The 62500-nt window shown below is 42.9% G+C and overlaps 3 protein-coding genes across 3 annotated transcripts; 2 read left to right on the plus strand and 1 right to left on the minus strand.

The window, feature by feature from the left end:
- The first annotated feature begins 4645 nt into the window (after positions 1 to 4645).
- On the plus strand, positions 4646 to 33950 carry LOC130402447 (POC1 centriolar protein homolog A-like). Its single transcript, XM_056606608.1, has 11 exons — positions 4646 to 4839; positions 8439 to 8523; positions 8673 to 8844; positions 9268 to 9447; positions 9699 to 9806; positions 10014 to 10129; positions 11387 to 11520; positions 14709 to 14777; positions 15174 to 15320; positions 25488 to 25745; positions 33835 to 33950. Exons 1-11 carry the CDS (start codon positions 4825 to 4827, stop codon positions 33946 to 33948), a joined length of 1398 nt encoding a protein of 465 aa, XP_056462583.1. The 5' UTR covers positions 4646 to 4824; the 3' UTR covers positions 33949 to 33950.
- Positions 6382 to 7455, minus strand: b9d2 (B9 domain containing 2). Its single transcript, XM_056606609.1, has one exon. The coding sequence runs from the start codon at positions 7350 to 7352 to the stop codon at positions 6825 to 6827; it is 528 nt and encodes a 175-aa protein (XP_056462584.1). The 5' UTR covers positions 7353 to 7455; the 3' UTR covers positions 6382 to 6824.
- Positions 33951 to 41607: 7657 nt separating the features above from the next.
- On the plus strand, positions 41608 to 51150 carry LOC130401817 (dual specificity protein phosphatase 7-like). Its single transcript, XM_056605802.1, has 3 exons — positions 41608 to 42432; positions 43890 to 44318; positions 46377 to 51150. The coding sequence occupies exons 1-3, from the start codon at positions 42027 to 42029 to the stop codon at positions 46691 to 46693; spliced, it is 1152 nt and encodes a 383-aa protein (XP_056461777.1). The 5' UTR covers positions 41608 to 42026; the 3' UTR covers positions 46694 to 51150.
- The last annotated feature ends 11350 nt before the right edge of the window (positions 51151 to 62500 follow it).

A 62500-nucleotide genomic window follows, 5' to 3' on the forward strand; every position in this document is an offset into this window, starting at 1 on the left:
GAAGGTCATTAAAACCAGGGTGCTGCTGCAAAGAACTATTGCTAATTATTATTTGTAATCTTGGTGTTGTTGGATGACATTTTTCAAGTTGACATTGTTATCATGTCACAGTATGTTGATGGTGTACACTATATAACAATGTGTCTACATTGGCAGGAATTACATTTTAATGAATGACTCATTTAAAAGTTAAACGTTCAATAAGAAGAAATAAAGTACATCTATTTTTGCTTGGAATACATACATAAATATAAATATGTATATTTAGTATATAGCTAGATAGGTTGCTGCAGTTTTTTTTTAACTAGTTGGTAAGATATTACAATTCATTCAGTTCATTATTTAACATTCATTAACATTAGTTAATGTGGTTACAAGTATTATTATAAATAACTAGCATAGAGGGTAAGTCGCTATTAAATAATATAGAAATTAATACTTTAGGTCAAATTAATGACATTCCGTTAACATGAAGACTATTAGTAAACATGAACTCTTTACCTGATGATTAGTAGACCATTAGTTAACTGTTAATAAACTGTTTGTTAATTGTTAGTAAATCCTTATTACTTAACAAATCAATGTCGATGAATGGTTCATTGATCAACCCTTATTGCAAAGTTTTACCTACTAGTTGCACTAGTATTGTAAGAATATAACTAGTAGTTTGATTACTGTGAATGTAAAACCAATAATGTAATCCTTTCTTCCATTCATCCATCACAAATATTTAACAGCGTCGTTGTGTGTTTGCTGACCCAGGAACAAGGAAGGCCACATAGTTTGAGGCTGACGGAACAATGCTCGGTACTTTGCTGGTCAAACCAGACTTTCTGGGAAATCACTAAGGTGCCGTGTAGCCTGCAGTGTTTGTGTCCAACGTCATTATCTTAAGCTAAGACATTCTCAATTAGTCAAATCAAATTTAGAATAATGAATAATTAAGTTAACTTAATTGTATTGGAAATGTTAATTTTATAAAATCAAATACAAATCATGCAACTGTAAGTAGGCCTACGGGGAAGAGGAGGCGTTTCCTGGTTTAGATTTCTAAGTGGCCCCCCTGTCGAAGGTCTGCTGATAGTATCAAGGTTCATAAACAACACAGTGGAGTCACGGCATGCGTGCTTACAGTTTTATAGCAGACCAAAGACATGAGAGAACTTGCATATCTGTCAGCAATACTCGGCCAATCAACATGGAAACGTTAAAAATGTGCTTGAATATGTATTTCGATACGTTATTTTATTCCAATCTATTATTTTATCTTGCTGTATAGGCCTATGGATGTGACTACCAATTTGTGTTTCATTTGAGTAAACCAATAAACGATTACGCAGAAAGTCTTTATCTATGTTATCTAAGCGAGTGCACTTATACGCAAATGCCTCTTTTTGCATGTGATTAGAAAAATGAGGAGCACAACTTATTCTATTATAAATAATATTTCTGAGACAAATAAAAAATAGTGTATATTCTGTGTATGCAGATGAGCGTTCTCTTTTCACTCTACCAATACAAATTTTGTACGATAAACTATAATTTATTTAATGTATTGTCTCTTTTATTAATTTATCTGCTATGAGCATCTCCTTAACTGCTCAACAAGAAAGTGTTAACATTTCATCAAGGTTAGATCTGAAATAGGAGAAAATGTATAATTATTATAGAAAGGATAACTTGTATTTTACCCTGTATATATGTGACAACCAATGACCAAGTAGACCATCTGTCACACAGTTATGCAGGGTTTCCCTGAAAGATGATGTTTCCAAGTGTTTTTTGGGGTATTCATTTATGTCACACTGTGACATATGTTGTGCACCAGTATTTATTTAGTAGCTCTAATAGTTACATATATCGTTAGAGTGATTATATATATATATAACTATGTATATATATATATATATATATACATATATATATATATATATATATATATATATATATGTATGCATATATAGATATATATATATACGTATATATAGTTATGCAGTTATAATAGCTATATATAACAGCTATAACAGTTACAATAGTTATAGTAATAGTTATACTAGTTGCAATATACCTATAACAGCTATAATATTGAAATGATTTCAATAGTTACATATATATAACAGTTATTATGATTGCATATTTATACACCAGCTATACTATATACTGTGTCCTTCCACTGCTGCTGCAACAAACAAATTTCTCCTACGGGGGATTAATAAAGTTATATCTTATCTTATCTTATCTTACTAGATATATATATATATAGCAGTTATAATAGCTATATTCCTATTAGTTACAATAGGTGCATATATTTAGCTGTTATATAATAGTTACATATATACATAAAAGCTACGATAGTAACACCTAGCTTAATAATTCAACCTTTATCTATGGTTAATCTTCACTTTACCACAACGTTCTAGATTTTACCTAATGTCTGTTGATGATGACTTTTTATTATGCAATTTATAGTCAGGGTTGCTTGGACAGTTTTTCATATTTGGCATATTCGCCTGTGTTGGAATGTTTTAGTTATGAAGAAGGCCTTCCTCACCAGCAAACATACTCAACAACTCATCAGTACAGATGCCGCACTTTTTAATTGTGGCCCATTTGTTTTGCAACCAGCACATGTAATGACGGTAAATGGAATGCATGTATCATCATTTCCTGGTACAAACATAAATATTTTGCTCTCCAAAACGTCACTGTGAGGCGCTCTAAAAATAGCAGCCAGAGTTTTCTTTGTTTTTGGAATGCATTCAAGTCATGTCGTGGACAAAACAGCTCATAAAGCAGCTCAGTGTAAGGACATCCCTTCTACCATTGCTGAAGCATATGGATACTATATAAGAATTAAAGAGTTACACCAGCAGGCTGAGCATTGAGTGAATAACAATGAAACTTATCACTATGACTATTACATATGATAAGCCTGTGTGTGTGTGTGTGTGTGTGTGTGTGTGTGTGTGTGTGTGTGTGTGTGTGTGTGTGTGTGTGTGGGTGTGGGTGTGGGTGTGGGTGTGTGTGTGTTAACAGTAAAGAGACACTCCCTTTTCAATTATCTTGGAGGTATAATTTTGCTCGGAAGAATGTTTTTTATTTGTCTGCCTTCCTTATTCCTTCTTGGCACAACTTTATCAATAACCAACGTCCAGTGTTTCAGGAATCATACTGTTTGATTTACTTTTTCCTGTATTTCTTATCCTAGTTGTGTATTTTAGACTGTAGTCTGTATCCGACCAGAACAAAATAGGGTGCTTTAGTGTGGCCCACTGGGGGGTGTTAATAGGGTTTATTTTCCTCCATTTTGTATGTTTTCAAATTAAGTTACATTGATTCAGTGACCTCAAGGCCTGTGATAATACAAAGGCATATTTAACATTAGTCTCTATATCTTTGAACCATGAGGCATGAGACATTGTACATACTTCAGCCATCAATCTTGATTAAGGAAAAATGCTTTTTGCTGTATGGCAAACAGGTATTAGTAAAGTGTGTATGATGATTTCTGAAAATTACCGGCCAACGCAGGAAAACAACATTAACCTAATAATTGTGTCATGAATGCTTCATCAATCATCAATAAATAAATATATCAAAACAAAGTGTACAGATATCCTACAATCTCATTTGATGAGCAAATTAGTGCGTTTAATCATGCTTGCACTGCAGCTTTGGCATTAAGATACACTAGATACTCTGGCGTGTGGATGTACAGACGAGTCTAGAAACATATAGGGATGACACATCGGTGGTCACATTTTCCAAGACGGCTGAAGCACCATGTGTAGCATTTGATTGAACAGTTCAGTGGGCTGCAAAAGCATTCGCAATGATGGAAGTGAGGCCTTAGGAGAGTTAGATGTGCCGAACATAATTTAACTAGATACAATTGTAGAGATGTCAAAGGAGGTTAGTTCATCTCTTCTAGAAAGAACGTGCATTGGTATAGTATGCCATTTATGAACACAATTTAGTGAATTTTTCTTGTGATGCCATGAGTGCATAACTCATGCCTTTGTGTTCTACTGCCTCTTGTAGACCATTGGGCAAATGACACGTACATCTAAATATGTTCATAGGCTATGTGAGGGTAAAGACATTGACCCAAACATCTTTGGAGGACACTATCCCCCTTCAGTTATATTTTCCAGACCAGTATTTATTCCTTGATAAATTCCTTTATTCAAGAGTAAACAATGGAAATGAATTCAGTCTTTAGAGCTTCTCTTTTTATTGATTAAATTACAATTACGTAGGAGAAAATTAAGTATGTCAAATGAGGATTTAGTTCACATTAAAATGCTATAGAAAAATACGAACGCTTGAACATCATGATAAATAATGCAGCCTAATGCACACAGTCGACTTAACCTTCACAGGTCAGTCATGCTCCTCTATATTAGACGTTGCTGACCCCTGGCGCCGAAATCTGGTTATGACATCAAACAATAATTGGAATAATGTGAGTTAATAACATTAATATCTAGGAATTAATGACAATGACATGCTCAAAGATGACGTATTTTCCATGCGAAAAATATGTTACGTTGCCATAAATGTATTTACGTATTCATGATTTCACAACACCACTTTCCCTTTAAAACGGCGAACGGAAGTTAGGCGCCCAAACCCGGCGCGTAAACTGAAACTCAATTTGTTGTCAGCAACAACAGGTAGTTGCTAGTATTCGAGTCAGTCAACTGCCCAACTAGAGGCTAACTGCCCGCCTATCTACCCAATGAAAAAGATATAGCTACTATTACAGTAAGCTTATCGGCTTATTATTTAATGCATTGTGGTCGTTACTGAACATCCAGGAAGATGAGCACTGCGTTGGTAAGTTGAACGTTTTGGTCGCTAGCGAGGGGGTTAAAGATGGTCCAATGTTAGAATACTATGTACAGTACAAGGGACTGTCTTTACAACCTGACAATACATTTTAAACACTATAACCTGAAGGTACACACGCAGAGTCACATCAGAACATGACAGCATGTGCGGACGGACGTCGTGAGGGAGCATAACGTTAGGCTTTGTTTACAAGCCTCTGTGAATATCTCGACATGTCACTTGGAAGAAAATATAAGTTATATATTTGTTTGGATATGCGTTGGAAACTGATGAACTAAAGTTAGTCTAGGCACGCTGATAGGAAATATTATTGCACCATGGAACCACTGATCAGACTGACTGGTAAACTACTGTAAACAAAACAATGACACCTGTAGGCTCTGTTCAATTTACTTAACTTGCATTATAGAAGGAATATGGTTAATATTGTGTGTAGTAGAATATCGATTATTATTATCTTATATCATAGGGATATAATCTATACAAGATAAACTGATATAAGTTTATCTTTGTACATTTTCCTCATCAAAAAAGCTATTCGTCCAATGAAGAACCAACAATATATTGTGTATATTTTTTTCTTTTGTGATTATTATCTAGTTATCTTAATGACTTTGCCGACTACCGACCAAGCTGTACTGTTAGTTTCAGTTATTACAAATGAAAGCAACATTAACACACAGGGTTACAACTCCATTACCAGGCCTTGAGATGTAATGGATCAAAGTAAAGGGGATAAACATTTTTTTAATTATCTGAAATTAAAATGTGTGTAGTGTAAACATGGAAGTAGCTAAGGTTCATTCAGGTCATTACTTGGTTTCTTAGTTTTACTTAGTCGTCTATAAACCAATTTTTGTGCTTCAAATATCTATTATTTTTTTGTATTGCTAATTGTGAACTTATTTATTATAAATTCGAAATAGTCTTCAGCCGGCTGTAGGAAAGTGTTTCCAAACCTGGGAACATGCATGTGACCCCCCACTTGGGGGTCACATGCATGTTTTTATCACGCAAATAATCATTGCGTCCTGAGTCCTTTATAAGGTCCTCTATACACAAAAATAATGATTCTGAGCGAATTGCATTGTGAGTTAGTGCACATTGGCAATACAAATTTGCTTGGACATGGATATAATGGGTACCGGCTCATAGTCAAGAGCTGAATGCTATAGCTGAAAGGCACTAAATAGCATGCATAGTGAATTTCAGCTGATTATACTTGTTCTCAACCATAGACAGGCCAGATTTTATTTTGTGTAATTGTCTGTTCTAATTTTTCTGAAGTTATGCGAGTAAGCTTGTAAACATATTGTGGGCTGTACATGTCACAAATTGTGTCTATTACAACCTAGGAATGTAACAGTGGTTCATCATTTGATGTAGTTGACCGATTGTAGTGGTTAAATTACACAGAGCCCCAAATTTTAGTAGCTCTGAGTAGGCCAGGGCAGTTCATGGCCTAATGTTGTTAGTTTTTTCACTCAAGAGATTTCACTGAATCTCTTGAGTTAAGTGGATGTTGTTTATATCCAAAAGTTACCTTTTGAATGAATGTATTGGTAGCGAGTTTGGCCACTCAAGCAGTAAATATATTTTACTATACAATAGGGTAACAGTTCATCCTCTGTAGGTATAAGCTTTTCTGAAATAATTGTTGTATCATCTACAAAGTAATTATTCTATACACTCAAGGTACTTTCCTTGCTAGTTTAATACACACATCTTTAACTGTAAGTCCCCACAAACATCTTCACTTTGTTCATTACAAAATTCCAAAAAATAAAGTCGTCTTGAGAGTGTTTGCTTTTATTCAGGTGAAGCTCAAGCACATCACACATAAAAACAAATCCGTGATACAATATACCTATAGAACTACAGTGTAATATCTAACAATGTTAGATTGTCGTCTCCAATCCCATCAGTCTTTCCCTTCGTGTTCAGCTCAACACGACTGTCCTGTCCCACTGTTAACACTCGACGCCATGCTTGTCAAAGTGCCTCATGATAATACCGAGCTCCAGCTCCACGGTGCCCATCGCCTCGGTCTGAAGCCTGTATCTGTCCGCTCCGCTGTAAATCAGATCCGGGGAGCGCAACTGTGGCCCACCGCCGACGAACATCTGCGCTAACTGTTCTTGCCAAGAGCCCAGGGGTCTCCAGGTCGCACAACGTACGGTGTGTTGTCCGGGGCTCGAAGGGACGTGGCAGTACCCGTAGCCATACAACTGGCAGCGTCCGAATGAGTCCTGGTGCCACACCTGCAGGTGAAGCTTTGGCCAGCCTTGCAGTCCTTTAGTGGTGTAGTGAAGATCAATCGGATGGCTCCAGTAGGCCATATCACCCGTCTGCGGGAGATCCACCTGAGTTTGACCCTCCTTCAGGCCAGAGAGAAGCCGCCATGCCCCTCCCGTGTGAATGCCCCACTTGCAAAACAAACTGCTCTGGGGAAAGCCGCTCGCACCGACGATTTGACCGATGATATGTAGCTCTGCCATGCGTCCGATAGCTCCGCTCAAACGTAATCATAAGTCAACACGTATCTTTCTGTTGACCGAGTAATGTGCGCTGGTCTTCACGTCTTATTTCCTTGGTAACCGAGCCGGTTGCTAACGCCACGTAACGGTTAATTGAAGCGTAATAGCTCATTGGTTCCTGAAGGGTCGCCGTGTATGACGCGGCACGTTACGTGATTTAAACTAAATGATTTAACGCCGCTCCACATAACTTAGAAATTAATACAATCACAAGAGGCTACAGCATTCACACTAATAATTCATAGCGTGAAAATGGGATTTGCCTCATAATAGTTCTGATTAGCCTTTTAGTAAATATTGTACAAAGTCAAACATTGACTAACATTGTCAAACACTCTCTCAGCCACGTGCCTCAAAGCGCTTGGGGGGCTCTTCCATCCCATCAGCTATCAGACTCTATAAAACACCTCAACCCCCCGCTCCCAACGTCCCCAACGTCCCAACAGCCCCTTTTTCCCGACCTGATTAAGGTCTAAACCCCACATCTAAGGACTGCACCTATTGTTAACCTTGTTATTTGTTATTTATTTAATTAATCTTTCGATTACTTCAGGGACCCTGCACATTTGGCACATTTATATTTATACTTATATTTATATTATACCTCATATTTCATCACTTATTTATTTATTTATTTATTTATTTACTTAACACACAGGTCACCTACAAACGGACAGTTACATGTATACTATATAGTATGTTTTTTTTATCTTATCTTTATTTTATCTTATTCAAAAAGTTTTGTACTATAATTTTATTTAAAATGAGTAAATCTATTGTATATATACTGCTTTTCGCACTTCTCTTTCCCCACTGTACTGCTGGTCACCTGTGAATTTCTCCCAAGGGGGATTAATAAAGGACTATCTTATCTTATCTTATCTTATCTTATTGATAATTGCTTGAACTTGCTGTTTTATTTCCACAGATTTATTCAGATTTTATCTCTTCTTTATCATTCTAGAAATCATGCAATTCAAATCTGATCAGTTCTCATAATTGGCATCCCTCTGATATTTCTTTTTATCTTTGTGTGTCTTTTTACAGTCGGACCCCAGCCTTGAAAGGAATTTCAAAGGCCACAAGGACAGTGTGACATGTGTGGACATCAACTGTAACATGAAACAAATTGGTACATATACGTGGATTTTTTGACTTGACCTTCTCTTTTCTGTATCTGACCCTTGAAATTATTTGAAATGCTTTCTCACAGTTATGTGGCCTTTTTTATCTAATATGAAATATGGATATAGTACTTAATCTTCTCTGGACTCCTTTCAGCCACGGGCTCCAAGGACTCGTGTGTGATGATCTGGAACATGAAGCCTCAGATGAGGTCGTATCGCCTGGCAGGGCACAAAGACGCCGTCACCTGCGTCCACTTCTCTCCCTCGGGTCACCTGGTGGCCTCTGCCTCCAGAGACAAGACTGTACGGCTCTGGGTTCCCAGTCTGTAAGTATCCAGCTAAAGCAGCTTCACCTTGCTGCCCCTTAACTGCAAAAAATACAATGGCCGCACAGGCACACTTTCCTGATAAATCTTTCTATTTGGCTATTATCTAGCATTCATCCACAATTTCCGTTTTTTTTTGTGAATTTGTAACTAGGTGGGGTCCTGGACGATGCATTATTGCAGCCCTTTTCCTTTTCCTTGATGATCATTTCGGGGAAATTTTTAGTCGATGCTTACGGAGAGTCCTGCTTGTCCGAAAAGCTCAGTGTACAGAGCCGACTTCCCATAACAACATTTTTCCGTTCTGTTTAATCAGCACAGTGTACAACAACGCATAGATCAAAGGGGTTGTCGGTGCATAGAAGTATAGAATGTGGTGATTACAGATGGGGGATTATAGTATGTTTTGTGTGGTTTATGTAGGAAGGCTGAATCCACGTCGTTCCGCGCTCACATAGGCACCGTGCGAAGCGTCAACTTCTCGGCCGACGGACAGTCGCTGGTCACAGCGTCCGACGACAAGACCATCAAAGTTTGGACGGTGCACAGACAGAAGTTCCTCTTCTCCCTCAGTCAGCACATCAACTGGGTCCGCTGTGCCAAGTACGAGCGAAGTCTAACACACGCGTGCACCCTTACTCACAGCAGACATGTTTCTCTCCCCTCAGTCTGGGAAACTTTTCTTAATCACATATTCGCTAACAATGAATTCTCAAGCCTTGTATTTCTGAGAAACCAAACCTTTGATTCCTCAAACATTCATTTCCACTACTCACTGCTCTCAGATAAGATGGGGCTGCGGGGTCTAATTTAAGGAGGGAAAAAGGCTTCTTCGTGACATTTTCTTTTGACAGGTTTTCTCCAGACGGCCGCTTGATTGTGTCGTCAAGCGACGATAAAACCGTGAAGCTGTGGGACAGGAACAGCAGGGAGTGTGTCCACTCTTTCTACGAGCACGCAGGGTGAGCCTCTACAAAGAAGAACATTCAGAATGTTTCCAGGGTCACATGCACACTTATTTGATACTTAGTTTTAACCCATTAACTAAGTAAATGATTTTTAATAGTTAAAAAATTACATGAAACAATGTAATTTTTTATCATGGACAGGTTTACTTATCAATGAAAACTCTTTAATCTTGGCATACTTCTACTAATTCTGCATTCTAGCTATGCAAACCACGTGGAGTTCCACCCCAGTGGGACATGTATCGCAGCCGCCAGCACGGACAATTCGGTCAAGGTGTGGGACATACGCACCCACAAGATGCTGCAGCACTATCCAGGTAAGCACCAGCTTAGAAAGGCTTAGTCTAAGCCTACGTGCTCAAATGAGACGTATCAGGATTATGTATGTATGTATGTATGTATGTATGTATGTATGTATGTATGTATGTATGTATGTATGTATGTATGTATGTATGTATGTATGTATGTACACATTAAAGCAGCAGTCAGAGATCACAGGATTTGCCGTTCATCATATGTTCTGAATTTATCATATTAACTTTATATATAAAAAAAAAAAAATTAACTGTTAGATTGACTCGAACCAGGCACGTTTTTGTCTAGTCTCACAATGGAAACTTATCTTTTCATCATGCTGCCTTTCTGTCTACTTGGAAGATCATTGTTATTCTCTTTCCTAAAGAGATTGCATATGTTAAATCTTATAATGGGTACAGCTGTCAAGCGATGGAACAAAGTGAGACATTAAGACAATGTCTATGTATTTTTCTCAACTTAATTTGTCCTTCTATTTTGATATTTTTCTATTCTGTATCAATATCTTGCTATCATCGGTTAGTCATATTAGTCATTCTCTCCATTGTGTTATTAACTAATCAACTGCAATGTTTGGGAGTCCAGGATTCCAACACAGAATAGTTGTGACAAATACAAGGGATAAAGTAAAAGTGAACCTTTTAAAGGTATAGACCACTTTTGATCGCATGTCAACAGCGTCATAAGCCCTTTACCCTCTAACTTCTGGGGTAACATAGTAAAAACAGTAATTCAGTACAGTCCTAAAATTTATTGATATTTCCATATCGATCAAGCTTACTACGATGTGCTTCTTGGGCAGGTGGCTCATGTCAGTCATCAAACTGTGTTTCCCACACGTAGTCATTTTTACGAGGGTAATTTTCAAATCTTTTTTTAAACACCACCAGAGGGCGCTAAATATCTATTAACTTCAATTGTTGCTTGCGAGTCATCGCACCTCTGCTTTTCTAGCCACCACAAATAAATGTGTATAACAAAATACCCTAAACAAACGAGGAATAATGGTCTGCCCATATTATATTTATGATTCATTGAAAAGTGAAACGTGTTAAACTCTCCAGGCATAACAATCAGCAACTTAACCGTTTGTATAACTGTTGTTGTGTCATCAATACCAGAGGAAAAGTGTGTGTGTGTGTGTGTGTGTGTGTGTGTGTGTGTGTGTGTGTGTGTGTGTGTGTGTGTGTGTGTGTGTGTGTGTGTGTGTGTGTGTGTGTGTGTGTGTGTGTGTGTGTGTGTGTGTGTGTGTGTGTCAGTTCACAGTGGTGCTGTGAACAGCCTGTCTTTCCATCCATCTGGAAACTTCTTGATCACGGCTGCCAATGATTCCACTTTGAAGATAATGGACCTTTTAGAGGGAAAACTCCTCTATACCCTCCATGGACATCAGGTACACGCGCACAGGTTTAATGTATTGTCACAAAAGTACTTTTGCATAAGATATCTGCCAAAGGCCGGTTGTTTTTATTGTCGTGTGTGTGTGTGTGTGTGTGTGTGTGTGTGTGTGTGTGTGTGTGTGTGTGTGTGTGTGTGTGTGTGTGTGTGTGTGTGTGTGTGTGTGTGTGTGTGTGTGTGTGTGTGTGTGTGTGTGTGTGTGTGTGTGATGCCTTTTTATGTGATGTATTTATGTACTTGCCAGGCTAGAAAGCAGGCGGCCCACTCAGTGACTCATTGCAGTTTTGTTGGAAGGAAACTGAACTCGTTTTTTTCCCTCTGTTCCTCTCTGTCCTCTCCTACTTCTACTTCAACCCGTTCTGCCTTCCTCATCATCATCATCATCATCATCCTCCAATTCCTCACCCACATCCACTTCCTCCATCCTTTGTGTGTGTGTGTGTGTGTGTGTGTGTGTGTGTGTGTGTGTGTGTGTGTGTGTGTGTGTGTGTGTGTGTGTGTGTGTGTGTGTGTGTGTGTGTGTGTGTGTGTGTGTGTGTGTGTCAGATAAATTGACAATGTAGACCGATTAACTTGTTAGGGGATGTAAATTACACGGGTGACATTGTCATTCAATACCTATGTGGTTGTCAATTTGAGACATTATTAAGGGAGTTTCAAATGTTTTTGTCTCGCTATATACTCTGCAAGCTTAGAATATAAACAGAATGTCACGACATTGTAGCAGGAAGCTCCATTAGAAAATTAATTCTCATCACAAGTGCTATTCGTGCAATGGTTTGTCAGATTTTCTAATTGAACGCCTATTTATTTAACTAACTGTTGTGGCCAACCTTAATTCTTGGCTCTTGACTTTCTACTGTCTGTACTAGCCGCATGCAAGCACATACACACATACACTTTTCTGCAGTAATTGTCTGATTCTCTTTCTCTTTATTTCACAAGCTGTATCCTAGTCTCCCTTGCTCATCCTAAAGGCAATAAAACGTGTGTGTGTGTGTGTGTGTGTGTGTGTGTGTGTGTGTGTGTGTGTGTGTGTGTGTGTGTGTGTGTGTGTGTGTGTGTGTGTGTGTGTGTGTGTGTGTGTGTGTGTGTGTGTGTGTCATTTCTCTCTTTCCTTCTGCCTTCTGGTCCAGTTGTGTTTCTGCCAGTCTGTTGGGGCCAGGAACACTTAGGGTGTTAATTGCTGCTACAGCCACAGAGCCAGAGATGGGAGGGACCCCCGTCTGTTCACATGTCGTGTGTGTGTACACGGGGAGGCTTGCCTTTTGAAGGGACCAACATGTTGTTCCTGAAGCCGCAGGGAGACCCTGTGTGAAGATGCTTCAAAATTCACTTTAGCACAATTGATTTCCAGGCCCCCTTATATCCACCTGATTTACGAGGTTAAGGACAACAACGCGATCTAAAGGCAACTTGATGTGTTCTATCTTCTAACTGAGTCCCTCAAATGAGTAACTTAACCTGCAATAGGCAAGTTTTCCCATCAGCAATGTCCTGTGACTTGAAATGTAGCTATAGTTCAAGCTATTTCATTGGGTCAGATTGTAGGAAAGACTTTTTATTAGACTACATAGCTGCAGTAGAAAAGTGTATAATGATACATTATAGCTTCGCCCACATGCCACACTATAGCAACAACATGCACCACAATGCCAAACTATAGCTACGCCACATGACTCACTATAGCAACACCATAGACAATGCTACACTATAGCCACGCCACATGACTCACTATAGCAACATCAGACACAATGCTACATTATAGCTACGGCACATGCCCCACTATAGCAACACCAGTCTACCAAATGCTATACTATGGCGACGCCACATGCCACGCTATAGCAGCCCCAGACACAACGCTACACCCCAGGCCACGCTACAGCAGCCCCAGACATCACAATGCTACACTATAGCTACGCCAACATTCTACACTAAAGATACACTCCCAACCACGCTACACCATAGCTACTCAACCATGCTGTGAAAGTCAAGAGTGGAATGTAGTGTAAAGTAGGTTTGAATACGCCTCTGCAGTTTGAGTTAACAGAACAACAACAACAACAAAAGCGGCAGCGTTTCTCGTTGCAAACGTGAAAAAAAGGATCCATCTAATTTATTTTCATGCTAGACCATGTGGGGTCTGTCTGGTGTCTGCAGCTCCTCTAGTCAACACATGACACATGCCAGTGGGGTTCACGGCTCTTTCACACTGTGTGTGTGTGTGTGTGTGTGTGTGTGTGTGTGTGTGTGTGTGTGTGTGTGTGTGTGTGTGTGTGTGTGTGTGTGTGTGTGTGTGTGTGTGTGTGTGTGTGTGTGTGTGTGTGTGTGTGTGTGCGTTCATGCGTGTGCGGTTAGTGTACATGCTTGTGTTCAGTGTGTGTGTGGCCATGTCCTATGCCAGGCAGGCAGCGGGTATTAGTCAGAGCAAAGACAGAACATGCTGTTTGTCAGGCCGTCGCGTTGCCATAGTGACACCGTCTGCTTGTCCCAGGTGCTTCTGGGAAACCATTCCTCACCCAAACCAGGCTGTCTGGTCTCCCACCAAGGCTCCCTGCTCCCCTCCTCAGCCCCTCTTCTTTCTCCCTGTTTTGTTGCGTCTGTGTACGTTCCTTTTTATTTGACGCTTTTGTGTTTTGGTCATCTGTAAACACGGGCTCAGGATGGCATTGTTGACTTTCTATAAAAAAAATAATACAAAAGATAAGGGAGTGATTTGAGATTTAATTGGATTTTAGCTTATGCTTGTCTGGTAACCAAAGGGAGGAGAATGGCTTTAAGGGCAGTCTTGAGTCTGATTTTCTGAGAATAGATGCACAACATGAAGTGATATTGCATCATAGCAGTCCCAGTCATTCTCAGAAAATTCAGGTGCCTTAGCACCTGAATTTTCTACTTTCAATTGTTATTTTTTGTGTTAAGAAAGGCACTACTTCACATATTGTTATTATTACTATTCACATCTGCCTGATCATAACCTGTGAAGTCATTTATTTCCCAAAAATATATCAAAATTAATTTAAAAAGCCTGCAATTCTTTTATTCTTCTGAGTAAATGTTAAATAGATTAATGTTTATGAAATTGTATCAGTTTGTCTTGCCGTCTCTCTATGCTCTGTCTCTGTTGTTCTTTCTATCTGTATTTATCTTTCGCTTGCTCTCTCTCTATCTGTGTCTATTCAGGGCCCTGCCTCTTGCGTGGTGTTTTCCCGGACCGGAGAGTACTTTGCCTCTGGCGGTAACGACGACCAGGTAACGTCCGCTTCACGTGTTCACCCCAACAGAATGCAAAATGAGAGGCTACGGAGCCTGAAGACGATATGGTGCACCCCTAGCTGCTATGGCCTGTCACTGCTAGGCACACAGGTCATGACCGAGTGACTGTGAAGATGATTTAAAAGGTTTTATTTCAACTTCTCATATAAGATTGGGTCAGATTCTTCTGTCTTTTGGGTTGCATTTTCCAGTTCATGAAGGGATAGTGTCTACATGTCCTTGATCGCTTGATAGATCCACACCAGTGGATTTCATGAAAAATGTGTTTGTTATAATCAATGTCGATGGGGAACATTATGTATTTTGAAAAAGAAAAAAGCTTTAAGCGGGCAGGCCTGCACTAATATATTAAATTTTTCCCCATTCCAATAGGTGATGGTCTGGAAGAGTAACTTTGACTGTACCACGTGTGAGGACGTCAGGTTCCAGCACAATACCGCACCCGGCCAGCAGGGCATCTCGGCCAACTCAACGGCCCATGTCCCCCACCCCTCACGGGCCCCGAAGCCCCGCAGTCAGGTACCTGCAGGCAGCGGGCCAAGGGCTCACCCTTTAAACAGGCCATCGTGTCTGTCTGTTCCTCATGCACTATGCAGGTTACCTTCTGATGAATCACTCCACCGTACAGCATAATTCAGCTTCCTCGCTGTGTTCATTTCCTTTCGCGGTTTGTCATTGAATACGATTTACATTGATTTAAAAAAAGGTGACCATATGTCAAGCTAGGGCATAAAACTGTTTGAGATTAAGGTGTATAACTGTTTAACACAACATGAGCTATATGAGTAGGTCTACATCAGAAAAGTTGTAGGTACATACCACTTGTCGAAAGCATTGTATTCTACTTGCTTCGTTTTAGCGGTTGACCTTTTTAAAACTATTGATGACTGCCCTTGGTTTTGCTCGACGCATAAAATGAGCTTGCATACAAGCACCAATCACTCCTTTTGTCTTTATGCTAATTCCGTTTGACTGTCATACATGTCGCTGCTTTGCTCAGGATCGCTGAGTCCACAAATCAGCTGAAATGACAGCAACTTTCTACCGTTGCCTAGCAACTGACAATACTCCCAAGCAGATTGACCCCATTTAAGTCCTCTAATGCTTCTGGTCAGGTTGACAAGTCGGGCGTAATTATCTGAATTGGTTCTGTATCTATAATGGTGACAAAAAAGCGGGGTTATTTCGTCTTTCTTAGTGGCTGCTCAAGTCTCTCCAGAGGGATTTGGACTAGTGCCGTAGTGCACTGCGGTGATTGTAAAAGCTGCTTATGGCGGACACACACACACACACACACACACACACACACACACACACACACACACACACACACACACACACACACACACACACACACACACACACACACACACACACACACACACACACACACACACACACACACACACACACACACACCAGAGAGTCTGCTGGTACATTAAGTATATTCCCTCTGTGAACATGTGTTCTTTGAAGTGTGTACCGAGACTGAAAGGTGCACTCATATCCCCCACACAGACAGGGGGGCTCATCAGGAAGATGTCCAGTCACTCCCACGCCTCTCCCTCGGAGGAGGTCGGAAAAGTGTATTTTCTTTTTTTTAACCCTACTTGACTATGTCTAAAACATAAGGAGAGATCTTGAGACTTCTCCTAATGGTTATCCGATCTTTTCCCCAGGATTTTCCGCAGTTGGTGTGCATATTGTTTTTGGATAAGGCTAACGAAAGACAGAAAATGAATGTGTTTTCCATCCATTTTCCATCTTGAAACTATACGGTTCTGTTAGAACTATCAAGTCATTTAGCAGATGCTTCAGTTCAAAGGGGCATACCGTGAACACCGATGAATCTAATTACAGAGCCGGTATAGGTGTTGGGGACCTTGCTCAAGAACGGCTACAGGTGGGCTACGGACATGAGGGATCAAACCCAGTAAAACAGCCGAAGCATTGCACCACCCCCCTCCCTTGTTTGTTATCTGTGAGGAAGGAACTGGAAGTGGCGGCCGGTCAGCCACAGGGCTTTGGTGACGAGAGATTGACGTTGTTTTTCAAAGAAAGAGTGAGTTTCACCTCACCCTGCCCCTGAGCAACCACCGTTGTTGGATCAAATGATTGATTGGCCGTGCCTGCTATATGGCCTGACACTCCAACTCCCTTGAAGTCAAACTTGTGTTACAGTGTTTTTTTGTATTACTATTCTTTTTTACAATGTCATGCTTGTTTTATTGACCTGCATCCCCTTGCTGGCCTCTTGATGAACAGGCCCGTGCTGGAGGCCGTAGAACACGGGCAGAGGAAGGAACCCAACAAAGGAACTGTTGGACCGAGGGAGAGGGGAGTACCTGATCAAGCGATGAAGAGGAGGGAGGGAGGGATAGGGGAGACTATTCTATTAGCGGCGTTTAAATATTTAAAGGCATTGTCAAGTTGACACACGCACGCACGCAGGCACGCGCACGCTGCAGAACCAAATGACATGGGTTGGATTTCAGTCCTTTCGACTGATGCAGTGTTACTTACATCAACAAGGGCACTTCCAAGGTCTTCACCCTCTCTATAACACGCACGCACGGCCGCACGCTAACACACGTGCGCGTTGACACGCATGCACACTAACACACGTGCACACTAACACACACATGCGCGCGCTCACACCATCTCAAGGTGCTCATGTCCTGAAGGGAGGTTTAGTTGGGTAGTATCTGGTGTGTGACCTCACCCAACCCGAGTCTCCGGTTGTTGTGATCAATGAGCCTCAGATACACTGCGCTGCTGCTGCTAGGTCTCTGGCTGTTGTTTATGGAGCTGGCAACGGCACCAGCGCAGAGCAGACCTCAAATACTTGGATGTGCAAAGCAAAAGCAAGAGACCTCATGATGTTTAGGTTATAGAGACAAAGAAAAACAAGTGTCAATGGGTATCTTTCTCATCCCCCAGTAAAGGAATACAATGCTGTAGAGCGATTTTTTTTTAGGTTATTTTGTTAGCAATGGCCATTCAAGCTGATTGCTTGAATCAGCTATTAATAGGTGAAATGCTCTGTGAGACTGTCTGTTCTGGTTGACTGCACACCTGCCTCTGTATGACACCATTTAGGTTTTATACCACTCCTTTCTGACCAATCAAGACATCTCTTCCCTGATTGGTAAGGGGGATAAGTATTGGTTCTCAATCACACATGTGTAAAAAGAAACATTTCGCAATGGCCGGGAATCTAAGGGAGGGAGAGAGAGAGGGAGGGAGGGAGAGAGAAGATGAGGGGGCACAGAGCGAATGTGTGTTTTAATTTTAATTTTTTGTGATTATTTGTATTTTTTTCAAAGCTTGCTCGCTTCAAAACTTTCATGCTCTCTTTCTTCACAACTCAAGCCTTACCTGCATTACTTTTGATAAGAAAGAATAGATACATTTTAAATTATGATGGTATTATGTATTTGAAGAGGTCCCATTTGTCCGTTTTATAAGTCCCGGACGCTGTGACAATATCTTTAACGGTCTTATGTTTTAATGCCAACTGTTGAAACCAACACAGCCTTGTTTCTTTTTCTTGATCCTGCCAATGGAGTTTGCCTGTGCGATGTCACTTTAATGAGACCTAAATGCTAATGGTATTCATTAGCGTTTCCAGCCAGAGGAGGTTATCTGCAGACGTAACTCCGGGTGCGATCAGCAACCGAGAGCCTTGACTAAAGAGGTATTAAGAGAAATTAGTACTTGCGTAATGCCCTTTTGTCTTCACCCCTTTTTTTTTTACTAGAAATCTACAATTTTATAAGTCTCTTTGCGGTTTTCTAAATTGTGAAAAAAAAGAAGCCATCCAGAGTAAGCTAGTTTTTGAAAGTATCCAACTGCAACAATCTCACCCCTTAGGCCTCCGGCCCGAGCCTCTCCCCCATAACACATGACTGGCTCGCTCGCTTTAGCATAAGCTCTGCCTAGCCTTGTAGGTAACACCTGCGCGGGGCAATGAGTAGGCACAGGCAGCCAGATAGTTTGGTTGATGGTTTGGTTGACAAACAGCTTGGCCATCCATTGGGCTGAAAATCGGCTTAGCTTAGGAGGTACAGCGGGTTGCCTTGTAACCTGAAGATCGCTAGTTCGATCCACGTCGAACCACGTCGAACTAGGTCAGTCGGTTTCACCGACTGACCTAAAAATAGCCTCTAACACTTTACTATTAGGGACCAAAGTAATCACCAAAGTTTTACCATTCGTGAAAACATTATACAAAACTGCAGATGCCTGTAGTTAAGTTGAGTTTGTGAAATATCTGCGTATCTGTGTAATATATATGTTTATTTATCACTATTTAATTTCCTGGAAGATATGGTCAGTGCTGTGGTTATGATGGTCACACCATTACTAGTACACTATGTATATTTACAACACTGATACGCAAGGTACTCAAGTCGTTACACAGATTCACAGTCTGCATTTATGTCCTAGTTAATATGTTGTGTGTCTGTGTGTGTGAATGATGTATTTTATTATCATTACTGCCACTTTGTCAGTCAATATGGCGGTCAGTTACACCTTCAAGTGCTTGCTTTCTAGATCTCTGCTATGTATTATTCAGCCATACGTAATTCATTATTAATAATGGGCCCTTTTATCTCTCATAAGACACACACACACACACACACACACACACACACACACACACACACACACACACACACACACACACACACACACACACACACACACACACACACACACACACACACACACACACACACACACACACACACACACACGTATGTGTGAGTGGAAATGGAAGAGAGAAAAAACATCAGAAGCTAGGCTTAGCTCTCCTTCAATTATGAAATAACTTCCCAATCCTTTCCAAAATGTTTTTTTTGGAAGCAGGACCTAATAATCATGCGGGAAAGGCTTATTTCAATTATTGTTATGTCAACAAAATTATCTGCTTTATTGCGACTAGAAATGAATGTGTGAAAATGAGCGTAAACAGGATGTTGACTCCTCTGGACATCGGACCAATGGAGGTTTCGTTACGGCTCACATGTCTGAAAACCTGACTGGAGCCTCATTACAGAAAAGACTGAAGTAGAAATAAGGGGGCCTCACTTTTCCCTTCTGAATATCTCTTGCTCTCTCGCTCTCCCTTTCTCATGGATGTGGCGAGGTTGTAGGGATGGAGAGCAGTTCATGTGCTTTCCCCATTTTAGTTTTTGAAGTTTGCGCACAAGCTTGAAACTAGGGAGAACTGAGATGTAGTAAGGCGTGTAGAAAGATGATTGATAAAACAATGATGTATAAAATAAGTTGGCAACAATTGCAGATTTAAACCCATATAGATTTACATGAAGCTCTGATTACCTCTCTCCAGGTATGATCAGTATTGCATAAACTGGTGAACAATTGCACTCAATCTCTCTCTCTCTCTCTCTCTCTCTCTCTCTCTCTCTCTCTCTCTCTCTCTCTCTCTCTCTCTCTCTCTCTCTCTCTCTCTCTCTCTCTCTCTCTCTCTCTCTCTCTCTCTCTCTCTCTCTCTCTCTCTCTCTCTCTCTCTCTCTCTCTCTCTCTCTCTCTCTCTCTCTCTCTCTCTCTCTCTCTCTCTCTCTCTCTCTCTCTCTCTCTCTCTCAGCCTTCCTTTCCTGCCTCACATCCGGGTCTTCCTCATACTCACATGCAGACAGATGAGCGGCACATTCCCAGCAGGCTTCCCCCCCCAACAAAAACACACACACACAGGGGGAGGGGTAAAAGAGCGAGTGGTGCTTCAGACAGTTAAACCTACCTCCCTCCATCGTTGCGTTATTGATTTAACTATGGATCTAGAGGTGTTCTCTGCACTGTAGCAAGAGTTTTTCCGGCTTGTTTCTCAATATATATACACTGGGAACTGGTCTTAAAGTGTGTAATTGGCCGACACAAGACCAATTTGTGTGTGTGTGTGTTTAAAGGCATAGAATGTCTGGCGTACTAGCAGAGTGCGCGTGTGTATGTGTGTGTGTGTGTGAGAGAGAGAGACGGGTGAAAGAGGAGCAGGAGAGCATGAAAGCAGATGAAGGGATAGAGGGGGATGCTCCAGTGGAGTGGAGCCTCAGACAGTAGCAGGGTGGAGGCTGAGGCACACATGCACTGTGGAGGAGGCCAACCACCTAAATAAATAAATAAATTAATAACAAGGCGGGGAGAAGAAGCACACGCACATTAGAAAAATATATAAACGATCGGAATCAGAGGTGGAGAGATGGCAGATACAGTGTGAGCTGTCGGCAGCAGATAACCGCGTCCACTTCCTCCGCTACGCTCAAGACAGGGGGAGAGATTGGAAGATTGGGGACAAAATTGGATAGGAAACTGGGTATGGAAAGAACCAGTATTATCCCTTTGCTACGCCCACGTCTGACCTTTTTTTTGGTGTGTGTGCGTGCGTGTGCGTGCGTCTGCGTGTGCGCTATAGGTGTTCTTTTTCGGACTGTCATGGAGAAGCACGGGAATCCATGTCCATCTCAAGAGTAACTCAGCGCAACAGCCATTTGCTGGAACGGTGACTTTAGCTAGCTTGCGACCAAATTAGCTCCCAGTCAAAGTGTGGTCTGTAATTGCTTTGACCGTATACGCTATACATTCTTTGAAGAGCAACGTGTTCTAAGTTTTAGTTGTAAGCAGCAGGGAGCTTAATTTACTGAAACATATTTTATAGTTTCCAATAACTCGTCGCACAACAGGATCACATTAACCTACAGCTCAGTCAAATGTATTATTATCCCACGACGGGATATTTGGTTGCAGCCAGGTATTAAATCCACATTGAATCAATCATAAATTCAACATGAAATGCAACATACCAGAAATGACATAGATGGAACAATACAGTGCAGTGCAAGATAATTTTAAGTGAAGACAAAAGACGAGCAAATGCGTACTACTTTGAGCTTCTACCTGAAGATGGAAGCTCAAACTCCCTCTACAGGGTGTGGTCATGACAGACCAATATGGCATGGGCCTTCATTACGACCTGCCAATGGTAAAGGTCAGTGAGCTGTTCTTGGTTCCACCCCAATAACTTTGCTGCCCGCTCTGACAAGCCGACCAAGCCTATTCTCATTGGCCAGCTCAGGTTCCCCAACCACACCACAATACAAAGACACAGCAACGATTTGGTGCACACATTAAAATAATCAGTTTGCCTCAAGAAGTGAAGACGTTACTGTACCTTCTTAGAAATAGCATCTGCATTGGCCTGAAAGCACGACCTGACTCCCCAAATATTTGTTGTTCACCACCAAATTAATCTCAAATCCCTAATAACTTAGTTATTCCGTCAGCTAGTACAGTATGGAGTCTATTGTATCCACAAGTCCTGTAGTGGAATGATACCACTGTGTTTCCAGTTAGAAGGTGTTCAGGATAAATTTGTTATAGTCACTACTTATGTCTTGTTTTGATGATGATCTGGTTCTTGCATAATGAGTGTTTATGTAATGAGTTCTTATTTTAGCTTATACAATACAAACACACTTAAGATTGAGAAACAATTTTACCTCCAGTGTCAACTTTCCTGCTTTCCTACTCTCCTACTTGCATTCCTAACATCTGTGCTTGGTAGGGTGCTGCTAGCATATATCCTGTGAAGCTACGGGCTTCCACTAGGGGCAACATAAGTAATAACATGTAAGTCAATGAGAAGCTGGCTGTTGCATTTCCTCTTTATGGTTAGTCCCCTAGAGTTTGTCGTGTCTCTTTAGTTCATACCTGTACAGCCACTGTGCTCTTGTTCAATGTCTGAGCAGCCCTTATCCTGTGTGAACAGGCTTAATTCACTACTAGCCCCTGGTACTATGACGGGGTAGGCTGCTCAGTCAGGGGATCGAACTCAAAACTGGTGGAAAGAGTTTGAAAGCAGACTGTGTGACTTCTCTGTCTTTATGACACAAACCGGTGTAACTCAGCCTGTGCTGAGAATGGAAAGACAAATCCAGACGTGTGTGTGTGTGTGTGTGTGTGTGTGTGTGTGTGTGTGTGTGTGTGTGTGTGTGTGTGTGTGTGTGTAATAGTTTTTGTATGCAGTGAACTGGCTGTATTGATGCCTAGCTGTGTCCAACCAAGAGTTTCATTTGGGCCCCTAGGAAATTTTCCACTGTTGGTTTTTCCACTCCAGGTGATTCATCAAGAGGGTGGTGGTGGTAGCATTGTGTGTGTGTGAGCATTAATGTATGCTTATGCTTGAATGATTGCGGTTGTGTCTGTAGTGACGAGTGCAGTGTGTGTGTGTGTGTGTAAACGCGGAGAGGTTGTCTGTACGGGTTTGTGTGTGTTTAAGCAGCTGTTTTAATACAAAGCTATACAAGTCATACTCTCAACAAGAGTCAATCCGGTCTTGGTGGACGTTATTGGCTCAGCACAAATAATTATTTGTCTCTCCCTCACTCGCTCCCTCTCCTTTCTATGTATTACCGCCACACGAAAGATGTTCTTTCTTCTCACTCTTTCCAAGTCAAACAAGTGTGAAATTTGTTCTTGTACAAAATGGTGAATGACTTGACGTATTTGGTACCTTGAGAAAGTAAACGGTTAACGAGGTGTGGTGTCCCTTGGACACAAGTTGATTATTATGCTAAAGAAGTTAGTAGCGTGACAATTTAAGGATGTTCAGCGGCCGATGACTGGACCTGAAATGAAGAGTGCCGTGCTTCAAAATCGAATAGAATGTGCTTCTTGGCGCTGCATTGCATTCTATTGTGTCTGGTTTTTTTTTCTTCCGTAAGCAAATACGTTTGAGTCATAGGCAGTGCTGCTGTGATTGGCCGAATCCACACCTGAATTGTCCCCAATTAATATCACTTTACCAATGTGTTCCATGACGAAGGGGGAGGAGCTTGGCCTCTCTGGGTTTATTGTAAACGGTGTGGCTTATGGGTAAATGATCTACCTCAACCTCTTAATGACTGCCATCCACCCATATCTTTTTCATCAGTATAAACTGTTAATCCACTACTTTGTGTTTGCCTTTCACCCAGATATAGCAGGAAGTAGGAGGATTATCTCCTTAGACTCAGGTTCCTCCTCTGAAGAGGAGTTGTGGAATCTATTTAATTTACAAAGTTAGTTGTGATTTGACAATAAAGCACCTTTCTTTAATTCATTATTGGGAAGTGCTTTTTGGGGATGTTGTTTTCCAAAGAATGGGTTCCAATAGCCATCCATTCCAATAGGTAATGGATGGCTATAAATCAACAATAGTTGATCATGCGTGGCGTGCCAAAGTTTAAAAAATCTGTGGTTACAAAGCTGATGTTGATGGCAGGCAGTAAATTCATACATCTACTTCTGTACTTTTTATTCTGGAATCTATTAATTACAATGTAATACAATGTGTAGTCCAAACATAATCTGGTAAACCCCTAGTACCGGGAGCTGAAGTGGTTGACCAGCTCACCATCTCTACAGCCATGCCTGGCTCTCTTAGTGGTTACAGCTGTCCACCAAGGCTCAACTTATATTGTTTTACAAAAATTAAATAAATGCTACACAAAATTTGATTATTAAGTATTTGTGGGATACATGGCTACTTTTTAATTGGACAGTTGTCAATTGGATAAGATAACGACACTAGGGTTATTTATAGGGCAATTTACCGTTTATTCCGAGTAGATAAGGAAGTGCCAGAAATACAATGAGGTGTCACTCTTGGTCTTGTCATTAGTCATGTATTCTCTGAAATGAACTGATATCTTCCTATGAAGCAAAAACAAAGGTATTCAGTTTCAAGTTTGCAATGGCTCTGTCAGCTGAAAAGGTTCCTGACCTAGTAAAACGGTGACATATGCTTTAAGTATTTTACTCCAGTAAGGTTGTACATGCATGAAACATATGCTCTGGTTTGTTTTGATGAAATAACATGGCACTTGACTGATAATGTGATGGCACTTAAAAAATAAAGTTTGGATAACCCTAACCCTTTGATCTTCTTAACCAGTTTAGCCTTCTCCATGGTGGTCTTTTTCCAGTACAGTTGTAGTATGAAACAAGCGTGTTTTTATCTTGAACAAACCCTTGGTTTTCACCTTGACCTATGGCTTCGACCTCCCTCCTCAGCAGATGTGTGGGTAATGAGACAGGGACACACGGCTCAGCCTGTCGATATGAGTAACCTCTGACACCAAAGCTGTGGTCTTAATCCGTATTAGCTGTGTGTGTGGAAACAAGACTCCCTGTCTGGCATTATGAGTCAAAAAGGGTTGTCTTCCCATCACGCTGAGGAGAGCGCGGTCGGCTCCAGACATGACCAAACGTGCACAGAACAAGCAGAGGAGACGGAGGAGAAAGGGGAATAAAGAGGAGTGGAAACATAAACCGACTCATCATGTAGCTGTCATCGCGGTGGAGCTGTTACCATTCCATGTGCTTTTAATTGTAGTTCTCTCTAACGCAACCCGGAGAGACCTGACCTTCCTTGGCCACGGTAGAGCAGCAGCGAGTAGTGATCCGTTAGTAATGAATGGCTACGTTCCTTTCCTAATGGTTACTGGTCCATAATGCATTAGCTGATGGGTCAGGTGGTCATTGGTGAGCGGTGGAACCTATCCACTGCTATGTTGTGTTAGAATAGTAGAAAAATACAGTTTCATAAGCAGAGGGTCACCATCCCCATCTGCCAAAAACATCCTCAAACAGTATTTTTTTTTCTTCCCTCTTCTCTTTGTTCAGACATGCAATGTGGCAGAGGTCAGCAATACGACCGACTGGCACACCGTCTCCCACCCTCACAACCCCGGTCCTAGCAGCCACAACAAGACCGCCCACTCCCAGTCCATTAGAGCCCCCAGCACCCATCAGCCCCCGCCCCAGGCCCAGGCCAGCAGCCCCCAGCACCAAGCCCAGACCCAGACCTCTGATGGTGGGGTCTCTTCAGCCCTGTCAAGCACTCTGGAACGCATTGTGAACCAACTGGACATTCTCACTCAGGTAAGAGTCTCTCTGGAGGCCCTCTGTTAGGGTTAGGGAGTCCGTCTGCACTCCCCTTTGTTACACCACATCCGGATATGATGTGTCATTTTTAGTATCTCACAAGCGACTCAAGGTAACAGTACTTCTTTACCGGTACTCACAATAAACTAAATAAAGTAAAAGGTATGAACTGTTTGTCAGTTGGCCTTCATTAAGGGCTTAGATGCTCCGAAGCAAAGAAACTGCAGAGTGGGTGTTGTGTAAAGCCTTTATATCTTTTTTATTTATTTATTCATTCATTCATCAAAATGTATTCATATCATTACTTTGGGGTAAGCTTGCTAATAGATTCCAACCGGTAGCCTGAGCTAATCCCAAGCTCCTATGCTATTTTCTAAACCAATATGCTATTATCCTTTTCCAGTTGATGAAATTGCTATACATCTTCTGATTTCTATATATAACTTATAAACACTGTAGATTCATTCTGGTGAGATGTGACCTCCCAATACATTGACCGTCTAGAACCTTATTCACAGAAACAGGGTATATGGATGTAGTGGGTATGCAGGACTGGCTTGCATCCGTTTCTCATAGCCACATACTGGTCGTCGTATACTTCTGGCAGGTTTATGTTTGACGTTGACGTTCATTCTTGTGCTTTGGTCGAATCAATTCATTTTATTGCACTGCGTATTTAAACATTCACTTGAATAGAAAGCGATTTTAAAGGATATATTACTGCTGACATTTATGACTACAATGTCGGCCATAGTATAGGTTTGCAAACTCTAAATAACTGGACTCTGTCAACTGACTGAAATGGTTAAGTTACTGCATTTTGCTTCAGAGAAACATTTAGTTTACCAACTTTGCATAAATAACAGTTTAGCAGCTCTCTATTCTTTAAACAAGGACAGGTAGCACACATCTGGCTGTGTGCGTTCTGCTCGTGTTGTTTTTATGAACGTTTCAGGAGCTTTGTAAAGGGCATGCTCAGTTTGAAGCCTGACCAAACCAAAGCCTCCAGGGTCAGACCTAAAAATAAATCAGAACAGAAAACCCAACCGCACACCAACCAGAACAGAGTTATAGATGCTCTGCTTCTTATTAATTCCTGCTCTGCGTTTTATTTTCTTCTCGTGTTGGGGTGGCTTTCTCAGGGTCGTGTTTTAAGGCCGTTACAGAGGCTGCTTCTGATTGGTTCTGTTGAAACTATTGGGTAATGTTTTTTGCAACTTATGTCTATGCAGGCAAATTATATGTAAAGTGGTTACGTGGCAGACGATCACAGTTCGTATCTGTTGATGCGTTTAGCCAGCCGGTATTAAGAAACACCAAGAACGTTTCATAGTTCGATGAGGCTCATTGCCAGTATACGATGCATCTCACCTTGTTAAACTGTCCCAATATGCGTTATCTGCTACTATTATTTATGAACTATAAAATGACCAAACAAATGCAGCAATTAATTAGCAGAACCGTGTAACATGAGCAACCCACCCAATTCTGAGGACTCTGTTAATACCTACGATGAGCCTCGACTGCGCACGACAACTATTACAAATGGAATCCTATGATTCTTAGGTAAACGGGCAAAGAATGATGTGCATTGCTTGAAGAAAGTAATTGAGGAAGATGATATATGCAGAGGATGGACCGGAGTTTATGAATGTACCCCTAGGGAAGGACAACATTCATACAGAAACAGTTGGAGAACTCACTGGCTCTTAAAAAGTTGAAATACCACAGCTACCATCGTCGTGTGTGTGTGTGTGTGTGTGTGTGTGTGTGTGTGTGTGTGTGTGTGTGTGTGTGTGTGTGTGTGTGTGTGTGTGTGTGTGTGTGTGTGTGTGTGTGTGTGTGTGTGTGTGTGTGTGTGTGCGCTGAAGTTCAGCACATGGAAGTATTTAATGGTGGCTCTGTGCCTGACAGGCTGTCTTGCAGACCTCTTAGGAGGGGGGGGGGGGGGCCTTTAACCTCTAACCCCTGACCCCGGCTGCATACAACTATCCCAAAAGCATCGTACTGTATGTTTATACAGCATTTCATACATTCCTGCTGCATTCCTCCTGTACCAGGCTCATGGCTCCCCAAAGGAAGAGTAATGATGAAGTAGGACTCTATCGTCCGTGTTTGCTTTATCCATGGCTCAGTGAAGGCGCCCCCTTCTAAACTCACTTTGACCTGATCTTGGTGGCCTATCATCATACCACTGACTAAGTAGAGCGTTTCCCTCCTTGCAACGGCTCCTCTGGCTTTGGAATGTGAATTTGACAGACATGCATATAATTGACCAGACCAACTCGCTCCGCTCAAGGATTAAAAAACTCACAATGGCACCATATTCCTCTCTCTGTTTGTATTGAGGGACATATGAGAAAATTAGATGAACAGGTATTTATAAGTACTTGTGTGGGGATATTCTGATATAAAGTACATTATTCAGTTCATTCAGTTCATTCCCAGAGAGGCACTGAATGGGCTAGGCAGTAGATAAACAGTGGCCATGCTGAGAAGTAAGTACAAGCAGTACAACTAGCTATACAGTTGACATACCAAGCAGTACAACTAGCCTGACAGTTGCAGTGTTTCCCCTCTATGCATTCAGCAGAAGCGCACCGGCTCTTCTGGATTGGCAGAGCCACTGCAAAAAAAAAGTTCAAGCCACATTTGCCCAATGATCTGGGGTCAGCAGATACCTTCACTCTCTTGGTTGTTATGTCATATTTGTAAGCTCAATCTGTAAATTTTTCCCCAAAAAATCTCAACAGAAGTAACAACCTAAAGGGTTATTTTCCACAATTTTCTTGCGGGGGAGGATGCCCCCGGACCCCCCTAGCATTGCTAGGTTACCAACTCACAGCACCACTTCAACAAAAAGATCTAGGGGAAACACTGCAGTTGACATACAAAGCAGTACAACTACCTATACAGTTGATGTGCTCAGCCGTACAACTGGCTATACAGTTGACAAAGCACTACAACTGGCTATGCAGCTGATGAAGCGATACAACTAGATCTGCAGTTGACATGATAAGCAGTACAACTGGCTATACAGTTGGCTTGTGAAGCAATACAACTAGCAATAAAGTGAAAATGCTGTCAGTACAACTAGCTATGAAGCCAACATATTAATGCAGTGTTGTATAAACTGCTAAAAGTCATTCTAGAGTAAAAGTACAATAACTTGGATGATTGTGACTTGTAAAAGTAAGTAAAACAATTTGTTGAGTAAACGTTCATAATGTTCAAATACAATGTACCCAAGTAATTCAGGTATGCATCTTGGTGAAAGTGTACTTGTGTATAATAAATAAAAGTAAAAAATTCTAGTTAAAGATTTTCCGAAAACTATTGGTCCGGATGTTTGTCTCCGGTAGTCCTCCACTAGCTGCATTAGCACTAGCGGATGAGGACCATGCGCTCATACTGCTGCTTTTGCCGTAGCTTACGATATGCGTTTGTGAGTTGACATGAAATATGTGCTTGATGTGCCTCAACTCGTCAGTAAGATGGGCAGCTCATCGATCGATACATAGCACCCCAAAAACTACAGAAGTCTGCCAGGATAAAAAAATGTATATAATACTTTCGTAGCTTGATTTTAGCGTGTAACGATGAGTCCTCTGCAAATGGATTGGAGTAAAGCTAATAAAAAACGTTTGTAGTAAAATAGTGAAGAAGTAATTTGTATTTGTTAGTTTTCACCACTGGGTGAATGTGAGGAATAAATTGTGAAGCGCGTCGCAACTTGCAACAAAAAGCGCTTTAAGAAAACAAATCCATTCACCGTGTGTCTGAATTCACTGTAAGTCCCATCCTGTCAAAGACTTGTATAACATATAACTATAATAAATAGTACACAATATAACCAGCTATACACACGACTGAGGAGGGGAGGGATAGCCGGCTCACGTGGTAGCTGACTTGTTTCAAGTGTGTGTGTGTGTGTGTGTGTGTGTGTGTGTGTGTGTGTGTGTGTGTGTGTGTGTGTGTGTGTGTGTGTGTGTGTGTGTGTGTGTGTGTGTGTGTGTGTGTGTGTGTGTGTGTGAAACAGTAGAGTGGCCGAACAAGAAAAGGGCGAGAAAAATGCCATTTACCACTGAAGGAAAGGGCAGCACAAACAAACAAATGTACGGAGGGACGACTCGACTGAGCCGCCCACGCGGGTCGGAGACACTCTCAGGATGGGGTTTCACAGGCTCGGGGTGTGTGTTTGTGTCAGATGTATGTTGTCCTGAGTGTGGCGGGCGTCATTCTGTGCTGTGGCTGTGGCCCCAGCTGGCCAGGCGCTGAGGCAGCACTTGTACTCTCCTTCTAATTGATGGTTTTAATGGTATTGTTTTAATGAAGAATGCCCAAGTGACCGCCAAACCATATTTCATGATCATACGTCACATCTGTCTCAGTCTTTTGGTTTGGTTTTGGTATTCTAGTAGTCCGATGTCCATTAAAAACAAGGTTAACCCCACAAAGCAGGTTTGTCCCGTAATTTGTCCATGGGATCGTGGAAATGTGGCTTGTGCAGCTGTGTAACCATCGGCACGGTAACAGGGGCCAGAAGTGCTTGGAGCGGTGTGTGTGTGTGTGTGTGTGTCCCTGTGTAGGATAATATGGACTCTGCACAGAACTTGGAAATTCTATTTCGGGAGCGTAGAGATTGGGTTTCTACTCAAGATGAAAGCTATAGGCCTGTATAAAATGTCCTTCGCCTGGGGATATGGGGATGCACACACACACACACACACACACACACACACACACACACACACACACACACACACACACACACACACACACACACACACACACACACACACACACACACACACACACACACACACACACACAGTTGAAACAGAGGATTATTGATCTACAACCACAGTGCGCGGGATGATAACAAAAAATAACTCCAAGCCGTTTTTATTATTTTCTCCCTCCCCTGTAGCAGGGGGATAAGGTTGCTGGTGATGAACCAGAGAGGACCTGGTGGCGATCAGTGTTCCCCTTGTGTGCTTTTGTTAAGTCGTGATGTGTTCTGTATGTTGGTCCATAAGGACTGGGTTATATCACTTTTCTCCCTCTCCCTCTCTCTCTCTCTCTCTCTCTCTCTCTCGCTGTGGCTCTCTCTGTATCTCTCCATCTCTGTTTCTTGTCCTTTTCTTATCTGTGTTTGAGCCTCAATCCACCGTGTGGGTTTTCATGAGATATGAGATACTAGGCTGCTACTCGTGTAAATGTAGGGCAGGCTTGAGTGATAATTTGATGTTTGAATTCATTATTCATCCCGTTCATACATCCAAACGGTTTAATGTCGGATGGTTGGGTGCAGCGTGAGATGCTGCATTCATATGCGGTTGGTGTTTTGACGCGTCAACGTTGTGTGACATTCCCATGTGTTCATGTGGTCCGTTGATGTGGCCCAGACTAATATTTATGTCATGACGCATCACAATATGTTCAGTGAATAAGGCACACAGTCCAGACATTGCTAGGAATCGGACAAAAGACGAGACTCATCATTCAAGACTCAGTGTAGAAGAGAAACAAAATATCTAAAAGTTAGGAATTCAATAACATCAGCCTATTTCGTCAGATGTTTGTCAAACCACATAGTCCTTTGATTCCTTTTGGCGGGGGGGATTCTGGTTGGATTCCTCAATGGTATCAGGCTTCATCAGAGTGTTAACTTACATGCTCTGTAAAGGAGGAATAATACAGGATGACAGCTGTTTGATCGAGCCTGATTACCAAAGCTTACTGTTTAGATATACCCTTTTCTGTCACCTCTTTTATCTTTCAGCATACTTCTAATTCATTAGGTGGGACCCTTTACTGCCTCAAGTAGATTAAAGCACTTTTCAGGATTGACAAGCTTCTGGCAAACAGATTGAAGGTTATCAGAACCTTCAGTTACGACTGGTCCTACGAGTTGTCGCGGCAGTGAGGATTTGAAACGTACATAGATAGATATAGATACAAATAAAAATATATAGAGAGAAATGTTTTAATCAAGCTCCCATTCAATCGACTGCTGAAGAGAGTACCTGAGTTTTTCAAGCTTAAGGCCGGACATAACATCTGTCAGCCATTGTGAATGAGTGGGCGGGGCAGCCTCCCTTTTTCATTGTGTTATGTAAAGATAATACAGGTGAGGTACCACTGGAAATGGTGTGCTACTTCCTTAAAACATCCTCTGAGCAATGTTAATTAAATAACAATGACTGCAGTCGTTACTTGGCTAACCATTGAGCCGGATTTGCAGCATATTTAGACAGGCCTGTCAAATAAATGGCACATGCATGCAATGGATATCCACATCAATTGATTTATTTTATTCTTTCTTTTTATTTTTTTGTCTTGACGATTTAAAATGCTACAATAGCTATTTGTTTTCTCCCTCAACGGATCGAGACTGTGACAAAAGAGAGCAGGTAACGACCAAAACTGAGACCACCCATTACCAGGTCCGACATCCGGGCAAACGCCTATAATTACACAATTCATAACCAGCTACAGCCCTCGAGCTGTTACTGTTGCTATGGGAACCAACCGCTTCGCTCTGCACATGCAAATCTAATTTGTTCCCGCAACAATTACAGTGTGGACAGACACGCTAATGGAGGACATTTGAAGAAAACCAATCGGACGTTTCGCTGTAGTGATTCCAGGGCCACTTTTCAAGGTTTAAGGGCCGGAATCATTACAAGTTCACTTCAGCTGGACTTTGAGGCATAGACGTGTACTCCTGAATAATTTGGTTCTCTTATTTGTATGACGCAATCTTATTTTTCTTAATTATTTTCTACTTTTAATTAAAAACGAAGCAGACACACATTCAAGCATCAACCCATGATACATCAGTTCTGGACTGATGGGGCTGATATCTATGAAACAATCATTTTCTCTATTTATATTGTTAGGTCTGTTTTGCTTTTTGTTTGCTTTGTTTTTCACACAGAACTTACTTACTTGTATTTAATCAACCTGTACACCTTCTCTCCATGTTCTGTATCAGCTGTAGATATGCAGAAAAATTAATGAGATTCTACTTCAAATGAATCGCGGGGTGACTCCGATTACCTTGGGCTTCAGAACACAAACCTGTGATGTTAAAGGGTGCCAGACCCTTGTGCTTGGATACAGCAAACAATAATTTGATGAATTGTCTTGCTTGTATGTCTGCACACACACACACACACACACACACACACACACACACACACACACACACACACACACACACACACACACACACACACACACACACACACACACACACACACACACACACACACACACACACACCAAGAAGCGCTAACTGCCTCCTCTCTTATAAAGGCTAAAACACATTACCCGTGCATTACTGTCAGGCTGATTCTGTACAGCCCTTCCTCGCGTCTTCCATCCATCTTATCTCTCCTTCCCCCTCCTCCATCCTTCCTTTGCTCTCCTGGACTAATCCCTGCCTCGCTGTCTTTCATCTCCTCCTCCGCTCCATACCAGGGATAACCCTTTTATCCTGCCCTCGCCACCCCACACTTTAGTAGATGAACACTTCCGCTCCGTCTCCAACGTCTATAGTTCATCCACCATGTCTTTACCTCCCGATGCCCAGGCGTGCTGTTGGGAGACTGTTTGTCTCAACACAGTGTTCATCGTTCATCCATTGTGCTCCTATTTCGGAAGATCAAATGTGGCCTTTAAAATTCCACGTACGTGATCTTCTGCCTGGCTTTTTTGCAGTTGTAGTTATCCGGTGTGTTTCCATTCCGCAGGCCCTACTGCGTATGCTATTGCAAGGAAATATGCAGACACGGTCTTAAGAAGAAAACGATTCATGTTCATTGAAAAGGGGAAGAGCCGGGGGGGAATATATCTGTAAGCAAGCTCCCATGTAACTCACTTTTACAGAGAAAAGGATCAATGAAGGGCAGCGGGTTTTTCCATCTCCAGCCTCAGACAGTTTAAAAGGCGTCATATGTAACCGCTTCCACATTTTCTCTCCTGTCCTACTTCTTTGTTCTGTCCCTCTGTTACCCTCTCTGTCCCCCCCCCCCCCCCCCCCCTCACTGCCCTCCCCTTTACCCGTCGCTCCACGCAGACGGTGTCCATCCTGGAGCAGAGGCTGACCCTGACGGAGGACAAGCTGAAGGAGTGCCTGGAGAACCAGGTGGACATTGTCCAGCAGCAGCAGCAGCTCCACAGCCAGGGGTAGTCCTCCGCCACAGCAGGGAGGGACAGGGGGGGGGGGGGGGACGGAGAGGGGGGGGGAGTTTACCTGAGATTGGCAGCATGTACAATGTTGTGGTTGGTACACATCGGGTCTAGCACAGTTGGTGCGACACATGCACACTTCAAATAGTCCCGTCTACTTTTTTAGCATGTAAGGGCGCCATTTGAGGTCCTCAATCGTTCAGCGGTTAAGAAAATAAAACACGCCCTGTGTGCAATTCACATACATGAGACGCACTTCCTGAACGGGTTTATGGGCCGCACAAGCTTATCTGATTGGACAACACGCATCGGCGGTTCACCACGACATGACGCACTCTCTTGGTTAAAGGATAGGAGTGAAGGTTTCAACTATTAGAGGACTTGTTCACTGAGAATAGTGCTGAGCGCAGACTATTTTCTGCTGAGCAAGGAGCTGTCGCCAAGCGTTGGTGCGTCGGAGAGGGGAAGTGTGCACATCCACGATATCGCGGCTTGTGTGCCCATGACTATTTTTGGACTTGGTGGCATTCATCTTGGTGTGTGCGGGCCTCGGTAGCTTTAAAGGTGTGAACTCCATTTAGAAATAAGTTTTTAAATAATAGTTTTTTTCAATTAGTGTTACTGTATCAAGAACATCAACACCTTTTTAAACATTCCTTAGACTCAAATAGATTTGTGGGTTCAGCTTCCATTAAACTCACAATTGAAATACCCTTTAATCTATTTATTAACTATCATTAATAAAAGCTTTACATATCTGGTATTTGGCCGAATTTTCAATTTCAAACATATTTATTATTTCAAAAAGCAAAACCAACTAATCCTTCAGTGGATTTTATGTTGACATGGGTAACAATTGCCTTGAATTTCCATGATTTGAATAATTGTGCCTTTTCTTATTGATCGGGAAAGAGATTTTTTAATGTTGGTGCAGAATCCCTGATTGTGAAGGGTTTCATAGCGGCATTTCAATATGTATATAATTGTACTGTACATGTTTGTTATATTGTGTACTTTTATAGTAAATCGTTTTTTGCTTAACATGACTTTTTGCTGGCTATTTTTTTGTCTGTGTGTGTTTTAAAGAGCTTTGTTATCATAGTCCTTGCCAAAACGATGACCTCACTGGTTCCTCCTCCAGGTCTTTTCAGTCCGATGAAACTAATTTAAGATATCCTGGCTCCTTTCACTTGGTTCTGTCTGAAGTGTACACAGTCCTCCCCTTATCCTTTGTTAAACAAACCTTTATTTAGATATTGGTCATGAAGGTACGGATGTTGCAGTTTAGGGATCTCGGCCAGACCTTTTCGTAAACACGGATCTGGTTGTAATTAGTATTCCTTGCATCATCCCCGCCATCAACTGGACCACAATACAAACATCTAGCGTCCACAACGGATGATTCAACGTCTTGCTCTAGTAGGATCCCAAGCCAAAGCGTAGGGTGACATCATTAACAGGAAAGTATTTGTGGCTGTTTTTCTTTTTTCTTAACAGCCGACCAGGACTGATGGAAAATAAATATAAAAAAAGCAAAAACCGGAATTCTGAAGCGGTGCTGCCGGGCCCACTCTTCTCCTTCCTGTCTGGGCCCCTAGAACGAACACACACACACACACACACACACACACACACACACACACACACACACACACACACACTTTAAAAAAAAATAATGCTTTTAGCATGGGCCTCCACCAGACTGCCTGCCAGGAGCAGCAGTTGAACAGGGGGAGAGGGAACTCAGTAACGTGTGTGTGGGTGTGTTTGGGTGTGTGTGTGTGGGGGGGGGGGGGTGCTAATCCTGGTGATGAGGAGTACATCTGGATATGTTTGGTGTTCAGGGGCTCCTCCAGTCAGCCACCACTGACTGTGTGTGTGTCTATCTGTGTTTGTGTGTGTGCTGTTTTTTTTAAGCAGTTGGACACCATTATTTATCGTCGTCTACTTTCCGTAGCATTTTTTCTTGACAATGATTTAGATATTTTCTTCCACCAGGTTTATGGATTGAGAAGGTATGAGATTGCCTTACAGATGGGTTTTATGGAGCGCACTGTTAATGCAGGTGGCAGTTCGACTCACTTAATGCTCATTCCTACATTGGCTTATTCACGCGACCGCAAGATGACTCGTATGAAGAACCTTGAATAATATGTATTAAAAAACGTGTTCCAAAACATACATACATTTAGACCATATTTTGATATTTCTATTCATTTATTTTATTAATTCATCAATTGAACTGTAGCATACTATCAGTTTAACTTATATTAAACTAAACATTTAAAACTATTATAAATACTTGTTGACCTTAACAAGAACCTTTTAAAAGAGAGGAAAAAAGAGGAATGATGATGAAAAAGAAGTGAGTTGTGCAAGCTTCCCGCCTCTGGCCGCTGCTGGACATGGCAGAATGCCAGAGTGCCTCATTTCCTGTTGAGACCGCCTTCCTCCCAATGGACTCTCCTCTGCTCTCCTTTCTTCACTTCCTCCTCTTCCCTCCTCTTCCCCAGCCCCGCCCACTCTCTGCTTGCTTGGCCAGTGCTTGACAAGGGAGGTGGGGGGGGGGCTGGGGCTGTAATTTGTCGTGTGTGGCTGCGTTTTGGCGTTGGCCACCTATACTCTCTGACCCACGCTTTTGGCTCTCGCTCCCTCAACGGTGTTTTCCATTTCATCCGTTTTCTAGAGTAGGGCTCGTTCTTCCTTTTCCTGTCCTACTTTTTTGGATGTTAAAGAAAGAGGAAAAGTCTGCTTTAACCATCAAAAAGGGATATCTGCTTACAATTGTTACTTGGAGCAATATAAGGCCAAAATAAGTCTATTACTATCCCTTGATTTTAATCATAGTAATTGTACTGTGTTTGTATGTGTGTGTGTGTGTGTGTGTTTACACACACACACACACACACACACACACACACACACACACACACACACACACACACATACAAACACTACAATTATTATAATTTAATTAAACTACATTTTAAGACATATTTGCCTCCATGCGGTTTAGCTTTTGAAGTGTTTGAAACAGTGATTTGATAAGGGTCAATATTGCGTCAACACCTTTAGTGTACAATCATTATCAAAAAAAACATAATCTAGGCCCAATCTTAATTTTATTGCTTATAGAAGTCGTTTTATTTTAGCCCTCTCTAAGCGGAGTTTTATAAGTACCACAACAATAACCTACTACGTTTGAAGTGAAACTAGCTCAAACATGCTTTAAGGTGTGTTTCGAAGAGCATGCATAATTCATGGCCTACTTTATAATAGGCCAACCCTCAAAACAAACCGGATAATACCACAGCCTCACATTTTCTTTTGAAAACCTGTTCAGCCTACTTTCAGAAAAAATGTCCTGTTCAAACGCAGCTCTTTTTTTAGTTTTCGAATAAACAATGTCGTAATGTTCAAATGTTAAAATTTCAGAGAATTCCCCTATCAAACCTGTGCAATGTATGATTAAAATGCATTGATTGACATTTGTTTTATATGATTTTCACTCACCATATTTGTAGTGTATGGTTTGATTAATGATGCCAAAAGAGGAGCAAAGGGAAAACTATTGTACCAAGATGAGCTCATTAGAAAACGTGTAATATGTTCTAGGGCCACCTTTGGACTCTTAGTTTTATAGCCCTGTAACTTTGCTGTCATGGTGATTATGACACAATGCCGTTTGTCTGTGTGTACAGTACACAGACACACACACACACACACACACACACACACACACACACACACACACACACACACACACACAGACGGACACAGAAACAGACACGACACACACCACACACACAGGTGTGTGTGTGTGTGTTTGTGTGTGAATGAGCCAGATTTACCGCATAAAGTATGACTCATTTACTATCTTTTATTATCCTAGGAACAGCCTTGCCTACTAAGCTGCGATGTTTACACAGAAAGATAAGATTTAGTTGGAGGTGAAAGTTGCGTCTGTGCAGTAAAGTCCTTTTAATCTAATGTTTCTGGGGTGCGATGTAGTCTTTGAATACATAAGTCCTCCAAGGTGACTTTGGTCGATTTTATTCCTTAACTGTATGACCTATGTGAGACAAGTTTCATAAGGGAAAAACTGTACACATAGTACTACATCAAGTTATAGGGCAGCGGGTCATGGCCAGGAGTTGATGTACTAAAGGAATTGTATTGTAAATTGCCTATGTCTTCTCAATTTATCTAATTCTGACTCTTTGATCATTCAAACGATACAACTTTATGTCATGACGTCATTGTCTGTGGCCTTTTTAATCGATTCCTCTGCAAAAAAAAAAAAGGAAAATAATCGAATAAAAAGCTAAGCCTCAAACACTTCAGCTCAGGCTTTGATCGTGTATTTACCTTCAAAGGGGGTTTCTGCCGCTCAGGGACTGCCTACAGTTCACATTAGAGGCCCATGTATAGGGCACTCGCAAATGTATGTAAACAAATGTGTTTGTGTATCCCGATCATGTGTGGGTCTCCTAAAATATTAATAGCATCCAACCTCCTCAGACACCCTTGAGTTGAGAGTACCACATGTTTTTCTCCGGCCCACTGGTTCTGCTCGGTTCACGGGTTTCATAGCGTGCATGTTGGAGTAGATCCACCTCCCGCTGCTGCTTCGTAGAGGTGTTTCACAACTCGAGAGCCGTTCAAGCGTTGTTCCCGAGGTGGAGAAACTCGTCCTGTGACCTACTGGCCCTTCTGGGAAATATTTACGCCTTTGTTGCCGGTATACTGTCACTTGTGAGATTGTCTTTAGATTTTCTTTAAACCACGTGTGTCGATGTAGAGATGGTGAACATTTCTTAAGGAACCTGAAGGATGGATGCCCCTCTGTTGAACAGTCAGGCCTATGCAAGGAAGCCATATACTATGATGATTCTATTTGTGTATTGTAATGTGTTGTTGCTCTTTCCAAGCAATAGAGTTCAGACGTATGGTTGTTCTTTAACTTCAAGATGCACTTCAAGTCCTCCTGATGGCTCTAAACGATTCATTCTTTGATGGTAGAGGTAATTGACCATCAAGCTGGGAAGATGTCTGTATGTAAAACCTACGCGGTACGATAAGATGAATCTGGATACAAAATCGTGTCCATTTGTAAAAGAGGGAAAGAAGAGCACGAGGTTAGGAGATGTGTTTCCCAGACATGCTTGTTTGAATGAATGGCCTGCAGAGGTAGGGGTCGGGCTGGGGGCTCAGGGGGCTAGAATGGCAGCAGTGGAGGAAATGCCATTAGAGGCGTGGGAGACGTTGGAGCGGCTCACCTCCAACCACCGAGGTGGGCGAGTCGAGGGAAAAGACAGAGCGACCTAGGAACTGAATGGCCAGATGCTGGGTCCATTCCACACCGTTTCCCACAGTACCAACATCGTCTTTTGTCAGACAGGGGTAGTACGATGTTTGGGAAGCGAGACTTGATCGGAATTCGCTTCAGGAACTTCCTGGAGAGGAATAAAAGCTGTGATACTTAGTGAACCATTTGGAAGAAGGAGAAGTTGAAGATGAAGACGTTGGAGCACTTTGTACGTGTTCTACACAAACATTTTACCCATTAAATGTTTCCCCTGCAGACGAGAGCATCTCACTAGGAAACATCGGTCTTGGTTCTCCTTATATAGGGGTCCACCTCAACCTGCGGGTTATTCGGGGGGATGTGTTGTACCTTTCATTCAGAGCTCCAGCAGAGAGGAGCAGGCTAGGGTATCTGCTACAGCCTGATGTAAACCACTGCATATCTTGCCTCCTGTCTTCAGATAATCACATTATAGCTTTCTGGAGCAGCTGAATGATGACGTTAAGAGCTGCTGCCCCCTGCCTTAAGGTTTTTAGGTTTGTCTTTTTTCCCCAGTAGAATCATTGGATCTTCTTGGTGTGTGTGTGTGTGTGTGTGTGTGTGTGTGTGTGTGTGTGTGTGTGTGTGTGTGTGTGTGTGTGTGTGTGTGTGTGTGTGTGTGTGTGTGTGTGTGTGTGTGTGTGTGTGTGTGTGTGTGTGTGTGTGTGTGCGTGCGCGTGCGCGCGTTTGGTCGGTGTGTAAAATAAAACAAACCTAAGACGAATTCATTTAGAAAACTAGGGAAATTTGTAATATCGGAAGCATTCATTATAAGTGGATGGTTTCATTAATAAAAAAATCAATACGATATCAAATATTCATCAATGTGCTATGTAGCCTTTAGCGGTGTCTAAAAAAAATTGCAATATTTGGATCATTCCATTTTTCATGAGCGCACACTGTTAATAAATCAGTACAGCTAAGACTTGGTTTGCTACTTTGTTTTGACAGGAATGTGTTTACCCTAATTCACCCTAACTTCCACCATTATAATTGGGGAAGTGTGATGGAAGTGTCAGCACAGAGCTAGGAGATTCTAATTGGAGCCGTTGCGTGTCTGCCATCGGCCTGCCTCCCTCCCTCCACACGTTTCAGATTCACTATTGTTGTACAGTTTCACTATTGTCATACAGACAGCGTAAATTTTTTTCAGAATGAGGGATTGTCCTCCTGTTAAGGACTATTTCTATTTTGTGTGTGTGGCATGCTTCTTGCGTGAGCACTTGTGTTAATTTTTGTTTGTGTGTGAGTGTAAGTCATTGGGGGGGGGGGGGGGGGGGGGAATAAAGGACCATTGTCTGCGGCTGGTGAATCCCCCACTTCTCTTCCCTGCAGCTGTGAGGAAATCAAATGCTACCCTCAGCCTCTGTCACAACCTGCTGATGGCATCATTAGATCATTGTGTGTGTGTGTGTGTGTGTGTGTGTGTGTGTGTGTGTGTGTGTGTGTGTGTGTGTGTGTGTGTGTGTGTGTGTGTGTGTGTGTGTGTGTGTGTGTGTGTGTGTGTGTGTGTGTGTGTGTGTGTGTGTGTGTCACAGTGCACAGAGGTGTAACCACACAGAGGCTGAATGCATTATTAATACTTTGGGCAGACCCCTGCTAGGGGTCATTCCTGCTATACGTTTCAAAATGTGCCTCTCTCTTATCAAAGTGCCTTATGCAACATCCCCATGGCGACCGGCCTATTAAAATAAACCAAAGCTTGAGTGGAAAGCGGTTTCCAGGATGAGCAGTACAGTGCTGTCAAAAACACTACATTGGTCTTCATCTGGCATTCATGATAACTGTTGACCGTTGAGGCTATAAAAGCTATAATTTAGCCTATATAGCCTTTACAACGTCCATAACTAAATAGAATAAATTCAATGAATTTATAACTCACGACATTGAAACTAAATTGAGGGAAATTTCGAAGATGTTAATGCTTTCCTCTTCACAGCTGTTAAAAAATATGTGAATCTGTGAAAAGGAACCAATTTATTTGTCATCATTGTGACCTTAAACCAAACCAGATGTGATACAACCAGTTACAAGTCTATTTAAGAATGCATTGCCCTCGATGACCAAACGGATCACAAAAGTTGTGTTATTGTTGCTGTACTTCCTTGCAGTTTTCAGAACACTGAGCACGTGTAGCCTAACTGTCTAACAGCTCGTATAATGCCAAATGGTCCATAATTACTGAATGGGTAGCGCAAGAACATCAGCACAGAGGCTACTGCTTCTCAACGGGTTTTTGTGGTGCCTGTGCCTTTAAATCTCTCGTCCAGCTCCTCCCTCTACCTCAATGACATGCCCGCAGAGCCTGTTTTATTCCGCGGCTGTCACGGCGTTCAGTGGAGAGATGAGGAACCATAGAATCCGCGCCGTCGGGGAACGAGAAATACTAACCATGGTGCTATATTAACACCTCGTCCGAAAACTCAATAGGACTGCTTACTGTCAGGGGAACGTCTGTTTATTAGCGTAGCAAAGTTAGGACTGCGGGGGTAAGCGGACGTCCACAGAGTATAATGAAACCTCCACTTGTGTATTAGGGGCTGAAGCGGAGGAAAGCGAAGAAATCCCTGCATGTTCCAAGTCTCGTGCTTCTGCGAGGGACATCGCTGGAGGTGTTTCGCCCGCCGTCGCAGAAGCTGGGAAGTTGGACGGAGTGATTTTTTGGGGGGTATTTTTCTGGTCCCCGTCCCCCTTTGCCGTCACAACCAGGAGACAACAAGAATATTTCCCTGATGAAAATCAATCTTTGGAGCGGTTCCATGATCGTGACTATGATGATGTCGAGTAAGAGCGCGGAATGGCTGCAAGAGGAACTGGAATCTGGGGCGAGCTGCTCGCTCCTGCTGCTGGACTGCCGCTCGCACGAGCTCTACGAGTCCTCTCACGTCGAGTCGGCCATCAACCTGGCCATCCCGGGCTTGATGCTCCGGAGGCTGAAGAAGGGCAACCTCCCGATCCGGTCCATTATCCCCAATAACGAGGACAAGGAGAAGTTTGTGAAGCGGTGCAAAACGGATATGGTTGTTTTATACGACGAGGCGACGTCCGAGTGGCAGGAGAACGGGTCAGGGAGCTCCGTGCTGGGTCTGCTTCTGCAGAAACTCAGGGACGATGGCTGCAAGGCGTACTATCTCCAAGGTGAGATCACACACAATTAAATACATATTTTTTATTTAATTGAACCTGCGTGGTGATTTTCTTTTTATGAATGACTGTGTCGCTTCTATTAATTTCAAACTATTGGCTTACTTTTGTATTTAATAATAACATATGAACAATACATAAATATCTGTAATAACAGTTATAGCGAAAACTATTTATTTTTCCTTTCGAGCCCACGTTAAAACACCTTAATACATCTAGTCAAGTAATGTTTGGGCCACATTAGGCTGTTAACTTTCATGTAGTGTGGCTACCTTTCAGGTAACACATTTTGAAATGAAGTGTGACCTTAATGTCTACTGCACCTTTTATTACTAATAACGAGCGATAGACTTGATCACTGGCGCAGCGGGGAGTCCAAACTTAATCAACTTGGACTGGTCTCTTGACAATGGGCTGTAATAACAAATTTGAGGAGAACAATAAAGTGTTTCATTATATTCTAGTGGTTTTATTTTACATTTTAATCTTAGTCTGACGTTATTGTCATGATACATGCCTGTGTGGTAAAATTGAATATTTCCGCATTGGGGGAAATTCGACAGGCTAATTTGATGACGCCACATAGGCCTATTATATCGAAAATAATCACTGAATGAAATTATGTGGACATGCTTGTGTGGGGGCGGTAATTGAGGAGCTGTGGAATCTGCCCCAAGTAAAAACTTTGGTTCAATGTGTTTTCAATTAATGCTTCAAAATGGCTCCGTCGGTGTGGCGCTCCTGCAGGAAGAGACCAGTAGTTTCTTTCATGAATGAATTGGAAGAGAAACAAAAAAACAGATCTTTGTGGTTTTTTTATTAATCATGAACGACCCACTCAAAAAAAAAAAAAAACATTTTCCGTAATCGTACGACATCGTCCAGTGGTTTACATTTATATTTATGGAACGATTCAGACACTTCAAGTATGGCTGCCATTCACAAAAAGTCCACTGAGGAGTGTTGCAGCAGACTCTCTAGCAGTGTCCTTCTCTTTCGAAGCTGCTTTTTTTTTTCCGAGGGTCGATGCTTTCTCAATGGAGCCATCATTCACAGTTTATGGGTTAACTAACATAATATGTAATCTCAATAGTCACTATATACCTTTTTAGAACCGATCCTTTCTTTGTTATAGATTTTCTAATATACATTATCACCGTTTCTTAAGTAACCCTTGATACAGATTAATCATAATAATATATATTTATGACCTAATTATTATATTTTGTTTAGTTCATAAAACATTCCCCATCTATATTAGCAGTACGATTTAAGTAATGATTACTTCAACATGGATCGCTGGTCTTGTACCGCAGTGGGTTGCTGTTCGCTCGGTGTGTGTGTGAATGAACAGGGTGTCCCTTTGAAGCTGTCCTCCTTCTATCTGGATCACCTGGTGGGCGGCGGGGGCGTATCTCAACGTGCTAACTGATTACCGTTCCTGTCTCCAGGGGGATTCAACAAGTTCCAGTCCGAGTTCCCCGAGCACTGCGAGACCAACCTCGACTGCTGCTGCCCCAGCAGCTCCCCGCCCACCTCGGTCCTGGGCTTGGGGGGCCTGCGCATCAGCTCCGACTGCTCCGACGGCGAGTCTGACCGCGAGCCTGGCAGCGCCACCGAGTCGGAGGGCAGCCCCCTGCCCAACAACCAGCCGGCGTTCCCTGTGCAGATCCTGCCTTACCTGTACCTGGGCTGCGCTAAGGACTCAACCAACCTGGACGTGTTGGGGAAGTACAACATTAAGTACATACTCAACGTGACACCCAACCTGCCCAACATGTTCGAGCACGAGGGAGACTTTAAGTACAAGCAGATTCCCATCTCCGACCACTGGAGTCAAAACCTGTCTCAGTTCTTCCCCGAGGCCATCTCCTTCATTGGTGAGTGGGGGCGCTGTGTGTGTGTGTGTGTGTGTGTGTGTGTGTGTGTGTGTGTGTGTGTGTGTGTGTGTGTGTGTGTGTGTGTGTGTGTGTGTGTGTGTGTGTGTGTGTGTGTGTGTGTGTGTGTGTGTCAACATGTGCATGTTTATGACCTGTGTTACTCTTCCTCCAGATTCATTCTGTTTCCAATTTCTTCTTTTTTTTCTCTACGCAAAGGAATGTTGTTTAAGGAAAGTAATGCTTTACAGATTGCGGGTTTCAAATTCAGAGAAAAACTGTTGTGTAAAAAAATATCTGTAGGCCTATTTCTGGATCAATTCTGTACATGAAGAGCGGAATCGACTCTTTTGTTACTTACATGGTCGTAAATATTGTATTCATGTCGAGGCACAGTGTATTAATCTTTTATTGCAGAGATAAAAACCAGAGCATCAGCACTCAGGTTTTGAGTGGACCTGATTTTCCCTGAAATCCGTATGAATAAAGTAGATTCCTAGAGAAGAACATCATTCTTGGTTCTTCAAGAACGATGTGTCTTTTAAGAGTGGAGGAGACCCACAGTTATGTCGTACAAATGCTGCAGCGCAGCTTGTCCACAGAGCATTGTATCACCATGATGGGTCTACCTTTTAGATTTCCAAAAATCATTCCACGTTTTCCTTTCACCGATTGCAGCCCGCTGTTTTCAATCATTGCTCATACCTCTGGTGCTGTGGTAATTAGACAAGCCAGATGGCTGGCTCCAAACCCTGGGAAGGAGTGTCATTCCCTGAACCTGGATGAGTTCTCCTCTGCTGTGGACATCCCTCGTGGTGTAACTGTTACTGCAGAGGGATGGAGGCAGAAGAAAACTAGACGCATGCCCTGCCAACACAGAATGTACCCCAAAAAATGGGAAAAACCAAGACCAAAAGAATCAATGCTTCCTCTATGTTTCCTATATGGTAAGCACTATTGCGGCAGCTATTAGTTTCTGCTATGCTCCTTTCAATTGGTTTTTGACCAAATTCTGTCTGTATAGTATTTATATACTCCAATAACTCTCCATTTTAGAGTGCAATTGGCGCAACCTTTTGATTCCTAATTTATGAAAGGTTCCAGGCTTAAATGAGCCATGGAATGTTTTTGTGGGCTTGTTTTCACTGCTGTGTACCAGTCAGACCCATTTACGGTACAATCTTTATTGAGATTTTAACCGCTTCCTATCCACTGTAATATCAGGAATCTGAACATCAGATATGGCATAAGATGCCGTTTGCATAGGCCTTGTTTGCACATTTGACTCCGGAGATGATTTAGATGGTTGTATAATTAAGTTATTTAGAGAACAAAGAGGGTATTTTTTTAATGTGTATGCCGGTACTTTTATTTTGGTGAGGGAGCACGGATCACATTCAAAATGAATTTTGCCATCCCTCTCAGCAGTTCTGACTTGAGAGCCAACTAACCCCAATCCTATTACAAGAGAGGCAGGCAGATAGAGTGACAGCAGGCTGGCACATGTGAGGGAGAGAGTATAAGAGATGGAGCAAGGGATAGGTTTTGAAGAAGAAAGGGATGAGGAAGGAAGCACTTATCTTTGGCTTCCACCTACGGTTGTATGGGTTTGGTAAACCTTGTGGTAGATCTAGTATTAAGATAGTGTCGTATCAAAATAAAAGCATGTCGTCTATAGATGTCGGTGTGAAACGATGTAGGGGTTCATTGAGGTTCTTATAGAGAAAGGAATCATACGTTTTTCTCTGAATTTGTACGAGTTTGGGATACAATTAATTGGAAGCAGAGGTTCTGATTAACTTGGGGTTGAGATGTTTTTTTTTGTGTGTATCAAATTCTATATTTCAAGTTGAAAGTTGCCGACTGGAAATCACCTCATTCCTACAGCAGGATATGACTCATCCGTCATCATATCGTGTTCTAAAACTGCTTCTACAGCCAGATATTTTTTTTTCTTGTTTGTCTCTAATCTGTTCTTCTGTCTTTATTCCCTCCCTCCCTCTCTCCTCCCCCCCTCCCTCCCTCCCTCCCTCCCTCCCTCCCTCCCTCCCCCCTCCCCAGACGAGGCGCGGGCTCAGAAGTGTGGTATCCTGGTCCACTGCCTGGCGGGCATCAGCCGCTCGGTGACCGTCACCGTGGCCTACCTGATGCAGAAGCTCAACCTGTCGCTCAACGACGCCTATGACTTCGTCAAGCGCAAGAAGTCCAACATCTCGCCCAACTTCAACTTCATGGGCCAGCTGCTGGACTTTGAGCGGACGCTGGGCCTCAACAGCCCCTGTGACAACCACTCCTCCTCGCCCACCAATGAGCAGCTGTTCTTCACCACGCCGACCAATCACAACGTGTTCCAGCTGGACACCCTGGAGTCCACATGAGGACCCACGGCGTCAGGGCGTTTCTATTCAGGAGAGAGGTTGGGCGGAGGGGGAGAGGGGAAAGGGGGAGTGTCGAGGAAGATGGTGGCAGCGGCGGAGGTGGTGGTAGTTTTGATGTTGCCACGGTAACACGGGCTGCGTGCAAGGAGGGAGCAGCCGGTTTTAATGAATGTTTTAGTCCCCCCCCGACGTGGCCAGAGGCCACTGGAGTTGCATTATGAAGGGGCAGGACCGGTCATTGATGACAGGTGACCGAGAACCAAGGGAGCCCGGCGAGGAATGCTAAAGCTATTTGTTTCTGTGTTCCGGTTGAGTTCCTGATTGTCGCGCTGTGGCGATGGCCAAACAAAAATGGGGGAGGCGTGATAACCGACGACAAAACAATACACGTCCTAGAGGGAAAAAAAGACAGAGGAAAAGGGACAAGGGAGTGAACGCGACAGCAGGACAGATAGCTTCATACAAAGATGGCAACACGGAAATCCACACAGTGCTTAATTTATGAGACGTCGTCCTCTATACGTTTCTCAGCCATTGCACTGAGTTGACTGGTGCCAAGTGGAGGAAATCCCACTCTACTGAATGTAGTGGAGTTTTTAAAAACCAAGGAATTAACAAAAAGTGTGTATGTTTGTGATGTATGTATGGTAACTTACAAAGCAGAACATGTATGGGCAGACCTTAATAAGTGTGTGTCTATGCATTTTTTTTGTTATTCTTGTGTACATTGACGTACCGATGTATACTTTATATATACGCATACAAAAATTGTATCTTTGTCCAAAAATATAGAGTAATCCAATCTCATGAACGCTTAGGAAATTGTAAGGCTGAAGAAGAAGAAGCAAGGCCTGCGACCGGGCGTTGGGATATCTCTGGTCGTCTTTCTTTTCGTTTTTTGCGTTGGTTTTGTTTTCTTTGACGTTTTTTTATCCCCCTAGGTTGGTAATGACCTAATGCAGTTTGCACAGTGGCGTAGCCATTAACTTGTTGGCACTTGACGCCAGTGCTCGGGCCAGGCAGATAAAGAGACATTCAGAGAGGAGGCGTGGGGAGGCCAGTCCCAGGCCGCGACAGGAGCCGCCAGCTATAAAGGCCCTTGGGGAGGGAGTCGGGACTAGGGCTTGGCTGGAGGGCTGCTTTGGCTGGGCTCAAGGCTAATGGCATGAGGCTAGGTTAGCTGAATAGTTTGGTGCTCAGGCTAAGGTGTTAAGAGTTGTAATTAGAGCCATGATTGTATTGATCTTAGATTAAACCACTTTATCACCATCTGGTATACGGTTGGACTTTATAGGATTTTGGTTGATCCAAATGTCTCAACGGAAGCTAGCAGCTACTAGCTCAAGTTACGCGTCTCATTTCCTTTCCAGTAAGAAGTGTACTTCTTTACGTACAGTTGTCTTTCTTTTTAAGTTAATTCCAACAACGACAAAATTCCCACAAAACGTTTGTGGAAAACTCTTGCGAAGCAACCTTGCACAAAGAAGTGCCTGAACACTTTCATGCTGATGACGTTGCCCTATTGCTTGGCCCCATCGCTGGGTCCATGAGCTAGAATGTTCCAAAAAGTGACGTGGTACCAATAGGTTTAGAGACTGGGGTTGCTGGTGGATTGTCTTGTCTTGAAGGCTTGAGTCTGGGATCAGTAGCATTAGGCTATGGGTGTAGCTGGTAAGGGTTTGATGGAGCCCTGTGTGAGTGGGGAGTAATCGGGGAGGGAGGGAGGGAGAACTGGGACTGGCCTCAGTAACAGACTGCACTTAAGACGAGTAGGCTCCGACTGAATCCACTTCCCACTCCTGCATTGCAGTTGGAGAGGAGAGAAAGGAGATCATTGTGTTCAAAGAATCACCTCTTTCTCTCGAAAAACGATTAATGTCCGAGTCGATTCACCCTTAAGCCTTGGGTAGATTATATATGTAATATAATAGAATATTACAGACTCAAAGATGATTACAGTGCTAATGGTGAAAGAGTCATCATGCTGGCCTATTACATGGCCTCTCAGAGGTGCTGAATGCTCTCTTGACAGTAAGGTTACCCCAGGGTTAGATGTTGCTCTAACCATTTGGGAGGAGGATGATGAGAATCGTTTTTTTAACTACTGTTCCCGCCACTGGTCACAGTGGTGGACAGTATGTAGCTGGGAGGTTTCTAAGACCGTGTCCACATCACCAGTGCTGGCCTGAATGAGCCAAGTCAACCTCTTTTACCAAATTGTTGTCCTAACTAAGAAGACCCGACAAACCTGCCCCCCCCTCCGAGGCATTCTGTAACATTCCGCTTTAATACAATTTCCAAAGCACTTTTAGTATTTGAGGGGGTAAACATGCAACATCAAGTGTATGCATACAGCGGTTTGTGGCAGAATGTGGGAGCAAATGGGTCAAAGCACGATAAGATGTTGTTAGCTTAGATGCTATGTGATGTGGACAGGGTCTTAAACGGAAACAAAGAACTGGGTTTCAGGAGGGAAGACTGCTGAATCCGACCAGGCTTTATCATAGCTGGCCTTACATATTCTTTCTAACTTCTTTCTAATGCTGACTGTTCAATACTCTTTGTATCTCACTTTAGACAAAGATTCTTCTTATGATGTAAAATAACATGTTTGTTATCTGTTGTTTGAATCAGAACGTAACGTCATACTGGGCAATGAGCTGTCTTTTACTGTAACGGGTCAACGCGGTCTTTTTGTATTACTCTGCAATATATCAAACACCGTTTTGCAGTATTTTATAGATCCAAGACCTCTGAATTTTTAATTATTCTTTTGTACTCTGTTATATATAATATATACATATACCGTATTACTAGAACAAGATCCTGCTCAATTGCTTTGGGCTGAAGTTTAATTTCACCTATGGTGTCCAAAATATGTACAGGACTGTTTAGTACTCACTAAATGACCCGTCATCTGACGCATACCCACAAACGCACACACCCATTCGACCCCTCAAACAAGCCCTCAAACATCTGTGGTTTAGCATGCCCGTTTTGTTCACAATGGAAGAACAGGCCACCTGATTTCAATAATGACTAGCTCTTTTTTGTTTTCAATTAATGTCTATGCTCTATTCCTGTGGCCTTTCAATATCAACATATAAATATATATATCTTTATAAAATATATATGTTAGGGGTTTATATGCAATTTTCATTTCCTAAAATGGCATCAGAGACGAGAATAATACTATTATGCTTGAACAGACTTCCCTTTCTCCGAAGTCACATCCCACTTTCCAACTTTATGACTTGCACCCTAGGATTGAAATATATTTCAGTAAACTGATCTTTTCTATTTATTAGATAACTATTCATTTCAAGCTGCTTCTCTTGTCCTTTTCCTTTTCTCTGTGTCTTTGTAACAACTGAAAGAGCAACTTTTTTCGTTTTTTTCCGCGGTTTGTAAATTTGCCAGATAGCAGGAACGCCGGTTTCTGTGTTTCTTGTAGCTACCCCTGGGTGAGAATGTTGGGTCACTCCGAAGGAAGAGAGTGAATAGCAAGCAGCGGGGGTCAAAGGACTCACAGGGCGCATTAAAGCAAAGTCAAAGTGAATGATTTCAAAACGTTACCTCACTGAGGAAATTTTCAGGGATTTTATTGTTTTGTTTTATTTTTTGGACAATGCATCTTGAATCGTGTTACAGCTTAACACAATTTGAATAGCTGTTTTGTATTGTGCTGTAAACAGTTTTTAAAAGATGCAATCTGTCTCTTTATTAAAAGAGGGGGCATGTTTACCGCAGGCAATTCACCGGCCCGTGTGAAGAGATGAAAATATGATTACACCTGCGTATTGTACAGTATGTGGAAATAACACGAGACATGTTTATACCGCAAATAAATATTGAATTATTTTTTCTTTAATACGTGCTTCTGGGTTATTTTTTAAATTGTGCAGAAGAGAAGTCATTGCTGCCTTTTAGGACAACGTCCATGTCACTTCTTTCCTGTCATTCTATTAATTAAGTAGTACAAACACAAATAGATTACCTATATACTACTCGTATAATTAGTAATATCCTCACTAGTAATAATATTCTTAATGTGTACCAGACGGCTAAATTAGTTGTGAGATCCTGCATCTGATACCTCGGCTGACGTTGCGTCTCAGTTAGGATTTTACTGAATGTGAGTTTGGAAACCAGCAGTAAAACGTTGACCGCTGAGAGGAAGAGGAGTTGGCTGTTATGTGGCTCTCTCTCACTGTGTGAGACTTCCTCACACACACAAACGTACGCAGAGACACACACGTAAATATGTGGTTTTGAAAGCACCATGGTTCCTCAAGGTTTTGACGGTGTCACATCCGATTGCTTCACCATCAGTGTTGCTTCATCCCTACACCACTGTGATGTGTGTGCATGTGTGTGCAACTCGCACAAGGACTTGATTGTTTACTATTAAACTATAGCAACACATTTTTTTTCAAGGCAAAGCCTACGTGGTAAGCATTAAGACATACTGGTGTTAAACATCTTAACACAATGTTTAGTGCTTAACTCATGATAAGCAGAAAGACTTATTTTATGAATCCACGCTCATTCAGATTGTTTATATCAACATATATCTTTCTCAATGGCGGTTTTGTACTGTGTGTGTGAGTGTACTGTGTGTGTGTGTGTGTGTGTGTGTGTGTGTGTGTGTGTGTGTGTGTGTGTGTGTGTGTGTGTGTGTGTGTGTGTGTGTGTGTGTGTGTGTGTGTGTGTGTGTGTGTGTGTGTGTGTGAGTGTGTGTGTCACAGAAGTACTTATTTAAAGGATTAGTTTGCTAATCAGAACCCTAGGTTCTAATCATAGATTGCCTGTCGTTGTGCAGACGAATTGATACCATAAACGCTCAGATCGCTCAAGTGTAGCTTTTCCACTGTTTTGCTGCAGTCTCAAACTAAGCTGCAATCGAGACCATTGGTTTGGCAAAGTCACGTACTATCCTAAGACCGTACTATGCTAACACTGTACTAAGGGTTTTCATACCGGGCCATGATGTTGTACAGACAAAATGGATCACAAACAGAGAAGTAGACTTACATACTTTTCAGGACAAAAAGGTAACCATTGCCTCACATGCGTATTTCGCAATATTGGTGCTGAACCTAATGATCTGCTGCACAGCAGAGCTGAGTCTGTGAGAGATTGAAACATAATTCAGTTAGTCAGGAGGAAAAAAACAAGGAAGGAAGGAAGTGAGAAGGTGTGAAACCGGCCTCCAAAAGAGAAGTGTGAGAAGTGAGCCAAACGGCTAAAGATATCTCTCACTCCTGTTCCAGTCTTCCCCTTTCTATCACTCACTACTGGCTCTCTCCCCCTTTCTGTGCCTCTATCTCTTTAACGGTAAGAATCCATGTAATCCATTGCTATCCTCTCATCCACATCTCTTTCTCTCTCTCCATCCCAATCACTCTCTCTCTCCCCACCACATCTCTCTCCCGCTTTCCCCATCTCTCTCTCTCTCTCTCTCTCTCTCTCTCTCTCTCTCTCTCTCTCTCTCTCTCTCTCTCTCTCGTTCTCACTCTCTCTCTCTCTCTCTCTCCTCTCTCTCTCTCTCTCTCTCTCTCTCTCTCTCTACACAACCCTCTCTCTACACGCTTTCCCAATCTCTCTCTCTCTCTATCTACTATCTCTCTGCTTCCTCTTCTCCTCTCTCTCTCTCTCTCTCTCTGTCTCTCTGTCTCTCTTTTTCTCTCTGTCTCTCCCTTTCTCTGTCTCTGCCTTTCTCTCTCTCTCTCTCCCCCTTTTTCTCTCTGTCTCTCTCTCTCTCTCTCTCTCTCTCTCTCTCTCTCTTCTTTCTCCCCTCTATCACTGCTGTCTCTATCTCTCTCTCTCTCCTCTCTATTCTCTCTTTATTATCTCTCTCTCTCTCTCTCCTCTCTATCTCACTGTCTATATCAGTCTCTCTGTCTCTCTGTATCTATCTCTCTCTCTCTCTCTCTCTCTCCTCCTCTCTCTCTCTCTCTCTCTCTCTCTTCTCTCTCTCTCTCTCCCGATCTCTCTCCCGATCTCTCTCTGTCTCTCTCTCTCTTCGGTGCAAGACTGCGTTTTCAATGAGGATGTCAGTCGCTACAACTTCCCCGGTGTCGCAATCACACGTTGCAGCCACCGCCCAGCTCTTCTGTGGGTGATAATTCAAACAGGATATTGCGAGTCACAGTGCAGGCTTCGGAAATGTAGACGACGCAGTGTCTCCGGGCTGCAGCTCTGCCTCACAGAGGAGTGATGGACGCCACCTTATGACGGTCCCCACAGAGCGGTTTACCGGGAGAGTACTGCGTGACTCCCATGGGTCCATGACGATACTGTGTGTGTGTGTGTGTGTGTGTGTGTGTGTGTGTGTGTGTGTGTGTGTGTGTGTGTGTGTGTGTGTGTGTGTGTGTGTGTGTTGGATATGCTCAGGATGAGATCACCCTGTTTCAAACATGATTTGGCGAAACGTATCGCTGATGTTTCCTTCTGTATCTCGATCAGTATCTGACGTATTCAGATTGGCTTTTTTATTTATTGTTGTGAGTTTTTTTACTTTGAAAGCCAAAAGTAAAAGTTGATTGCGATGTGCAAGCTGATTTCTGGTTTTCTTGTAGCATTGGGGTTATTGGATCACAATGCTACGATGCTCTCCTTAGTGTCATTAAAAAATCATTTCAATCAACCAGTCATTTATTAAAGCAGTCGATACGAGACTGGTTGAACACATTGTCGTCACGTTCCCAGAACATGGTGGAACACCAGAGCTGCCAGACTGGAAAAGACCCCGACTCCACACGACACTTCTACAACACACGCAGGTACCAACACGCTCTCTCAGAACACGTGACCTGTTGGGAAACAGTGTGTGTGCGTGTGTGTGTGTGTGTGAGTGTTTGTGTGTGTGTGTGTGTGTGTGTGTGTGTGTGTGTGTGTGTGTGTGTGTGTGTGAGAGTGTTTGTGTGTGTGAGTGTGTGTGCGTCTGTGAGAGTACATCCATGAAATAAGACTATCATTCTCGCATCCTGTTTGGCCGAGCTTTGTGCATTCCGCGTACGCACAGTCTCGATGTTAGCTAACAGCATCCTAGAGACGGAATTCTGACTTTATCATCATTTTATTTTTGAGGGTTCCTTGTTTTTCCCCTCTGCATGTGGTGCGTACTTCTAATGGACTCTCATAATTAAAGCAAATGGCTACGAGCGCTGCTGCGCTCTCTGTAGGGCTTGAGCACGGATGGCCCTCCCACTGTAAGTGGTTGGCTCCTGTTGTACTTTGTACACACTCACTTTTTTCTCCCATAAATAACCCGCACAGGCCTCCTCCGGCAGCAGGCCACTTGAAGAGGATAACAAGAGAGGGATGGAGGGGTAGAGAACGAGGATGAGAGAGAGAGAGAGAGAGAGAGAGAGAGAGAGAGAGAGAGAGAGAGAGAGAGAGAGAGAGAGAGAGAGAGAGAGAGAGAGAGAGAGAGAGAGAGAGAGAGAGAGAGAGAGAGAGAGAGAGTGAGTTAAAAAAGGTAGGAGTAAAATGAACAACTTTTTTTCCATGTTTATCTAGGGCCAATCTGGTGGCCCTTGACAACAGATTTAGTTATTGTTTAAGTGAGTGACAGTTGTGACATCCCGCCTGCCTCTGAGTTGAAGACTGTTCCTTTTTAAAGGTGAAAATGTTCCCATAGAAATCAGGCAAAACAGGGAGGCTTACCACAGTGTTTTCAAACATATGAACTAACATCCTGTGAGCTGTGCAGTCCCAGACAACAGTGACATCCTAACAAGACATCCCCACCCCCCCCCCATCCCCGTCAATCTATCTCTTTGAGGAGTGACATTGAGAGTGACTGCAGAATGTATTGTAATACCGATATTTCTACCTGAAGGCAAAGATTCTTGGTTATTAAAAAGTTCTTCGAAAGCAAGGGGACAAATTCACCTGAAATATAGATTACAAAGTAAGAAGGATGTTCTCGTCACAACAACATTTGACAGTTTCAATCTTTATTCTTCATCATGAGTAATTATTTGTAATTCCCGGTGTGTTCACACTATGTTCAAATTAGACTGCACATTTGCCCGAACCTATAAATATGTTAGTTTGACTTTGGTCGTGTCCTTGCTTAGACAACAAATCAATTGTAATCTGACCCCTACACGAAAACATCTGACGGCACACTGTTGAAGTGTGTTATTTTAGCTGTGAAATGGCTTATATCGTAAAAGAAACGCAGTTGAGTTGACATGAGTGGAATTGAGGTGTATTCTACTATATTCTATTCTATTCTATTCTATTCTTTTCTATTCAAACTCGTTCTATACCAGTCACAGTTTGTTCTAGCCAGTACATTTCTGTGCCAATTACTGCTCTCTCCTTGCTGTGAGTTGCCCTCCTGTAGCCAAGTCTTTTTATAGGTTGCTCTCTGCGATCCTGTCCGTCCGTCCGTCCATCACATCTGGTCTTGATTTGTCTCCCAGGTAGAACGATACAAACAAGAGAGGAAAGGTCTCTTCTCCTCGTCCCTCGTCCCCTTCAGTCTACAATGATGGATTCTCTCGCTTTTTCTTTACAATTCAAACAGTTGGCACACATTGTCCTCAATCGCTCCTCGATTGGCTACCCCCCCCTCCCCTCCCTCTCTCTTACTTCCCCTTCTCTCTCTGTCTCTTTCCCCTCCCTGTCCCTCTCTCTTTATCTCTCTCTTTCACTCTGTCTTTGCCTCTCTCTCTATCTTCCACTCTCTCTCTCGCTCTCTTACTCACCCCTTCTTGCTCTCTCTTTCCCCCTCCCTCTCCCTCTCTATCTCTATCTTTCTCCCTCCATGCCTCTCACTATCTTTCCCTCTCTCTCCTTTACTCACCCTTCTCTTACTCTCCCTCTCTCTCCTTCCCCTCCTCTTTGTACCTCTATATCTCTCTCTTCTGCTCTCCCTATCTCTCTCTCTCTCTCTCTCTCTCTCTCTCTCTCTCTCTCTCTCTCTCTCTCTCTCTCTCACTTACTCCTACCCTCCTGTATGCCTTGAATTTGATCTTCACCCCCTCTCTCTCCCTGGCACTCTTTCAATATCTGTTCCAGTCCGGATGCCCCTCACCCCTCACCCCCACCACCCCTCCCTGGTAATATGAGTCCATCATACCACCTCCCCTCCTCCCTTCCTCCCCCTCCTCCCCCTGGTAACATGACTCCCGGCCCGGGGTGGACAAGGCCAGCTGGCAGCATGATAAGTAGGCCTCACATCCGGCCACAAGTTAAATAGTAACAACAGGTGATTACCAAACCGCAGTCCATGTGTGCCACAGTCCAACATCGTCGGTCGGCCACGCACTTGAATTTGCTTCCCCGCACGCTTGTGTGCCTGTGTGCGTCTGTGTGTGTGTGTGCGTCTGTGTGTGTGTGTGTGTGTGTGTGTGTGTGTGTGTGTGTGTGTGTGTGTGTGTGTGTGTGTGTGTGTGTGTGTGTGTGTGTGTGTGTGTGTGTGAGGGCGCAGCACTGTCTGTGTTGAATGTAGTTGATGGAGTCGGTGCTGTAGATGAGGATGTATGGGAGTAGCTAATCATGTCTGTGTTTGTGTACAGTCTATGTACATGTGTTTGGGAATTCTAGGATTCTTTATAATTTAAAAATTTTAAGTTTTACTATACGCTATTGTATGTTATAGTTGATATAATTGAACCATCCCTGTCAAACTATAGTTAATGTGCTGCAGCCACATATATATCTTTATTTAAGATTCACCTTCTATTCAGGGTTCATGCAATACTTAACCCAGTGATCTCAGAAGCAATGAGCTTTTCACAATCACACACAGTCTAAAGGTCATGTTGCAGCATGCTGTTCTGAGTGGAATAGCCTTACCAGTTTCGCCATTCTCAATCATTTGTAAAATGATTAATTTAACCCTACACTAAATAAGATTCGAGGAACATCATGAATAATTCTTAAATTAATGAATTAACTAATAATTATTAATTCCTACCTTGTCATTGCACAGATTACCTTTGTCGTTTCAATCACCTTTTTATTTCTTCAATGAAAGATTTTTGAAGGCCATTTGGGGCAGTTTCACAAGTTTCACACAAACTTAAAATGTTGCGTAATCCCACGTACCCCGCTCACACTCACACTCTACATCCCATAATACTCTGGTAAGGACTTAAAATATAGTAGATGAGTTTTCTGAAATGGGCAGAGGATAAGGTGAGGATAAAAATAATCTTCAACTCCATCCATCTGACAATGACAGAAGGCTCTTTCGGTGTTACCATGGTGACCAGGAGACTAAAGGAATGAAAAGTTGCAGGGCCCAGCAGATCTGGCCAGCTCAGGACTAGATTTAAAGTTAATGAATGTAGCGTACTGTAGGGTTTAAGTGCGTAAGAAATCTCTAGGTTGGTGAGAAGGAAAATAAGGTGCTAATAAGAGTTATTTGATTGTCTTCTCTGTTCATTGCTAGTTGGTTAGTTAATTTAGTTAGTTAGATTATTATCCCGGGGGCGGGTAATTGTCCCCAAAACTGTACATCACGTGGAGAATCCTACAATGCACTTTAAACACATCATCACACAGCACTCTCGGACAGTAACAATACTTAAAGTATAACACTGGCACATAATTGTGTTAAGCAAAAGCAACATTGGAGCAGGACCCGTAGTTCGCTCAGAGTCCTCCTCCTCAGGGCTGCTATGGCCTGGGGTCCCAGGCCTCAGTGGGTAAAAGACGTCATATCCGAGATATTTGAAGCTGTCATCTATTTTAACTTTATCGTTGGTCAACCTCTTACCCAATGGTAAGAGGCTGGGTTGACCTCTTACCATTTATTTTGTTTCCCTGACATTGAGATGAATAACACTCGCACCAAAGGGGAAGTGTGCAACAGGGCTATGATAGTCCAAAGCTGAATGGTTATCTGTGAGAAGAGAAGTGAAGGCAAGTGTCATCCGAGTTCTTCAGCTCTTTGACACATTTGTCTGAGCAGTGTTGAAAAGAGGGAAGAATGAGTTCAGTTCAGCATCAGATTATGCTGATGAACCGGGTCAGGGTTCTCACCTTCCTTAAAGCTTGTCTAGTGTTCCTGTTACAGAATTCAACTTTTACTTTGTCCGTTCAATTTCAGTTTTGCATCTTTGTGATGGTGCAGTTTACCCTACTGAGAGCAGCCCAGTATTTGAGCCTGATGCTTCATGCTTCTCTTTCAAGCGCAGTTTTACTTTAGGAGAAATCCAGGGTTTACAGCTGGGATGTGTGTTCATTTTCTAGACTGGTATTGTGGTATCTATCCAGTTGATATACTCCATAATGACAGTAACCCTTTATTCATGCGCTCGTGTTTATGTGTGTTCACATGCGTATGCGTGTGTGTGCATACTTGATGCACATTATTTGTGTACGTCATTTTATTCTTGCACATGTGTGTCCATTTAGAACATGTAATACACCACTCAATGAAAGAAGACAACACTGTGTTTCACTGCACTGTGTTGCATTGTGTTGTGTTTTCATGTGTTGTCTTGTGTTGTGTATTATTTTCATGAGTTGATTCCCATGGTATCGTGGCTGGGGTGATGAGGTCTTATCAGCCTCGTTCTGGACTCTAGCCAGAGACTTATCAGGCCACTATAGATTATCAATCCAGTTGTGTAATCAGCCTTGGCAGTCTCTTTCTGTATACACACACACACACACACACACACACACACACACACACACACACACACACACACACACACACACACACACACACACACACACACACACACACACGTACACAAAACCAGACACGTACACACGTACGCATGACGCGATGGGACTGAAATGACATGAAGTGGGAGTAAACTTACTTCAACCGAGCCCCCCCCCAACCCACCAGAGGTATTGTTTGGCACCTGCGCAAGCAGAACCTCATCACAGCGTGGTCGGAAATCAGGGCTTCAACTCAAGAGGATGATTTCATTCATACCATTAATTAGCGATATGAGAGAAATAATAAACAGTCCATTCTGGATGGTGGCCAATCAGCATGATGACTGTGTCCTTGAGCAAGACCTTGAAGTTCTACCGCCCCCTGTGGTCGATACTGACCCCGCACACTTACAATGCTTTTGGTGACGAAATAAAAGACGTTTAACAAATCCTATTCAGAGGGCGGAAATGACTGGATTCAGTCGGGGCAGACAAAGGGAAGGAACCATTTCAAAGAAACATCTCTTTGCCATGTCCTGAGGTATTCAGAGAACATGAAGAAATATATCAAAGCAGATCGGAAGCTGGCCCTTCCGCCGACCTGCTTTGATGTATCTGTCCTCTGAGTGGATTCCAGGAACACCAGTGAGCGGCTGAATGAGCTGTCACAAAGATGAGAGAGACACGGCACAGAAGAGCGAGGCGAGGTGCACGATAAGGCTGTGTGAGATGAGATGGAGATGATGGTTGTCCCCAGAAACCTGCATGGGCTGTACCGGCTGTGTCTGTGTGTGTGTGTGTGTGTGTGTGTGTGTGTGTGTGTGTGTGTGTGTGTGTGTGTGTGTGTGTGTGTGTGTGTGTGTGTGTGTGCGTGTGCGTGTGTGTGCGTGTGTTTGTGTTTGTGTGTGTGTGTAAACATAGATATACATACACATATCTATCTATATATCTATCTATCTATCTACATCTATCTATATATAGAGAGATTTATATAGATATATGTATATCTACATCTAGATCTAGATATGTATATATAGTTTTACGTATAATGTTACATATCGTATCACATTTGGGTGGATATTTAAGGTCACAATGTGGAGGATTGAGCTCCTCCCAGTTAGTAGGTGGGAGACCTTCAGACTTCAAAAAGCTCAATACCGCCGTGTTCTGGCCACTGCAACTGGCTGAGCAACTCTGTGACGCAAACTGCTGTAGCCTGACTGGCTGGGCAGCGTGAGTGGGAGGGGTTTGGGGAGTGTCGATGGAAAGGTTACTGTAAACAAAGAGAGCGCTACAGGCTGGCCAGCATTATTTATTTATAGATATATCAGTTATGGGACCTGATATTATTGATAACATTAATGAAATCATTATCGATCAGCATTGACTCAAGATAAGTCCATTCTGTTTTTAACAACCAACTAGTTGAATTGTTACAAATTGTGACTTAAAGTGAAAGTCCTCTGAGTTCTGAGAGAGAGAGAGAGAGAGAGAGAGAGAGAGAGAGAGAGAGAGAGAGAGAGAGAGAGAGAGAGAGAGAGAGAGAGAGAGAGAGAGAGAGAGAGAGAGAGAGCCTTAAGTTGTCGCTTCAGAAGAACTAAATTATTGATATTGTATATCGTTGTTGTTTTATCTTTGTCATAGACTTACTAGTTGATACATGGTATTCCCATAACCACCTTTTAGAAATCTCCTGTGCACAATTATGACACCCACATGTGGGTGGTTCTATTTTAGACAAACAGAAAGACTAGAAATTAATTTTGATATTTAAATATCAAAATTGATTTCACTACCTTCATACTCTATAGTGTTGTAGAGCTGCTCTTGAGCCTGTGGCTGGCAAGTGTGTACCTGTCTGTGTGACTGAAATACATCTCCTCAATTAAGCAGAGGAGCTGGTAATCCAATGTAATAGAATATTATAAAATGTGACCTCATAGTGTTAGGGTTAGGGTTAGGGTTTTCACTTTATCCGATGAGACCTTATCTTGGGTTGTGTGTTAAAAAGTGACTTAAGGCTACATAATAGCAATAAGTATTCTTCTTATGCCTTCCCCATGTGGTTCTGGTGAGGTGAACTCACAGGAACATTGTGTTGTCACGGCTTTGAACGCATTAGGATTCAGTGTTGCAGGTGGAGATGGGTACCAGCGCGATGCTGAGACGCTGTGAGTACCTGCTACTGCCTTTTGTTCGGAGAAACGGAATTATGTGTATTACAGTGAGCCGTCTTTCTGAATAGCGGTTCTGTAGAATCAGCCTTACATAATCCCATTATCACAAGTCGACTACTGAGAAACGTCCCACATCATTCAGATGGAAGAAAGACAAGTTAACTGCTCATTACTTTCCTAGCTGTTTATAGATACGTATTGTATCGTAGTGTAGACTTCTTGATGAATATATGTTAATATATACGGCATGCATGCGTAGAGATTGGAATATGAAAAACAAATGGTCCGCCTAATATTTTATAATATGATGTTAAACGGTAAAAATCAATGTATTCTATACCTTTGTAGACAAAGCACAGCTGTAGGACTGGTAATGTCAGCCTAGACTGTTGTTAAGTGCCTCAGCACATATATTTAGAGAACTAACGAGGTTGAGCGCTCTCTGGAGGATTCAACATAATCATGATTGTTCTCTCCACATTGTAATCCTATTATGAGCTCTTGGGGTGTTCTCCTTTCATACAAACGTGCTAAATTGTCTAATTCATCCCATGTCTTTTCCAACACCCTTGCTCACGTTGGTGCCCTCTCCCTTCCTCTCCCTTCCTCTCCCTTCCTCTCCCTTCCTCTCCCTTCCTCTCCCTTCCTCTCTCCCTCTGGCCTTGTCCCTCTCCCTCGTTCTCTCTCTACCCCCTCTCTCTGTCATACATTCATCAATAGTATTTCTTGCCCCTCGTGAGAATATGGATAATTCGGTATTGGGATGTACATATGTCACTTCCACCGAAGGTTTGTGTGTGTGTGTGTGTGTGTGTGTGTGTGTGTGTGTGTGTGTGTGTGTGTGTGTGTGTGTGTGTGTGTGTGTGTGTGTGTGTGTGTGTGTGTGTGTGTGTGTGTGTGTGTGTGTGTGTGTGTGTGTCTCCCTCTCCATCTTGTTCCCACACAAACAGTCAAACCCACGTGAGCGGTGTGGACAAAGTGTCCTTGCTGACAGCTCACTGCGGTTACCTGTGACATGTACCCTGCACCCCCCCCCCCCCCCCCCCACTGGGTGGGCGGCTCACAGAGGAGAGAGGCCGTACCACTCTGCCTTCCTGAGGAGGAGCGACTGCTTTCCTCATGTTCTCATTCAACTACATCCAGCAGGGCGGAGGGGAGAGCGGATAGACCGCTGGATGAACGGAGGGGTGGATGATGGGAGGAGAGAGGGAGGGAGGGATGATGAGTGGAGAGAGGGAGGGATGATGAGTGGAGAGAGGGAGGGATGATGAGTGGAGAGAGGGAGGGATGATGAGTGGAGGGAGGGAGGGGTGATGAGTGGAGAGAGGGAGGGATGATGAGTGAGAGAGGGAGGGATGATGAGTGGAGGGAGGGATGATGAGTGGAGGGAGGGAGGGTGATGAGTGGAGGGAGGGGTGATGAGTGGAGGGAGGGAGGGGTGATGAGTGGAGAGGGGGAGGGATGATGAGTGGAGAGAGGGAGGGATGATGAGTGGAGAGAGGGAGGGATGATGAGTGGAGAGGGGGAGGGAGGGATGATGGGAGGAGAGGGGGAGGGATGATGAGTGGAGAGAGGGAGGGAGGGATGATGAGTGGAGAGAGGGAGGGAGGGATGATGGGAGGAGAGGGGGAGGGATGATGAGTGGAGAGAGGGAGGGATGGATGATGGGAGGAGAGAGGGATGGATGATGGGAGGAGAGGGGGAGGGATGATGGGTGGAGAGAGGGAGGGATGGATGATGGGAGGAGAGAGGGATGGATGATGGGAGGAGAGGGGGAGGGATGGATGATGAGTGGAGAGGGGGAGGGATGATGAGTGGAGAGAGGGAGGGATGATGAGTGGAGAGAGGGAGGGATGATGAGTGGAGAGGGGGAGGGAGGGATGATGGGAGGAGAGGGGGAGGGATGATGAGTGGAGAGAGGGAGGGAGGGATGATGAGTGGAGAGGGGGAGGGAGGGATGATGAGTGGAGAGAGGGAGGGATGATGGGAG

The sequence above is a fragment of the Gadus chalcogrammus genome, chromosome 13 (assembly GCF_026213295.1).
Source record: "Gadus chalcogrammus isolate NIFS_2021 chromosome 13, NIFS_Gcha_1.0, whole genome shotgun sequence".
Classification (NCBI taxonomy): Eukaryota; Metazoa; Chordata; class Actinopteri; order Gadiformes; family Gadidae; genus Gadus; species Gadus chalcogrammus.

What these genes read in the sequence shown, in the direction of transcription:
- LOC130402447 (XM_056606608.1), top strand. An exon ending in AACTGGGTCCGCTGTGCCAA is followed by an intron (nt 9,448 to 9,698) that starts GTACGAGCGAAG and finishes TTCTTTTGACAG; the next exon opens with GTTTTCTCCAGACGGCCGCT. An exon ending in CCCCGAAGCCCCGCAGTCAG is followed by an intron (nt 15,321 to 25,487) that starts GTACCTGCAGGC and finishes CTCTTTGTTCAG; the next exon opens with ACATGCAATGTGGCAGAGGT.
- b9d2 (XM_056606609.1), bottom strand. Translation starts at nt 7,352, where the DNA reads ATGGCAGAGCTACATATCATCGGTCAAATCGTCGGTGCGAGCGGCTTT.
- LOC130401817 (XM_056605802.1), top strand. Translation starts at nt 42,027, where the DNA reads ATGAAAATCAATCTTTGGAGCGGTTCCATGATCGTGACTATGATGATG. An exon ending in CAAGGCGTACTATCTCCAAG is followed by an intron (nt 42,433 to 43,889) that starts GTGAGATCACAC and finishes TCCTGTCTCCAG; the next exon opens with GGGGATTCAACAAGTTCCAG. An exon ending in CGAGGCCATCTCCTTCATTG is followed by an intron (nt 44,319 to 46,376) that starts GTGAGTGGGGGC and finishes CCCCCTCCCCAG; the next exon opens with ACGAGGCGCGGGCTCAGAAG.